Here is a 72,089-nt window from a genome sequence, read left to right on the forward strand (position 1 = left end):
TAAGGCCGAGGTAATTTCCCCAAATATCTACAAAATAGAAAGGACCCTTTGCTCACTCCAGGGAGTAGCCTAACACTGCCTGAGAGGAAAATGAAAAACTAATCATATTTTTCAGAGGAAAATAGGGGCCCATATTTGTGTCTTGGCTCACATTCCCTCTCTTCAAAATAAGCCTTAATGTTCCAGCTTACGTGAGCTATGGCTGAACCTGCCAGATTAGCCCAGAGAGACGGGTCTCGTATCAAAAATCATTGTTTTCACAGAGATGAAATTAACCCAACATTAATCCAAGAAAACGACTGGAAGCACGGAAGAGCCTGAGCTGTTCCCAGCGCTTGCAGCTGCTCCACCCAATCGATACCCTGTGCGAGAGCGGGGCTGCAGCAGGAATCCAAAAGAGAAATCATTTATTAGCCGATAATAACAAAGAGCCCAAGCTACCCCATTGTGCCGTGCTGCGAGAGCTGTCAGCACGGGGCCACGTTCCCAGGGCGCGGGGGCTGCCAGGGCCAGGACGCAAGCACGCCGTGTAGTGAATTTTGTGCCCTCTTAGCCCTGCCTGGCCTGTGAGGGAATTAACCCAGCCTCATTTGCTGCACAGAATATTGTAGTGCGGTGTAAGCATGTCTTCCAGTCTGTAATCGAGTGCTCTGATTATATAAGAAAATTGAATGTCATCGCATAGATGCCGCCTCATCACGGCTGTATTCTGGGGCCCATGGCCTTCATCTTTGTGCTTCCACTGCAGAAAAGGCAGGGTACTGTAGCATGATCTCACCTGCGTAACTGTTGTATCATGAGGTGTGATGTCTGCTGTGCATGCTTATTGCTGGTGAGGCAAGGGTGAGCTATGGCTTATACCTCATTGCTGCTGTCAGCCTTGCAAGCAGCAAGCGAGCTAGGCAGTGGCGTTTCAGTGGAGGTTTTGAATCCAGAAAACAAGCCTGTTCTTCAGCGCAACCCCACTCAGAAAAGCGTGTGAACGCGCACTTAACTTACGCTCAGTAGGCGCTTAAAAAGAAGGCACACATTTAAAAGCCTCTCCTGAATAAGGCTCTTTACTTCAACTGCTGTATACATATAAATACATATGGGCTTTGGTGGGCAGGCTCCCAGAATAAAAATATATATATTTAGTTGTTTAACTTGGAGAACAAGAACAACCTCATTTTGGAAATGAGGTTAAACCTCTGTGAAAATAGTGAATAAATTCTCATTATGAATACATGTAAGAAACACTGATGCTCCTTTATGGAGGCAGATATCTAAAATTACTGCAGTCTTTACTCAAAACACAGAAACATGCTGCTGTTCAAGACATAGGAATATATATATAGCACAAGAAGGTGGAAATTTTTCACCAGATACCATTCAGGAATCTAGGCTATGTGTGGGTCGATTTTATGAGAAAAGTAAAAGAAAGCCAAGAACAGACTGCCAAGCTTGGCTTAAAAAAAAAAAAAAAAAGGCAGAGAAATAGCGGTTTAGCTAGAAAATGGCTGGGAATTGTAGCAGAGACAAGGTATTCTGCCTTTGGAGACTCTCCGTATTCAGACAAACAGGAGTTTGTGTGCCCTCTTACATGTACAGCATCACCTCAAAAAGCACACTCAAAAAATCATGCTTTAAGCTCAAACTTCACAAGCTGAAGCTGAAACAACTGACACAATCTTGTAGATCACTCAAATAAAAAAGGGCTACTTATTTTATAGATATTAGCGATCTTTCAGACAAACATCATATTGCACACCCAAATATTAACAGTTAAACAGCAGATCTGTCTCTAAAACGGACAATATATAGAAATGTAACATAATTTGACTAAAGATCCCTCATTCAGTCTAGGCAATAAAAACAAACCGTGATTGCTTATGACGCCAGCAAGATCCAGATACCTTTGAAGATACATGAAAGCCAAAAACCCTTTAATCAGGCATCATGTAATCTCTACTGTGGCATGACTTACCTGAGTCCTGCACCTGCCAACTCTTCCTGGCATGTGGACTTTCTCCTCGGTCTATCATGACTGCAGCAGTCACACAGCAGTGCCTTGGCAACAGGCCCCGGGCTCCTTGAAGTGTTTGGCAGAGTGCTTTAGCCTGGACATCAGCTGCCCTCTGCATCTCTGGAGTGAGAGCTTTATTTTCCTTCCCTTCAGTAAAGTTTGTGACTATTACCTGCAGTGGCAGCTAATAAAACGAGCTAGCTAATGCAAGTTTTGTTTCACAGAGAAAACAAAGCAATTACAGGGAATATATTTATTTTTCTGGTACCCTCAGCTTATTCTTACTGTCTTCTTTCTTCAGTAAGACTGGAATATACAGTGGAAGCTCACGTCTTCCATTCCTCTCCATCACTTGTTGGTGTTCCTATTGGACATGGTTGAGATTGATCGCTGTCATTCCTGTGAAGTTGGTGTTTTTAGGATCTCTCACAAGTATCCTCTTCACACATTGGTCTCCACTTGATCCTGTTATGGGGGATTCTTGGGGACTGCTGTTCACAGAGTGGACACCAAACACATCCTGTTCTCCCTGCTGACTCTAAAAGATGAGCTGGTGGGCTGTTTGACTCCCTGTGCTAATGACAGAGCCCGATATTCAGACATTCTCATAGGCATTTTTTCTTCCAAGGATACTATTTTTCTAGCATCTACTGATATCTCCACCTTCCAAGGTCTATTTTAGCACTGTAATTACATGCAAATAATAATTTTAAAAGTCTTGGTTTTGTTCTGGGACTCAGTATATTTTATTTCCTGTGTTGAAATGGGGTGAATGGCAGAAGACTTTCCTAGCCTTGCTGTCGGTTTCTTCCTAATTATTCAGGAGTAGGATATGGACAAGGCAGGCAAGCTGTTCTACTTTCCTGGAATTTGTGTTTTCTAGCATGGCTTTGATGCTTAGTAGTAAGCTTTCAGGAATGTTTGCTTTGATAGCTGATTTTGAATCCTGCTTGGCTTACTTTTTTTTTTTTTTTTTTGCTAGGTTATGTTTCTTCACAGCTTTTTTTCAGGTCTGTGGCTCAGTAACACAATGTTACTAGCACAGTTTATGCTTCCAAGATATGTGTAATCCACCCATGGTATGCTACTGCTTCTGCTGCCTACACATTAGCTATGTACGATAATGCAAAACAGCAACAGAAAACAAGTACAGCCTTGTTTTATGCCAGTGCTCAAGCTGAAACAGTCTACTACCTAGCTGCGCTCCCAGATGCAACCATCCATCCGTCTCTGTAAGGCTGTGGGGATGGAGGATGAGCTGAGTGCTGCAGTTCCACAAGACGTTCCCAAGGCTGCTGTAAAGTAACCTTAGAAAATCAATGAGACTGGAGATGAGCAAAGCCTCTCATTGCAGGTATTCTTTCAGGGTGCTCTTTTGCGTGAATATCCATTTTTCTGGGCATGAGCCCAGGGACTGTTCTCCAATTTTGCATCCATTATCTGTGTCATCTTGCACAACATTCCACATTGACCTGTCCTGTAGCATAGGGAAGAGAGATGGTTTCCCAGTCTCTCTTTTTTTTTTATTTAATATCCTAACAACTTCATGTTCTCCCTCATCAAAAGTTTTCTTTTCCCGAGATTTTATTCAACAACTTTTTAAAAATTTTACTCCTGCAGTGACGTCATGGCCTTTTAGCATTTCTGCTAAAATCATCTGTCATTGCATTGTTGCTGCTACCTACTGGACTATGACTTACTTTTCTGATACTACTACTGAGCCAATAGCAATCTCCTGTTGTCTGAAGTCACATTTCAGCAGAATCTAGTGTCAAGGAAGGGCTGAGCTCTGTCGAAGACTTCTTTAAAATGTTTTACCCATATATCACATGTCCCTATCTTTGCTTCTGATCAGCCCATTTCCTGTTTAAACTAGCCACACAGGATTTTTGTAACTTGGTAAACAAGATCTGTGGTTTCCTACCATGGCACGAGATTCAGTTTCAAGTGCTATGTCTCTAATATATCTCTGTTCATCTTTCTTTGAACATTATTTTTCACAGATCATTATGCTTCCAGGTTCCATTTTGGGCAGTTCCATACTTTTCATCAGTCTTAGCATTAATGAATTTTCATTTCTGAGTTTTTCTTTTTTTGATAGTACACACCTGTTTGGGCTTACCCAATTTGTTGTTCTGCTTGAATTGACGCTGCTGCAGATATATCACGTTGTTTCATGAGGCAGCAAGGCAAATTTAATGGTTCGCTCCCATTGAAAGGGCACTGCCCAACCTTAACTCCTTCCAGTCTTAGCTACATGTTCTCACTTCCTCCTTGTTCTTTGATTCTCTTCTGTCTCGTAATGAAATCATTCAGCTAACTAAATCAGCACAAAGCCAACCAGTTTAAAGAAACTAATCAGCTTCCGTCAGGCTAGTGAACTGAAACGGCTCACAGGGCAACTGGATGAGGGTCTGCCTTCCTAGGTCAAGAGAGAAGCTAGCACCACAGGGACAGGGCTGGGCAAGAGGCTGGATCATCTTACATCGATGGCAGCATCTAGCTCTTACAGAGACTCAGTCATCCTGGCAAATGTCCTCATGAACGTTACACCTTCTTAACACCATTTCTCCACCTCCCCTGCCATCAGTTCCAAGAGCAATGTAAATCACAGAATCACCAGATCATCCAGTCTAGAAGGGGCTTCGGGAGGTCTCCAGCCCAACAACCCCCACACAAAGTAGGGTCAACGCTAAGCATAGACCAAGCCGCTCAGTGCTTTACCCAGTCAGGTCTTGAAAACGATCAAGGATGGAGACTGCCAAACCTCGCTGGGCAACCTGTGCCAGTGATGAATTATCCTTATGGTGATTTTTTTTTTTTTGTTATAAATCTGAATGGCCAAAGTCAGAACATCACACAACACCAAAACACTAAAACCAAACAACACTGTTTAGTTTTCAGTTTCACATCACTTATTTTTAAGTTGTTTTCCTTTTGAAGCCCATCTTTCCCAAACTATCCTGCTTGGCATTTCAAAGACCATCACTAATACTACCAGTAATGTAGCACATCTGACTTCGGCTGGTGTTCATGTCAGAATCTATTTCTCCAAGTCCTTTTTGCCATTTGATAAGGCCTGCATGTTTCTAACAAGATGCTTAGAAACATTTCAGACAACAAGCAAAGGCCAGTTTCTTTCCCACTATTTTGGTGGATCTTACCCACACCAACTAATTTAACATGAGGCCTAGATCAGCCCTATGACCCCAGATCTGCATTACTAACAAAATGGCTGCTAAGCTTTGAGGGACAATACATAAATTTAAGCAAAGCAATATATATATATATAAAAATTAAAAAAAAAAAAAACAAAAAACGGAAATGAAGATGAAAGTGAAATTGTTCAGTTGGTATTAGTCACCCCAGGACTGAAGGAAAAAAAAAATAAAAAGAAAAAGCTATAAAACCCCGATGGGAAAAAAAAATTAAAATAGAAGATAACTCAGCAAAACCGAGGATCTGAGGATCAGCCTATTGCACAGAGCAGTGGAGAATGACACTTCCCCATGTGATTACCATCTGCCTGACCAGCAGAAACTCAGTGGGTACCTGCATCAGAGATGGTAAGTACATTAGCGCTTAAGCTAATAGCATATTAGTACCAGGCAGTTACTGCATGTATAATCTAACAAATAGCATAATTAATGCATGCTCACAAATTGGGTTTGTGAACATGCTTTCAAGACTCCATGCACAGGAAAAGACACCCAAATAAAAGTGACTAAAAATGCTGAGTTTTATACTATACCACCGCCCCGTCTGTTTCTGGGTTGTTATATACTTACATTTGGTATTAAAGTGATCTGTGAAAAGAAATAGGCTGAGATTTAGTATTTAATTCCTGCTTTGAGGGCCATTGTGGATATGCATGCTTGTACTCTTCTCTGCATTTCTCTGTTTTAGCACAGCACTGTGCAATATCCATTTTGGCATGTGGTGTGCAATGCATTGCTCAGATCACCTGTTTTGCTGGCATGCTTCCTCCTTTTCCATCCTAATTGGCAGATGACGGTTTACCTTCCCAGGGTGACTCAGCCTGCAGGCTGGCTGGCTCACACAGCATTCCTCCATCATCTGCACACAGAGGTATGTGAAGGCAGGATATGGGTGGAGAAGGAAGCGCAGCTCAATTATGGAATCAAGAATGCAAGAGGGAATGCGTGAAATTAATATTGGTAGAGGTAAATACTGGCTTTCTTCCTAAAATCTTAAACTCTACCTACCTCTTAGGATGGCTTCCAGCAGAGACAAAGAAATTGGGCTCACGTTGCAGTCTAGGGAAACGGTCTTCACAGAAACGTAACAGATCCAGGCAGATCAGTGTGCCATCCACATAAGCTAGCAACCAAAGCTGAGAAGAAAAAAAGAACTAGAAACAATGGTAAGGGAAAGCTCATTTTTGAAGTTGAAATGAACTATCACTTTATTTCAGACAAACAAGATTAAAAAATGTAAACAGCAGTAGGAATGTCAAGGTTTGGGATAAGAAGAAGGAACAAGCAGAAGTGGCACTTTGGCTTTTGAAGCCGCATGCTTTCCTGTAGCGAGGTCAGCTGTAACCTAAAGACTCATCAAGGAGATAGTTGTCCTGAGTGTGGGGAAGGAAGGAAGGGTGAGTCTGCTGGCCTGTGCATTTTTGCTGTGGGAGCAGCTGCTAATGGGAGCAGCAGCCCTCAACGAAGGGCTAGCGACTGGTGATATGCTCAGTAACAGGACCCCAGCAGCTTGCCAGCACTTGGTGATTCAACCCAACAACAGCTCTGAAAACTGAAAAATTTCCTGTTCTGTTGGTGGATCTATACAGATGTATGGTCTCACTAAGCTCAATGCAGTCAACAATCTTTTTTTTTTTTTTTTGGCACACACACAGTTGTTTATCAAGACAAACACACAACACTACTATCAACTCACATCAGCAGATTTAATGTTAATGTACACTAAAGTTTCCTGGAAGCCAAAGGAAATTAAATTCCAACTGAAAATTAGGCGTATGCCTAAATGTCTTTGCTGAATCGCACCCTGTATACATGACCAGATACCTTGTGTTGTATGTTTTCTTGTTTACAAGTGTTAAAAAATTCCTTCAGATCTGAAACTACCCATACTCTCTCATAACACAAAAGGGAACTTTTTGTTCTCAAAGGCTGAAAAAAAATCTTCAAAACAAAATGCAAGAGTTATGAAGAGGTGACTACATATAGCTGTTTTGAATTCACATATAGCTTTTCAGAATTCAAAAAAGATGAATTTTCCATGCTCATCATTAACCTTAATTAACCTAATTAATTCCCATCATTAATCATTGATGCAAATGAGCAGCTGCCTAGAGGAAGGTGAGACCCAAATCACTGTCAAAGCTGAGGGAATGGCTGGTGCAGATCACCTTCTTCTCCAGCCTTAGAGCTGCGTGTACACCATATAGCTAATTCTATCCCACTGGACGGGTATCCCACGGGCAGCCCAAACAACCTGCCTTTTGTCCTGCCAAACTGCCTGGGGCATGAGGATGAGCTGGGGCTACTGGGAGGATGTTACAGACAAGGGCATGAACCCAAGGAAACCATCCTCCAACATGCCCACTATTCCCAAACCAACTGGTGAATAAACCTATTAACTGTCAGTGATGTCACCTGATGGGAGCATACCAAACCTATACATAAGAAATGGAAATAATTCAATCGCTCACAAACTAGTGAGTCCTACTGGCATCATATTTAGGGTTTTAGAACATATTTTGAAGGAAGTAATAATTGAAAGATAGATAAATGGAAAATGAGATTAAAATTAATTGATGACTAAAAAAATAGGTCATGCTAGAGATTGCTTTCTTTGATAAATATGGAGACAAACATGCTTTTGGGTAGCTGGAAAAAATAACATTTGGTATAAACAAAGCCTCAATGAAAATGTTAAGTGATGCCTGTATAAATATGCCCCATTGAACATGCAATAAACACTACAGTGATGCATGACTTTATTTAGGAATGCATAACATAGATAATCAGCAAAAAAATAGATCAGTGAGTAAGGCTGACTGTGGTTCCTCTTCCTGCTTACATCCTTAAGTCCTTGGAACACATCGTTTGGGTATAAGTTTTACAGTTACGCTGCAGAGCTAAATCGTGGTTAGCGTGTGTGATAAGTCATGTGATGGGACTTCATTAGCTTGTGAAAAACATGGGGCCGATTAAACTGGGGATACCAGAGAGATAACACCACAGAAGCTAGGAAACGAACCCAGAAAGTGAGGTGTGTGAGTGAAAGATATGAAAGAAAATAGCAGAATGTTTGTACTCAAGGAACTCAGACGGGAATTACAACATGAGAAAAATGAGATGACACATGCTTAGATTCCTGAGCAGGATCCTCAGCAGCAAGCACCACATCCAGCCCAGGTGCTTGAGCATGTCATCGCTACAACCCTAGTTATTAACATGGCAGTTCAGTGTGGGTTCCCACAAGATGGTGACAACTCTGAAGATCTTGAGCAGCCACTCAGTTGTGTGCTGCCGTTCTGTACATAAAGGGGGAGGGCTGTTACATCCTTTGGTAAGAACAGAACAACAGTGTGGTTTGTGCAGCACATCCCAATTTCATAGGGGTGGACTGAAAACCGAAAATGAAGTCCTTTCAACCCTGAGAGCTTACTGAAATAGGAAGACACATTTCCCCGTTTTTCTGGACAGCTGTCCCCAGCCTTTCTCCTCCTACAGCCTTCCTGAAACCTCTGAAATGCCAGGAAATATGAGGCAAATTTGGTGTGTTCTATTTCACCTTGTGAACAATTCTAGCCCATATGCTTACTTGATTTTGTAGGTGATACTCTAATGGCTGCTGCCAGTGCTTTCTGCAATTGGGTTTTTCCGCATTGCTTCTGTCTACTCATACCTTTCTCTTGAGAAAAAAGATCTAGATTTACATTATACTATAAGTGATACAATTGAATAGTTGACCCCAACACGGGTCTTTGAGCTGAATAAAGACATGTTTTCTTCATAAAAGTATATTACTGCAGTAATTGATTTATTTAGAAAGAATCAATTAGAGAGGAAAGAGATACTGAAAGAGCATGAGCACAATGGACAAAAACAGAAAACAAAAAGGAGGTGGCTGGGGAAGAGAAATAACTGCAAAAGAGGAAGAAACAATGAGCAAATCAAGGGGAGAGTATACTTTTCATTATTTCATACAACATTATAGCCAAAATATGTCAATATCAGTGATTTGTATTTATATAGACTCCTGGCAGGACCGGTGGCAATCCTGTAGCTCCTTCCTTCCAGCCAATGTCAAGGGAGCCACAGCACAAAGACAGCTTCTTTTTGCTCATCTGGCAAGGAGCAGTATTGTGGAGTCCTTATTAAAGTCCTAGAGCAGTTTAAGCAGCTTAAACTGCTTTACAAGCTTAAAGTGTCTAAGCCTGCAAAGCTGCTTAAAGCTATTTAAGCTGCTTAAGACACTTTAGGCTGCTGGAATGTGCTGTAGGGTTGTATGCAGCATCCTGGCCTACAAACCAACCTGTCCATCTTTGGGTTTACAGGTCTGAGCAATGAGACATCTTCTCTGGGGTTGCCACAAACAAGTTCAGCTGAGATGAGCTTGGTTCACTTGGGTCTATTTGTCTCTCTTCACTTTGGGATTTAGCCAGCCCTTGACATCTGATAGGCTTGTCTCAGGATTTTTGAACTTCTGCAGTACTTTACTCTTCTACAAGGGACTTAATGGTAGGCCTGAAGCTAGCCTAATTCATTAGGTCAATTTTCATCCATTTGCACAACAAGATTCATGAGCTCTGGTGTTTGTTTTAAGAGATAACCTTCTTCTGCACTATGAAATCATAGTTCTGGTGTCTAGAAGTCATATATATTTTTAAAAGGAAAAAGGACAAGCAAATATTCACTGAAGCATGGCCTAAACAGTGAACACCAAGTCTGAATATTTCTGAATTTCTGGAAGGTCATGTTTGTCCAGATTTTGACCTTATCTTTGAGGATTGTGGCCATTTTTTACTAGACTAAAATAAGAATGGTGACTGCAAACACTTCTGATGTTCATAGTCACATTTGGATCAACAACACAGTGTACTGTGAGGAGTACAGATTTCCCTAGAAAACACCTGATACATTTATTTATTTTTAACACAAAGTTGTGACTAGAGTTTATCAGAAGTTTTTCATGGATTTGCTTTTCCAACAAAGAGCATATTTCTGCAAACCTTAGTTCTGCTTAGTTTTCCTTCAAGAGCATGATTTTAAAAAGATTTATTTTAGGGTAACACAAAACGTATCATATTGCAGAATGCTACTTTATTTGCACTGTAATTCTGGTTGGCATTTTCTTGTGTATACCAGGGTCCTTGGAGGACTGTGGCTTCTATAATGTTCATTGTGCTCCCCTGCCTAAGATATATATGTGGTATACTGTGACTGCAACATTTTGGGTTTTGAATGTTGAAATGTTTAGTTGTAATTCAAGCCCTCAGAAATTTCAACCTTTCCAAAACACTTTTTTTTTCTGATTTCTATATAACTAATTTTCCAAATTAGAAAAAAAAAAAATCTAAAATGTTGAATACAAACAATTACTGAAATTCAGAATTTCCTACAGATTTAGAAATCTTGACTTGTTAGTTTTACTGAGGTCTATATCTGTGCTGTTGTTTTCCAGACCCACTGGCACAAAAACAGGATTTTGTCCTTTTTCATTGGCAAAGACGATTTGATCTCTGTTTATTTTGGATATGTTTGTTTAATTTCTCGTTTGAGCACTATCATAAATGATTAGGTCATTACTGCCCTGGGAAAAGAACTAGTTTAATAATTAACTTGTGCTTGCAAAGCTCTATGGCAACTGAAAAAAATACTGTAGATTACACATAAATCATAGAAATATAGAGTGGGATGGAATATCAAGGGGTTATGTGGTCTGTTATTTCTCAATACTTTTAATTAAAGCTGTAGCTAACCTTCCTGAGGTTAGTTAGAACAAACCAAACCAAACAAAAAATCTAAGGAAAGCACTTTTTTTTTTTTTTTTTTTTTAAAGTCCAAAGAACAACCTGTGTAGTCTTCCATAATGACTAATGAACATGTCTGGGACTAGAAGTGGAATTAAATGTTTTCTTAGCCCAATGCTGTTATGGATTACCTTGTCATAACTTGAGTACTCCACTGTAGTTCCAGGAATCTCATCCACTGTCTGTGAAATATTCATCTGATCCATCTTGTAGCTATGAAGAAAGACCACAAGTATCTTGGTAATGGTAGGTGGCAGTCTCTCTGATTTGTGTCAACATTAATGACAGGATTATACAACCTTCTTGGGTAATATATTCTAGTATTAATCTTTTCTTCTACTTACAACATGTTACTACAATACCTATCATAGTATATTACAAAAAAAAGTTTCTTGCCCATATATTTGGTGGAAATGAAAAAAAAACCCATATTACCTTCTTTGTAATAATCTTTTATGTACTTGAAAATTGGTGACTCCAATATAACCTTATATTTTCTATATTAAAAAAAATAAATTTGCAATCTTTCTTCTTGAATCTAATTTTCCAAACTTCTTGTCCTTGTTGATTTTCTCTGGATTGTTTCCAGTTTATCTACATCTTTCTTAGCTTATGTTGCCTCAGAGTAAAATACAATAGTTTAGCTGAGGCCTCACCAGTGCCAAGAAGAGCACACTAATTATCTCCTGTCTTACATATAGTGTTGCTAGCAGACAATTCAAGAGAATTTAGAATTACATTAATCTCTTTGCCTTAACAGCATCACACTGTTGGCTCATTAATAGCCCTCATTAATCACTAGATCTTTATCTGCAGTGGCATTTTGTGGTTGCGCTTTTGATATTGTCCTAAATGTGGTCCTCTGTGATTGTCTTTGTTCAATATTTTAATGTTGGATTTCAGAACCTTTCAGAACACATCAAAACAATTTTGAATTCTAATTCCATCCTTGAGCGTATTTTACAAATCTTTACATGGTGTCATCTGCAAGCTTAGATGACAGAATTTAAGGTACACTTGCAAGTCTTTACTGAAACTCTGAACAGAATCCTATCTGTTAGGAGCTGTGCAAGACTTCTCTTCAGCATCCTCCTAGTGCAAGTACCAACAGCTATATGCAGGTTCATGTCTACCAGTGGACTGATTTAGAGGTGATTACAAATGGGGCAGCTTTCTCCAGTCCATTTACGAGCACACAGGACAGTGTCAAAAGCCTTACTTAGGTCAAGACACACCTTGGGTCAAGATACAGTCAATTCTACTGTTTTTCCTTAGCTATTGAACCAGTTCCTTTGATCAAGAAGGAAATTAGATTAGCCTGACAAAATCATGTTGGCTGTTCCTTATCACTTTATTATTCACAGGGCATGTATGCGTTCACTTCTAGATAATTTGTCCCACTATCTTTCTAGGTATTGAAGTTAGGTAGACTTCCCTGTAATTCCCTAGGTTCCTCATTCCCCATTTTTAAAAGCAGAAATTGTTATAACCCTGCAGACCATGGCCCACAGCCAGCAACTCCTTAATAGTGTTCAAATCAGAGCCTGCTGCGAATGTCACGTTTAAGAAACATTATTGAACACTTTCCATCAGATATTTTTAAAAACCATGTGCCACAACAGCAAGAATTGAGGAAAAGCAAAGCTTTAAATTGAATGGGTGTTTTGCTTAAAATAATTTGCAGAATATGTGTTTCAATGTCAGATCTCTGACCATTACCAAAAGTCACGTGAACACAAATGTATTCCCATATTAGGCTATATTGTTGCTGCAGGCCCCTGAGACTTACCGCTCTTCCAGGAACTCTCAGAGATAAGTTGAGAGTTCAGTATGTATTAAGTGAATTTCAGCAAGCTCTAGAGACTTGCATATATCTCATTTATTCAAACATTCTATGACTTGTTTTTCTTTTCTTTCTTTTTTTTTTTTTTTTTCTTTTCTGGCATATGTTCCCCCAGTTAAGAAATAGTGTTATTAAGTATCTGTCATTAATGTTTATGCGTATGTGAAGAATGTAGCAAAATAAATAATGAAACATTTCACTCTACTCTGGGTATCTGTTATTTGTGCCTCTGCCTTTCTCTTCCTCTAACTCCTTGGTATTTATAGAACCTCTTTTTCTTCCATTTTATGCTCCAGGAAAGTTGTAACTCATTTTGTGACTTAGTCTTCCTGGTTTTATCCCTAGATGCTTATACTACTCTTTTATTACTATCTCACTTACATGCCCTTGCCTTCACTCTTTGTAGGATTTCCTTTTTGATATTCAGGTCACTGGAGAATTCTCGATGCAGCCATACTGGTCTCTCTCTGCTTATCTTCCTTCTACATCAGGATGGTTTGCTGTTGTGCCTTCAGCACCGTTTCATTTACTAACAACAGTTCTCCTAATCAGATTTATTTTCCTAGTATCATCTTCACATGGGACAATTCATAACACCCTCAGCTGCTCTGGTAAGTCATACCCATTATTTTTTAAATGTCTTAGACTATTTAAAAACAAAACAAATCTGGTACATTTCATCTATACTTTTCACTTGAAAATAAGAACAGTTAAGATAGATTATATGTGCTCTAAGCAACTTAATTATATCTCATTTTAAAGACCTACTTTGCCAATGAAAAAGGGCTTGTCAGGATTTCAGCATGATGATTTATGATTCTGTCATAGTGACAGATGTTCTTCATGTATCTCTGACATCGTGATCTGGAATCACTGTGCTTTTTTCCATGTTTGCTGGTAAAAAGAAATGCACTATATAAATACTTTTATTTGTCTTCAAGGCCTTGCATTAGCTTGGAAAACTGATATTTTTCAGAGGCGAGTTCTGTGTTAGCAATCACATGACTGGTGACACTATACCATAACAGCAGCACTGCACACCCAGTTGGGCCCCCTTCCTGGATGCTTACCAGGCTGATATGCTCAAATCCAGCAAGGATCTGGCACGCTGCTGCACTCCTCTGAATCTTGGCAGACTTCAGCCACCATCTCTGTCTTCCACTTCTCGGTTCATCCTGTGGGCCGAGATTCCTGATCTTAAGCACTCTTTGTCTGCAATCAGGATTTATTAGCCATACATCTTGGTTGCTGAGATGCAGAATTTGAGCCTAGTGGGACAGAAAATAACTAAAGCATGAATACAGAAAAGTGTTCCTAATGGAGAAAGAGAGATGGGAAGCTGTATCAATAAGGGACTTCTTTCTGCAAGTCACCACCTTAGTCCCTGTACTGCATTTCACTGGGTACAGGATACTGTATTCCCTCTTCTTCTTTCTTTTTTTCCCCTGGCCACTAGGGGAGACCCAGTCAGAGCAGACTTTGTCTTTTGTTAATTTACAGCTTGCAGGGAGAGGGAGACTGTAGTCAGCCTAACAAGGCAGCAGCAGTTTGCACTGTTCAACGTGGTCTACTTGGGGATCTTTACTTCCCACAGAATGGGAGATCACAGCAATTCAATAGCCCTTCAGGTCTAGCCTTTTCTTAGGTACAATAATTGTTCTCAGCACCCATGTTTCTGCCTAAAGGACTGCTGAGAGAAGCTGAAGGACCAAGAACTTTATACAATAAAATGGTGGAGTGACACAAATATATGAATATCTATATACATTCCTCATGAAGTTTCGCTGATGCAATGGCATTACACTAGGAGTTTCTACCAGCACAGCTGTATCAACTAGGCATTGCATTTCTTCACAGCCTCATCACAACCACATTGGTAACATCTTATGGGATAAACATATCTGAGGTTCAAAGGTCCCCAAAACACATCTCATCTTGGTGTACCAGAGAGCTTCCTAACATAACTTCCACTCCTATTAATATTTTATTATGATCTGCAGTCCAGATCTCTGCTACAGTTATGTTTACTGGTTAGTCTTGTTCATCTTTGAGTTCTCAGAAAAAGATGTAGAAAAGCATCATACCACAAAAGGAAGAAGCTAGAGGAGAAGCAGTTTTGGCAGATATGTTATAAAGCTATATCCTCACTAAGGGGAGAAAAAAAAAAAAAAAGTGACCAGATACTAGTCCACATTAAATTGTTTGAGAAGACATAGCAGACTGTAGACTTTACAGATTAAATTATCCCACCCAAAAGCATGTTACATTGGTATAATTTCCTTCCCAAATTGATTATCTAAATAGTTTTTATTCAACATTGCTCTGGACTTTAGAGACTATGCCTTGAATATTTTATAAATGCCACTGTTTTCTGTCACTCAGCTCTTTGTTTCATACACTCAGATTTAAACCCTCAATCTTCAACATAGTTTTGTACTTTTTTTTTTCTTTTTCTTTTTTAATCTAGCTTACAGTCATTTTTTTTTTTTTTCCAAGGCATAGTTCTCTCTCTTTTTCCAGCTGTCACAGCCAGCAGAGGAATGGACTTCTGGGATCCTGTCTAGCTTTAAAGATCTACGTTCATGTACTCTATTGACCCATTGCAAAGTAATAAGTGAAATAAATGTGGTGGTCTTATCTCTTTCCCTGCTGGATAAGACTCCACATCGCAAACACTATACTATAATTGAGGAGCCTCAGAAGCCTTTCAAAAGGGTTCAGTTGTGGAACAATACAGGGTAACAGATTTTAAAACTGAAGTGTAAAGACTTGCATGTTTGTTTCTTCCCTGTACTCAGCCTTAGTCAGCCCTGTTATTACCTAAATGACTTTATGAGCTATAGATTCACCCATAAAACTGCAGTGAAATATTGCAACAAAGAATATTTATTTCCATGAACTCATCAGACTCGAGCTATTTTATAATGAACATTTTGAAAAGAACTGAAAACTAAGCTATGCTAAGATTCAAATAGAGAGAACAGTTCTGCACTTAGGGAACAAAAGACATCAATGCATCTTTCTCGTCTCTAGTTTCTAAGACTGAGCTAGCAAATAGGTGCAATTATTGACAGGCAATCCAAATTCTGAATTTCAAGACTAATTTTCTGATTATTTTCGAGAGAGGATGATGTTGCTACATTCTGAGTTTTCCTGAATACTGGATCACAGACTGAACTAAACCAAGCCTGCCCTGCTTATTTCTATCATATGACTAGTAGTTAAGATGCCTGATAAGTAGAAGGACATCTTGTACTGCAGACGACATCAGAAGCCTTCACAAAGATGAAGTTTCATTAAGAAAGGTGCACCTACAGGGATAGGAGCCTACAGAACCCCAAACCCAACCACATGCCTTCAGGGGGCTGGGATTTAGGCGTGTTTGGGAGTTAGAGAAGCATAAGAATGGCTCTCCGTCACTGCTGATACCCCCTTAGTCCTGGCCTAAAGCAGTCACACAGCTTCCAGACTATGGCTGGTGTACAGGACCTACATGTAGAGCAAGGGCAGAGAAGTTTGCTACTACTCATAGCTACCCACAGGGCTGTGGTTGGAAATATTCAACCATTAGCTAAACTTTGCAAAATTTTGCAAAACTAGAGTATGAAGGAAAATTACGTCTACGAAAGCCACAAAAGTGCCTGTTTGCAAAATGGTGAAGCTCATGACTACCAGTTCTGCAGCACTTCAGACATCTGTGAAGTTGAAGGCTTAGATTCTATTCTTTCGGGTTTAGGAAATCAACAGAAGTTAACCTTCAGGCAAAAGACATCCAAATAATTCACTACCATGGTACAACTACAGAAATCAAGTTTCACAGACAGTTACCATTTCCTCCCTTCTTCAGGGCTGCAGATCTTTGAAATTATTTGGTCTTTTAAAAAATGCAAGTGGCATTGTTCAAAGATTTATATTTGCAAAATCGATATATCTGTCAGCTACTACATAAACTTGTTTGGGTTTGAAATATTTATAACATGGCAGACAAACTAAGTACAAGTGGAGTTTGTTGTGTTATCACAAAAGTGTCCTCTTCAGAAAATGTTCTTTTTAGTTTTATCCATTTTTCAGAAAGTCACAAAAGTAACAACTAGAAGCAATATCATATTGTTTCTTTTTTAAAATATACCTCTAATTAGAACCCTTAGGGAAAAAAAGGTATCATCTGATTAAAGTTCTTGATCGTGGTCATAAGCATACGTTCACATACTTTTAAGTTACGACCATTCTTTCTACCTTAGTAATTTGGTTCACAGGGTTAGGGTAGCTTTGAAGCAATTCCCCAGACTGTCCCCACTTGTCACATTAGTTGTTTTCTCATAGTGGTGCTGGTGTGCACAACATAGATTCCCGCTGGATAAAAGCCAACTAGGAGCTCTTCTCCCAGGCATTCCAGCACTCCATGGAGCAGTGGGTCTTTCTGCTACAAGGACCTCCAACATGTAGCTAATGGACGTGCCTTCCCAGAAGGCTCTCAAACCCTGCAGTATGGCCGAAAGCCTGAAGGATATTGCAGGGCCAAGAACTGCATGTATCTTCCTATTTGCTGTCAACTGTTTCAGCTCTCAACTGTTTCAGCAGTGTCTGCCTGTCTGCTGCTCTCTCTTCATCCACACAGACTTCAGATCTGAAACCCTTTCTCTTATTTCTCCTGCCTCTCTTGTTGAACCCCCTTCCTGAACCCTTCTTTCACTATCGTCCTTTTGTAATATTGCTTCTCCACATTTCTACATTCCTGCAATACATTGGCACATCCCTCTTCCACGCACCAAAGAATTCAGATAACTGCAGCCTACAGCCCTGAAGATATGACATTTTCCATGAATCCATGTCATGGGAGAGAGAAGAGTTTCTCAAGGGGCAAGATAACCCAGTGCCAAGCTCAGAAATTTGAGAAACTCTTACCAGCTGCCAACTGCAAGAAGTGGTGAGCAAGGCTGCCTTCAACAGCCAAAAAGGAAGATTGTCTTCTTGAAGACCAGTGACTATCATCACCAGGCCTGGGAGCTGTGCCCAGTACAGGGAGCTTAAGAAGGTCCTTGGGAGGGAGCACACCACTGAGCTAGCATCTCATTTCCACACCAGGAATCATAGGGTCTCCATGCAGAAGAGTGTTTCCGCTAGCTGCACCTCTGCTCCTCATACCTGTCCTGGGTCTTTCCTTCAAGCTGTGACTTTGAACAAATCCCCATTAGTTGGGGGCATGGCAGGGGTAGGGTCCATGGATGCCAATGGCCCATTGCAAGGTGGAACAGGAGCACAGGAGACAAACTCTTGACCCACTGAAGGAAACAGGGAGAGGGAAGGTGAATGTCCTGAAGGACTCCTTTCTATTCCTCTAGGTCCTAAGAAACTCAGGCCCTTGCTTCCTTATCAAGTGTAGCTGCTGCTTTCAAATCCGTTATCAAGCTTTTCTCTCTAACGCTTGTTGCAGAGCTGGCAGCAAGCAAGACCCCTTCTTCCTTCCTGCTGCTGCCTGGTTCTCCCTGGTGCAGAATGCCAGCCCAGGACTGCAAGGAGGGTGGCAGAGATGGCACAGCAGGCAGGATGGTTACTTCCTGAGAGCTGCAAAGGTCCATGCCACCACCAGCCGACAGAGTAGAGGCAAAAAGGTATAGGAAGCCTGGGACAACACAGCAAGGGTGACCTAAAGGGCTGGTGGATCACATGTCCCTGAGGAGTGAGTAGATGAAGCAGGCTGGCCTTACTGGATGCCTAAGGGTGTGAAGAAACTCTCCATCCCTCTTCCCAGAAGAGGGGAAGATGGCATGTCAACATCTTGCCCATTCTCTGCCCAGAGAAGCTGTGGATGCCCCATCCCTGGAGGTGTTCAAAGCCAGGTTGGATGAGGACCTAAACAAACTGATCTAGTGGGTGGCATCCCTGTCCGTTGCAAGGGGTTTGGAATGAGGCCCCTTCCAACCCGAACAATTCTATGAATCTATGATCTTGGGAAGCTTTGCTTTTGCAGTCTTCTCATTACAGGCACTGCAAGAACACTTTGCTGTTTGATCACCCCCCTCTTTGTTGCACTCTGTGTGTCCCCATATATGGTGCAGACAGTGTCCAGGACACCTCTGCTTTCCTGGTGCCTCAGTGACCACAGAGGGAGCAGGGGTAGGGGACATGCGTGCAACCACCACAGAAACTGGTCCCTACTAGCCAACCCAGATGGAAAGGCTCACCAGCATCCTGCTGGAGTTCATGCAGGGCTCAGAAAGCAGCCATAACTGGAAGCTGTTAGGAGTGATGGCACCAAGTCTGTCTGGTGTGCAAAGCTCATCACCTGGCAGCGAGATGAACAAAAAGCTCATCCTACTTCCAGCCTACATGCAGAAAAGGCACAGTTAAACTTCGCAGGTGCACTCTTGCTGTCACGGTACAGACTAATGATCAAAAAACACAGGGCACATATTTTTTCCCACAGGATCCAAACACCGTGAACTTTCCTTTCTTCGTTGGGAAAGAGGTAATCATATCCCCACTGAGCCTGAGCTCCTGAGTTGTGGAATATACCACAGCATAAGTGCCTTTGCTGAAATCTGGTGAGGAATCCATAAATCTCATATAGAGGTTGACATAAGCCTTACAATACATATAGTTGTAGGAGCAACAGGCTGGGAACAGAAGAATATGAATCTTGCCAAAGTCACCCCTCGATTTATGAATCAAGGAAACCAAAGGCTTGGGGAGTTTCACAGGTGTCAGCCACAGCACTACCGGAATAAAAAAAGTTTGGAGGATGAAATCTCCTTCACCTCTTTGTCCATGAAAGACCTGCCCTCCCCAAACAGATTAGTGACCAAGCAGTAAGGGTTTGAGGCTGCACACTGTAAAGGATGGCAGCTGCTCGCTTGAGTATGGCTATGGGCCCTCAAACTGCATGTGAGGATTGTGCTAGTATGGCACCAACTCACAGAAGAGGACCTTGCCCTTCAGCATCCCAAAGTCTTGCATCTGCCATTGGTTATCCTATACCTGCCATAGTCAACATAGCCTCACATACTAAATTGAGTTGAAGACTCCTACCCTATATTTAGAAAACACTGCAATATTTGAGCCTCAAAAATGCATTATGGAAGGACAAAGATATTTTACGTTCTTCCAGACCAAGGATATCCAAGTGCTCAAACGAGATCTCAGTGCATTTCAAGCTCTCCTATAAAAAAACAGACCTTAAAATATTACCATTACAATACTGGATCAGACCTCTAAACGATCTATCCCAGTATGACTAGGAGTCCAAATATCCATGAGCAAGTCTTGTGACTCAGCTGCTGCTTGGACAACTGGAGGTGGGTGAATATATGTTGGAAACTTGTCAGGCAGTGACGATCTTTTAGCACATCTCTGTAAAGTTGTTAGCTCTGACATAATTAAAAATATTAACAATGTTATGTCAAATCATTCTTTCAGCTACAACAGCTCAAGTCTGTTTTTCACTGAAGCCCTGCTGTTTTCATTTTTAACTACACGTTTAACTATCAACAGCTTACTGGTAGCAAAATCTGATAAATGGCTAAAAATAAAGGTTTTTAATTTTTTATCCTTTGAACAAAGATTATACTAATTCAAGGAGATAGCACCTAGCAGCTTACCTACAATTTTCCTTGACCAGTTCCATATTTGTTCATTGTTTCTTTCTCTGAAGAAGTGGATGAGAACACTCTGGAAAGGTTATACCCTGCTCTAGGAGAACCTTCCAGTTTGACTCTACTACAAACACAAACAGCACACACAGAAGACATGTAACTGAGATGATATGACTTTTGTTTCACTGGGGATTGATATTTTCAGTTAGATCTGAATCCGAGACGTGAAAAGGGAAAAGAGCTGTTTTTTTTTTTCTTTTTATCATTTGTGTAATTTTAAGAATATTAATATGGGCCTCATCCCTTTTTTTCTCATCCTTATTATTGTTTTGTGATTGTGAATGAGTGGAAATATAAAAACTTCACTCTGAGATAATTGGTGCCATTTCCCAGCCTGGTTTCCTTTTCAGGTCCCTTCATTCCCCTGTTAGCCACAGCCAGTCTCTGCACATCTTGTGCCCCTGATCAAAATGCAATTTTTTCCTGCCTACCACCCTGCACCTACGGCAGCATATTCACCCTTCGATCGGGTTATTATGCATTGCCTCAGCAACCTCTTCTGTATGCACTACCCATATCTACACAAAGTCCGCCACACTCTCTGTACCCTTTTCTTTCTCATCTTTTGTTGAAGCCTGCATTTATTTTCAAAGACTTCTCTACTCAGCCTTTTATGTGCTGTGCTTTAAACCCTTTTATTCCCCTGAGCATTCCCAGCTATCCATTCTTTCCCTGAGAGGGAGGTGGATCTTCCTTGAAGTTATTATTCAGGGAAAGGAGATGAGGCCCCATTATTTGAGAGGCTCTGTTTGATTTCACAAGTCATTTAAATGAATGGTGCATATGTGAAACTAGCCAGTGCTTGTTAAAATGGTTAACCCGATCATTTCATTTCGGTGATAGTGGGAGAACCTAAAATCACAAAATGAGTAACTGAGTAAAATGGCAAGAATTATGTTTTGTCCTGCTTTCTTTAAAATAATATTCAATAACAACATAAATCTTATAGAAATACTTATGGGGTATTACTATATCTACCAAGAGTTCATTATGCCTTACTTTATCAGAATGAAAGGCAGAGGAATGAGTGATTAGATTACGATGTCAAAACTGCGCCATTTTTATTTAAGCAATTGCATTACTCGCAGAGCAGCCTGCCAGAAAAATGACTGGTTCAGTGACAGATCTCTTTTTCTATCACAGTGCCCCTTTTAAAATAATTAGCAACAGGACAGAGAGTAAAATACAAAATATAGGTGGAAAAAAAAGTAGAAATTTTTCAGATTATTTAAATTGACCTTTATAAAGCCTAGATCAAAAAAATCACTGCAACAGTTCACCTAATTTTGTGGTTCTCAGGCAGGGGAGAATGAACATTTAGATTGGGTGGCAGTTAGGACAGGAAGGACAGCAACAAAGCTCTTCATATAAAATCTCCCCACGATCTGCCTCACCTCTGGTATTGACTGAAGCAAAGCGTAAGTTTTGCTTTAATCCTTTACTAAGGGTTGGTGTCTTTTTTTCTTAAAAATAAAACCATCTATAATCAACTTATTAAAAACAGCAACTTCCTGATTATAGTCCAATTAAAAGACATTGGAAAAAGTGCTACATTGGTTTCAAGTTCCCGAACATTTGGGTATGATTGCTGGTGGTTTTATTGGGAGTTGCACCTGTGACCATTTAATGCAGAGAAAAATATGGCCATGAAAATAAAGATTCCAAAGTCATGTCTGACAGCATCTCCAACCAAGCCTGTGACAACTGCTGGAAGTATGTGGAAAACCACACCACTAAATTTTGCCAGGCTAGTGTACTGATGACAGACATCCTATGTTTGGAGACCTCTTTTAGGCATAAACATATTGATTAATAGCAGAGCTTTAGTCTTAATGCTTCAATTTCCTATGGGTTTGGCATCTGTTAGGCTCCAGCCCTTTTGCCAAGCTTGCCTCCCTTCACTCAAATAGAGGAAACGGGTTGCAGTAACTCACCACTTCTCCATGGCCAAGGATTTCTCTCCAACATCTGCAGAAGCAGCATAGCCAGCACAGCACCAAACTGTTTAGTCACCTTTTGCAGTCCTGTCCAAGGGATGCTTCAAGGACCGCTTCTGTGCAGAAATCCCCAGCCGCCAAAAGCCTGCTAGAAACCACAGGCAGAAGGAACAATGTTAGTTAAGGACAAAGTGAAAAAAAAAATGATCTGTGGTCATATTGCAGTTGGCCAGAGACCTAAGGTGTCATAAGGCTCCCCTTTACTAGCCTAAGCTGTTCCTCCTTAGTGGTTAATCCTTTGATGGTGTACTCTATGTCTATAACATATATAGGTAACTCTTAACAAGAACAGAATCATATTTCATGCACTTCTTTCTAGCAGTAATTGGGAAGCACCTTCACCTGCCAATACTTACGTGCCATATTGTGTTTGCTAACACTTTCCACACCAGACAGCAATGGCATTTTTATGTCATGCTAAGACTAGAGCTTGTCACAGCTGTGGCAATGGGCCCGTCTTTATAGCATATGTGCTCGTTTCATGGTTGAAATTCCTTAGCTTTTTCTGAAGATGGATGGAAACGGTGTCTGAAACAAAAGCTCAGTCTTACTGAAGTCTACAGGAAACAGCAATCATAGCAAAGCAAGTATCCTGCACATTGTGAGCACCTTCCATGCACCAAGCAACATCAGAGTATCTTATATGCACGCAGAGATACACTTACGTAGCTTGTATATTTATGCTCTAAACTTCATCAGTTTCCCATATTAAAACATGATGATTTCATATTCACTCTGTGGCAGCATATGCTGATCATCCTGGAAAATATTAATCATTTTTCTTCAGTTTCAATTCTGAAGAGTCATTATCCTGCCATTTCTAACTTCACACTGGATGAAGGCTTACCCACTGGTGTCATTGTAACATGACAGACTATTACCAAGTCCTTACTAGGGGCATAAAGCATGTGTTTAAGGAATTACGTTAATAAAGAAATAGGAACTCGGTGGCAGAAAATAGCATTATAGACTTTAGAACACCAGGAGCATAATTAGTACTGCGGCATAATGATGAAAGAAAGCAATAAAATAATTTTACTTCATTCTGTATTTCTTGGAGCAATGCAAATTAGTTTGTCAGCAGGGAAGGGTTGGCTTCTTTTCTTTAAATTTCATCTGTATGCTGTCTTAATGTTGTTTTACAAAAAGATTTTGCAGAACACAGTATCGTACAACCAAATTTTGAATTCATGTGGTACGTGAGAGATTGTCCCTTTTTTGGGTTGGGAATCTCATCTGCAACACAATTAGGAAAGTTCACAGGGGCCAGAGAATTGATAATTCCCTGGTCCCAGGAAAAACAGCAGGATGTGAGCATTTGATCTGTGATCTATGCAAAGCTGTGGAGGCTCAGGAGGATGGAAATATTTGCATCCCTATACCACTCTTATTCAAAGCAAAGAGATATGTTGGTGGCAACCTGGAAAATTTAGAGTGATAAGAACTACCAACATGCTTGATTATTTAAATGTTGTGATTGTATCATGAGATAATGGTGGAAAAGGTTTGGAAAACTATAAGCCGCTAGAATAATTAGAATAAAAGCCTATTAGAAGCAAAAGCACAAGACAAATTACATCAAATGCTTTCTCCACTTCCTACTGATGCCCGTGTCAAACTTCTCCTGCACTATTCCTTAGTTCTCTCATATGCTAAAAAGTGATTATTTAACATACAGACCAGAGAGATCATTGTGCCACTGTTTTTTGTTTTCCAAAATCCTTACTTTTTTTTTTTAGTCTCAGACAACATATTGGGCCAAACTCAGCTGCTGTGTGTTAAACTGCAAAGCCTCTGAACCCCATTCTCTTCTAGCTGCTGTAGCTACCAGCACAGCATTCACTCTATAACCGTTTTACTGTTAATACATTTGTTTCCTGTTGACTGCGTACATTTACAACACATAACTGAAACATGTTTATTTGGTTTGCAATCCTAGACAATAATTGAATTCCATCTTGATTCTCTGCTTTTTATTTACCTTTACTAACTTCAGCAGAGTACTGATTTCAGATTTTTGTAGTAAGAGAACAGTCAGTCTGAGCTTCCATATATAGTAAGTCAGTTTGCTGCTATTTCATTAAAACCTAATTTAGACTGAACTAAACACTTATCTGAACTAATTAGTCTGACATGGAAAACTGCAGAATACTAAATCACTAATGGTCCCATTTTATATTAATAAATGGAAGCAGATGTATTGACATCTTACAGATTCATCTTTAATGTGTAAAAACAGAGAAAAAAAGAGAAGGAAAGGCAAGACCTGACAGGAACATAAGTCAAGATTGTCAAGAAAAGGGACAAGGTTCTTTTATTAGGAAGGTGGACAGGAATTATAGGTCCCAGAGACAGGATTCGATTATGAAATTTAAGGCAACTCAAGACGCTCTTTAGTCTGTTCCAGATGGGGAAAGCAGCATGGGAGAAGGAGCTCGCTGCCAGCTGTGGCAAGACTAGCAGGGAAAATAGAATATTTAAATGATTTCTATTGAATTACATGAAAAGCCTACATTAAGAGAGAGTTAGGGTTGCAAAGTCAAGCACTCAGAAGATGGGAAATGCCTGTTCTAAAGTTTCCCAGATAACTAAAACTTGTAACTCTTGTAGGCACCATACAATTTTTAATTACAGGATCACATACACCTTTTTACACAAGACCTTTGGCCTTTCTCTGCACATGGAGGGCATACATTTAATGAGCAACGATTCATTGCTTTGTTTTATCCTCATTGTTAAGTGTATGGTCTCATGCCTTATTTACTATATGCTACTCAAATTCTGCCCTGAATACACAATTAATAATATCCTCACAGGAGCCCCCATGGAATTTATAGCTATAGTACTTAGTGCTTCAGAAATATTAAATAATGTCTCCAACCTCCTTGCATGGACAGGTCATTTTTCTTATTTTTATGGTTGGGAAAAAAGCCTTGTGTTTGTTGTTTTTCAGGAAACTTGCATCCCTATGTCCCTGCTTGAAGAAAAGACCAATCATCATTTCCCCTTTCTGTCCTGGCATGAAGCTGGTGCCCCCTCCCTATCTTCTGCAGGAATACCATACCAGGGAATCTCCACTCTTGATTGTTTTGGGACTAGTCTATCATGCTGGACTGTTTGCAGCATGAACTCTAGTGTTTTCCTGGGCAGCAGGTGAAGAAAACAACCAACCACCTGTCCAAATCTACCACGTGAACAAGAGAAGACCACTGTGTGAAGTTCATCATTAGAAGGTGTCCTTCAAAATGAACCAGCAGCGCCATGGGAGATGCTGTGCCCACAGCTCCTCATGTGTTTGCACTGAGAGTGTACAACAATGGTTTGAGTAGCTGCTCTCCTTGGCTGTCACACTCAAAAGGGGAGCAACACCACCAGCCAGATCCAGCTGCTGCCACTGGATGATGTCCAGCTTCCCACCTTCCCCGACACAATGACAGCAATAGTCATACAGCAAAAACTCCAGCACTTCCAGCCTGTCATGCCTTGGCTTTGCCTCTGTGGAGCACACGACCATCACATGCAGCCAACCTCTTATTCATAGAATCATAGAATATCCTGAGTTGGAAGGGACCCATAAGGATCATCAAGTCCAACTCCTGACACCGCACAGGTCTGCCCAAAAGTTTAGACCATGTGACTAAGTGCACAGTCCAATCTCTTCCTAAATTCAGACAGGCTTGGTGCAGTGACTACTTCCCTGGGGAGCCTGTTCCAGTGTGCAACAGCCCTCTTGGTGAAGAGCCTCTTCCTGATGTCCAGCCTAAACTTCCCCTGCCTCAGCTTGACACCGTTCCTGCGGGTCCTGTGACTGGTGATAATGGAGAATAGGTCACCTGCCTCTCCACTCCCCCTCATGAGGAAGTTGTAGACTGCGATGAGGTCCCCCCTCAGCCTCCTCTTCTCCAGGCTGAACAGGCCCAGTGACCTCAGCCGCTCCTCATATGTCTTCCCCTCTAGGCCCTTCACCATCTTCGTCGCCCTCCCCTGGACACTCTCCAACAGTTTAATGCCCTTTCTGTACTGTGGTGCCCAGAACTGCACACAGTACTCGAGGTGAGGCCGCACCAGCGCAGAGTAGAGCGGGACAATCACTTCCCTTGACCGACTAGCAATGCCGTGCTTGATGCACCCCAGGGTACGGTTGGCCCTCCTGGCTGCCAGGGCACACTGCTGGCTCATATTCAGCTTGCTGTCAACCACAACCCCCAGATCCCTTCTCTTTGAGTCAAATAAGCCTCTCAGGCTTACTTTATCCATGCCTACAGCCATGGCTTCCCATCCTTGCTGCTAAGAAGGGACTCTCTCCTCTGTGACAAGCAAAATGTGTCCCTTTGATACCAGCATCTTGTTAACTGCTTTGTGTGAAAGAAATACAATATGTACTTTGAGAAAAGGGCAAGATGTCCCAGGCCTTGGGGATGCCTAACGGATAAGGAACTGAAGACTTGCTAATCAGGAAGACCATTTTGTTGGCATTCTTAAAGGAAACATCATGACATAAGCTCTTGAATATGTCACCAATCAACATAACATGAATATTTGGCTGAAAAACAAAGATTAGGGGTATCATAATGTGAACTATCCATGAACATTATATATCTGTGAAAATTATAATGTGAACTATCCATTACAACAGTGAAAATCATGTCCCTAGGCTGGAAGACCTGGACCAACAGGGGACCCTTCCACTCTGAGGATGTTCAGAATGGTTCTGTCATGTCAGCAGTATGCTGATTATGTAAGCAATCGGAGGCTAGGGGATTGTGCCAACATATAAATGTATCGATAAGGGATTGTATAAAGAGTGGCATAGAAAGTCCTAATGGGTGCCAGCTTTGTGTGAAAACACCTGGTACCCAGACTTGCACAGTTCTGAAATAAACAATATCTTGACCTAGTGCATGGATTGGCTTTTGCACACCAGGTAATGAACCCAAACTTTTTTTTTTTTTTTTTTTTTTAAATCAGACAAAACCTTCAGCAGAGCCTATTTACCATGGCTTCCTCTGTTCATGTCCCATCAACAATCTGGCAAAGCGAGTACCTACACTGATGCACTCACTGGGATGTTGTTCCTGGCCTGGAGGAGATGCAGGTGATCCATCTGATTCCCCCATGCTTTTAGTGCTTCTAGAAAGATGGGCAGCAGTACAGAGAATGAAGTTTGATCTCTCCCATGGCTCCTTCCAACATCCACGGCCACCCCAGTGCCTGTAGACACTAGGTCACAGGAGTTACAAAGCTGCCTTGGATATTACAGGAGTGTGAATTTCTGAAGTTGCTCTGTTGGACTCCTCTCTACAAATCCCAGGAATAGCTCTCTCTAAAAGAGACAGGTACACTGAGATTTTCATGGTCCTGTGCATTCATGTGAGCTACCTTTAATTTTATAAGTTTATGTTGGCATTGTTTCCTGTAAAGAAGTTACAAACCTAAGTTACTACCATAGCCAGCAGCAGGTTTCTTTTCCGGTAGGAAATGACATCAACCAAATTCCTAAGTCCTCTGTCTTCAGAGCTCCATTAGAGCCCAGAGTATGACAATCATAGAATATCATGGGTTGGAAGGGGCCCACAAGGATCGAGTCCAACTGGCTCCATACATAAAAATTAAACCATGTGTCTAAGAGTATTGTCTGAACACTTGAAATCCATCTGTCTTGGTGCCACAACTGCTTCCCTGGGGAGCCTGTTCCAGTGCCCAACCACCCTTGTGGTGAAGAGCCTTTTATTAATATCCAGTCTAAACCTCCCTTGTCACAGCTACATGCCATTTGCTTGGGTCCTAGATGAACAGAAGCAGAATTACTGCACATATTTCCTCCTCTTTTGTGAAGAGCTGTGGTAGAAGGTATGGCTGAAGCAGAGTGGGAATATCAGGGTGTGAAAGAACAAGAAGTGGAAGAAGAAAGAAACAGAATAACATGTTAACTGCACCTAAGTTAGTAGGTCACCAAGTTCCCAGCTCAACTACCTGCAGTTTCACCCAGATTGACAAAACAAAGGGCAACCTAAATAAGACAGCCTACACCCAGAAAGAGAGACAAAAGAACAATGACCTAATCACTGTTTTTTGCCTAGTGACTCACAGAGGTAGGACAGCTGGAGACAGGAACGATTCAGTCACTGTCAACACTTAAAAGGTACAAAAAAACACATTTAAAAACCAGCCACGTGGTTGCCAATAATAAGGACAAACCAGAAGACACTATGAGAACTAAATAACTAGCCTCCCTCATCCTCTGTGTCATCATAAATAATCCTGGACCAACCATGTTCTGACGCATCTTCAAGCTTCTGAGTATGAAAGAACGAATGAGCAAAACCTATTAGAGAGTGACCATGCATGAGTGAAGCCTCGTTTGTACAAAATAAAATCACCTTTCCCTCCTACACTGTCTCTTGTTGAGGTTTGCTCCATTAGTTGGGCTTTGCAGAACAATTCTGGGTATTGGACATAGCTCCCACCAGGTGGGTGAAGCCTGGTCCTGGTGGAAATCACGTTTGAGCCCCAGATCAAGTGATGATGGAAAAACAGCACATGGTATAGGGCTTCAAGTGGGCACATGGCTCTGGCTCTCCTGTGGGAACAGAGTGGTCTCTGCTTCGCACAAACCAACATCCAAGCATCGCACTGGGAATGCTACGCAGTTTGCTGAAAAGAATTTCACTCCTCTACCATCCCACTGGCCCCTCGTTCAGCCCTCTCTAACCACAAAAAAGCAGTGTCAGTCACCTCTACAGTCTACGGAAAGGTGCTACCCAACTCCACTGCCACACTCATTTGTTGCAACAGTTTTAGGCCACCAGCCACTACTACCCCACTCAACTTCGCAGGTCAGGGACAGCATCTTAAATACCACAGCTAACACCACCTTTACAAGCAAGTCACTCATCCCTTGCCTGTTAATGGCTTTGCACACTCCCACAGTGTGTAGCTAGAGTACACATCTTTAAATGTTTTACGAGCTTGTGATAGTCACCCATTTATCATTTATGGGAGGACACTAAAATAGTTTGCAGGCAATTGTATCTAATACTAGAAACTGTTAGTAAATATCAATTATGTGGTGAGTATATAAGAAAGATGTGGTGACATCAGCACAACTAGCATTTCAATTTTCCAAATGTTTTAAAGAAGCATGAATCTGCAAAGGATTCTCTTCACAGAGGAAGTTGCTAAGAGAAATTCAATCTATTTAGTTTCTACGCAACACTGAGAACATAAGGTTGGGTTACAGCCTTATGCCACCATAGCAGGAAGCTCAACTTACGTGTGAATACGTAGCACATGCTGTAGTTGTATTTTCTTGAATACACTACTCTGCTTTCCTTACAGGTGAGATTTTGGTTTGGACTAGGGTTATACAGAATCACAGAACATTTTGGGTTGGAAGGGACCTTAAAGACTATCGAGTTCCAACCCCCCCGACATAGTAAGGGACACCTCCCACTAGACTGATACCGACTCAGAAGGACATATGGTTCTCTCCCTAATAGAATAATACAACCAAATGTTTTTTGAACAGATAGGCCAAACCTTTAGTATGTTCAGCTAGATAGAAGGAAGTCTAGAAAATTTGTATCCCTGGTGCTACCTTACTCGCTAATTAGTCAGCCTTACCTATAAGAACATATAGAATTTTATCCCAGGACAGGGGTGTGGGGCAAGATAACCCAGACCTTGAGGATGTGTCTGAAAATAATAGGTGGGAATTCATGGTACACATATGTCCTTGGATGTGTAACCAACTAACCTCAGTATGCATTCCTAAGTTGAAACAATAGGATAAAAAAGAACAAGGTGGCCTGAGCATGTGCAAGAGCTGGGTTCAACCAGCGAACATAGCGAGGAAGAATATCGACGACCACCAGAAGACCCCAAAAGACCACCAGTAGAAACAACAGCACATGTGCCAGGGACAAATACATATTTTTAATGAGTTACAGGAAATAGAATGAACATGTTAATTATTTCTTGGAAATCTAATGAATATGTATATTTTGATTGCATATAATCCCTGTAGTTTGAGCAATTCGGCATGCACACTAAGTGGAGTGATCCCCTGTGCATCCAGTGCTGCAATAAAAGTGTCTGCTTTTTAAAACTCCAGATTGAGTCTCAGAGAGTTTCCTTGACTGACTTTTACAGTATCAAGGCCATGTTGCTCAAAGCATCATCCAACCTGGCCTTGAACACTTCAAGGGATGGGACATTCAGAGCTTCTCTGAGCAACCTGTTCCAGTGCCTCACCACCTTCATACTAAAGAATTTCTTCCTAATGTTTAAATCTAAATCTGCCCTCTTTTATGTCAAAGCCATTACCCCTTGCACTATCACTACACTTCCTGGCAGAGTCACTCTCCAGCTTTCTGGCAGACCCCTTTTATGTACTGGAAGGCTGCTTTAAGGTCTTCCCAAAGCCTTTTCCAGGCTGAGCAACCCTAGCTCTCTCAGCCTGTCTACATAGGAGAGGTGCTCCAGCCCTTTGATCATCCTTGTGGCCCTGCCCTGGACTCACTCTAAGAGCTCCAATTGTTTCTTCTGCTGGAGGCCCCAGAGCTGAAATCAGTGCTCCAAGTGAGGTCTCACAAGAGCAGAGCGGCAGAATCACCTCCCTCGACCTGCTTGCCATGTTTCTTTTGATGCGGTCCAGGATATAGTTGGCTTTCTGGGTTGTAAGCACACATTACCAGCTCATGTTGAGTTTTTCATCCACCAGTACCCTCAAGTCCTTCTTCTCAGGGCTGCTCTCAATCCATTCTCCACCTAGCCTGTATTTGTGCTTGGGTTTGCCCTGACCCAGACGCAGGACCTTGCACTCAGCCTTGTTGAACCTCATGAGGTTCATGCAGGCCCACCTCTCAGGCCTGTCCAGATCCATCTGGATGGCATCCCTTCCATCCAGCATGTCAACCACGCCACACAGCTTGGTGTTGTCCATGAATGAAGTTACTGCTTTCAGTCAGCAACATTTTGCTTATCGGCAGGCAAAACACACTGCTTCTGTATGTGACTATCTGCAAACAACATGCGTGGTTATGGTCAACATTCACATAGAATTAAGTTGCTTTCTATATCTAAAAATGAATCTTTTATTGTAAAACAGTTCCTTGCTGTTGTTCCAAGCAAGGGGAGAAAATAGCAGTAAAGTAAATAATAAAGGGCTAGCTTGTTTTCTCTGCATCACTTCAGCAGTGCAAAGGGAGTCCAATGGGAACGATAATCATGGCCAAAGCCATTACACAGCACAGCTGCAAAATTAGTAAAACAGTCTGAGGCATCAGCTACACATTCGGACCAGCATTCCTTAAATAGATATTTTTCAGCCCAATCAACTCCCTGATCTGGTTCACTGCACAAACTATTGTGCTGACAGAAAACAGCAGTGGGAAAGAGGGGTGGGCAAAAAACTACAGGGTAAAACACTTCTTAAGCCCTCACCACAAGCAGATGAAGGTACTTGGAGTCATGGCCTTACACACACATTCCTGTGGAGTTCATCTTCCAGTAGCATTTTGTGGTGTACTACCTAGGGGTTGTTAGGATGGAACAGATTTAGAACTAAGCAGCCTGTGGTAGTACATTCAGGAGAAAGTCCAATCTTATGAAATGGTCGACAAAATGTAAACATTAGGTGAGAGCTGATCCATATGTCTACACAAATCTAGCAACAATCTAAGTACCTATGACATGATAATACAAAAACAGCCTTATAGCACTACAGAGCCGCAACCATCAACTGATTTCTGCACACACACAATAAACGCATACAAAACTCAAAAACTGTGTGTGTTATTCAAACTTGAAGTGAACACTTGAAGTTAGTTTTCCCAATCCTGAATATAACTGTAGCAACAATGTCTTCAAAAGGGACTTTGGCCTAATCAAGGTATTGCAAGGTATATGGTGGCTATCATTTTCCCAGGCAGAATTTTGGCCTGGCTGCTAGGCAGGGAATTGTCCTCTTTGCTTCCAAAACCTGCTGAAATGCAGTTGATTATTTTCTCAGAGTTTAGGATTCACCAACCTGAGGATTCCAGGCAAAGTTTAATATCAACTGCCTTCTAAAGTTCAGATTATTTCAACACGGCTTAATCTTTTTCAGCCCATAAGACTGGATGAAAAGTTGAATTCATCTACTTTAATTTATTTTGCAAAACTAAATAAACTAGAAAATCTGTACTGCAAAGACCCGATACATAGAAAAGTTTGCCCACAGTGAGCCAGACTGGTGAGCCTAGAAAGCCATGCTCACTGTTCTTTTTTTTTTTTTTTTTTTGTCTGTGAGGTCACAAAGATACAGATCCCAAATAAACTGGTATAAAAATAGATTGGACTAGCTATTTTGTTTTCTCCCAATCTGCTACATTTTGCCTTTGAAGACTGGAATTTTAATCATTTCTGCTCCAAGTTTCACTATAGGGTTTCATGTGTGTTAGCAAACTGTTCTATCACATATCTCTAGAGATGTCAAAACTTCATAAAACAAAGACACTTTGAACTCGATTAGACCACTTCTCACTCTATGTTGTTTGACCAGGGTGAAACATCTCAATGAACCTCTTCACCAATTTTTCTAGGCTACTTCATTTGTCTGTCAACAGCTTTCCTTATGATCACAGCAATTATAATTGCAACACCCTAGGAGTGCTTGCTTTTTTTTTTTTTTGGAAGGTACTCAGTTCCTCATTTGTGATTTATTTACAAGCATAGTCTTGAGCCAAGAATTTGCACATAATTGTACGGTGTCTATTTAGGCATACGGTCTGTTGGTATTACTAATTCCCTGTAAAATACTTAAGCAAAAATCTGAGTTTGAACCAGTTCAGTGAATTTACTGGAAAGATAAAGAAGAGAGGAAACAAAACCAGAATCTGTTTCACTGACACTCTGTCACTGAGCAAACAGCTTGTACACTAAATGGTCCCTGAGAGCTACCAGAGTCAGAGCATGTCACATCACGTGGATGCAGAGTTGCCATGCTTTTCTTTTCAATACTGTGCCAATACACGTGCTTGTTTATGACATGCCTTGAGACAACTCTCAGCAACGGAAGAAAAAGGTCTTAGCCCTCAGAGCTTCTTGTATTCCTATGCAATGCAAGCAAGATGACATGAAAAAGCTGGCCAAAACCACCAGGACCAGTAGCCACAGCCGTGAATCTGGGGCTTGAACATTGGCAGTCTGCTGTGCACCATGTTTGTCCTGGGGTGAAAAAAAGAGTGTTGTCATGCCTGGTGAAGATAGACAAGAAACTGGCAGCTAGTGTAGTACTGTGTCACAAGGCATGGCCTTTCTTCGCCAGCCAAGGGACAGAGCTATGGCACTCACACAGAAGAGGTAGGGGTGACAACCACACTGTGGATGCAATGCCCGGTCACAGACAAATGCAGCTGGAGAAATGTGGCAAGAGAAAACTAAACAGGTCTGTCACACGACTAGTAATATTAAATATCTTGCTATATAACCTTGTCCTAGGTCTCCTCAAGTATAAAAAAAGCAAATAGTCACTAGAAAGTTAAGGCAGATGTGAACAAACACACCAAAGAAGAGGCAAAAGAAGCAAAAAAGAAGAGGTAGAGCTGCTTCAGCTCTACCTACAGCAAATTATCTTTTTCTTGGATGGACAAGAAACAAATCTGTGCATATTCATACAAACACACACACACAAATATAAACAATATGTCTTTCTTACAATGCTCTGCTTCTTCATTGTTTTACAGACTTTTGTTTAGAAAGAGCAGAATGGGTGACCCAAATGCAGCCCACCAATCAAGCAAGCATGCTCGTGTTTAGAAAAGAGGTGCTATGCCTCTGGTCCAGAGCAGCACTCAGAAATTGGACCCATGGCAAAAGCCAACCAATGCTTGTCTTCTCACTCTTGCTTAGTATTTCCTGTTCAGCAGAATGATCTAAAATGTCCCCTAATTTAGCAGCATTTTTATAAAGGTTGTGCTACTACATTTCCTGTCTGAGAGGGTACGGCTGTTTTTATATTTCCAAGACAACAAGTCAACAGTTAAAATTGCCGCCTCAGGCAAAAGCCACTGGCCAGGTACCTCTAGCTCTCCATTGCTCTTCTGTTTTGCTTGGACTGGAGTATCCTCTTCTCTGGCGCATCATTTACTATTACATTCTTCATTATATATATCTTATATACCTCTGGCAGCAGAAAATCAAAGGAGGAATTTCCCAAATAGGTGGCAGGCCTTGTGCATCTGTTAAGATTGACTCCATTCCTCATCAGAGAAAGTCAGTCCCAATTTATGCTCTTTGAGCAGTCTCACATCGCTGTAAAATCCCAGAGCAATTTGTCTAACAACTGCCTGTTACATTCAGCTTTTATTACTGGCAGGCTTGCAACCCTCAAAGGAAGAGGTTTCTGAAATGTGCAGTAGAAGAGCTCTTTCCACATCCCACAGGCAACACAAAACCTCCACCACAGATGTAGCTAGGGCCCCTTTCTCTGCAGTGGGCCTCTAACACCTCAGCAGCCAGAATTTAGTGACCAGCAACAGCTTGTGACATTGTTCCACCTAATTTCAGCTCTAATCCGCATGTAGCCCCAGTCAAAATGTCCCAGCTTCCAAAATTTCCCACTGCTCAAAGCATTTTCAAATGTCAGGTAATCCTCAGAAATCCCTGTTAAATCTTGCAGGACATTGCTCTGCTCCTTCTACCCCAAAAGCTGCACAACTCCCTCCAACACCCCTTGCTGTGGAGGAGCAATGCTACTCTTCCCATGAAAGCCCCCTGCACCCAGCTGACACCCTCCCTCCCTTCTGCACTCTTGTAATTGCCCTCATCCTTCCTTGCATTGCTGCTTCTGAGCTCCCCAGCTCAGGACCTGCCACTTTCTGACTATGGATTTGCTCTGGTTGACGTCAAGTGCAATGCTCCACACTGCTGCTCTACAGGCACCCTATGTAGCCAGGGGCTCAGGCCAGCCTGCCCCATATGGCTGTTCTCATCCCTGAACAGGCTTCTGCTGCTGCTCATCAGGCTCCCACACAGGCTCCAATGCACCTATTAGGGCTCTTTAATCCATCGGTACCAGACAGACACACACCCAAGTCCAAAATCCCGCCCTTTGAAGGTTAATAGCCCCAAATCTGCCTTCTCTCCTTCAGACCAGACTCCTTGTAGCTTAATAATGGTGCATTACCTAGGAGACATTTTCTCACTCAACCACTAAAAGTATTTAAGGTGTAAAAAGCAAGCAGAGAGGTCTGCAGCTTTATTGTCCCTAAACCTCGTAGCTGCACAGCACCGCCCCGCCTCTGCTGCTCTTTGCCCACCATTTCCTCCCCTCTCCCTGTGGGATGGCCATCCCACCCCATACCTCCGCAACTTTTTCAGTGTATGTACGTCAGTGCACAGAGATGCACACCCACATTCAGCCTGGGATGTGGATGGCACTACTGAAACTGCAAACAGAGGCAGCCATAGCAGCTAGGGTTACATACTCCCACTGACACCAGCTTTCTCTAGGCATGAGGTGTTTTCCTGGACCTGCACAGAGACTGAGCTACAATAGCTGGTCCTGAGCTCTTTCTTTGGCTACTCATTTGTCAAGTCTGAGGTCTACTGAAGCATCCAAGTAGAAATAATCATTTTAAAAGAAAACAAGAAAGCATGAGGTTTTTGATGACCTAAGATCCCAAGAGACAACTCGTTGACCAGCTCACTCTTTTTCACCCTCTTGCAACATCATCCCAATTGCTTTGAATCAAAAGTTCAAGGATTCTTTGGTAATTTGCATTTTAAATATGCCCAACAAAGCTCCAATAGGTTATTTGGTAAGAGGGTCCGCAAGAGGTGGTTCTGTCAGTCCATCTGGGGGGACCAGGAGAGCTCTGCAGGAGGCCTGTGGAGGTGCTGAGGGACACTGATGTGTTTGTCCTGGATGTACGCACAGGGGGAAAGAAATTGCCTGAAAACAAAACATGAAAAGCTATAAAGAATGCAGCTACACCCAAAGGGCGTCAGAGATGAGGCAACTTTTAGGTTTGTTAAGCTACAGGGTAGGCTTGCAATGGAAAGCCTACAGTACCCAGCCAAGTGACTGAGCTCAGAGAGGCCCAGCAGGCCAGCCCCAGCCAGGCACGTGGGACCAGCCTTCCTGGACCCCTTCATCTTCTGACAGGAGCCCAGTGTGACCAGTACCCCCTGCTCCTGACCCCAATATGGTTAGCATAGCCAACAATGAGGCAAATATCCAGAATATGTAAGTGGGCTGCTAATGTACACCCCCGTCCTCTTCTCCCTCCCAGTCTCTGGTGCCGGGATATAGGGACACCCATAGTCAGGGTGATAAAAGACATTAGTGTTGTCAAGACCCAAGTGCTGAACCACCAAGAGGGCATAAGGAGCACCAACTGACAGGGTGGTTGAGCCCATCAGTATTATCAATACCCAGGTGCTGGGCTGCCAGAAGATGGTGACACCCGCCCTGGAGCAAGGAAGCATAACAGCACGGGGGGCACTGTCTATAAAAATCAGGCAGCAGCAAGCCCTAAGTGGGACTTAGGGCAGAACTGCTGCTGGATAGCAAAACCAGTGATCCCCTGGTGGCCAAGGATGCTTCCACCATTGTCATCTTCCTCAGAGGGTTGAGTGACTGACTCATGTTCATTTACGTAAAGCCTGAGTCTAGGTCATGATTGTATTGCTCGTTGGCTGATAAGAAGTTGACCTGATCTGCACAGGATCCATCCAGGTGACAGAAAAGCCTGTCTGAGAATTCTAGAAATTCTGTGCAAATATAAGCTATGCTAAGTGCTAGAAATTGTGAATAAGTTATGCTGATTGTTATTATTATTTTTTTTAATGTAACAATGAACCTCTAATTAGAACCACAGCCTGTGGCAAGTCTTTATTCTGCCAGGGGTCCCTCAAGAACCTGCCTGTCCTCCCTACTGTTGGCGACACTGAGGAAGGAGCCCAACTGCCAGGTATATCCAAAACCTTGGCCTCAATGGCCCTGTCACCTCCCCATATCATCAGAGGAGCCACTACACCCCACAGGCTGGTGCAAACCCACCCTTGACTGCTGACACTGCTGAAGCTGAGGGGTTGCAAATTCAGTATGGGATAATGCAAGTTTGGGGGAGAAGGAGAAGGCATGGGAATTCAGAGCATATGCTGGGAAAAAATCAGAAACTCTTGGGTTTCTCTGGGAAGCAATGTTCTCAGATGAAACAAATTGCCTTCTGAACGTGCTAATGATGGTCCATCTGTTTTCCCTCAGTAAGAAACTGGCCTCAGTTGCAAGCTCGTGTTAAAAATTCCTGGTCCAGGGTGAAATTCCACCCCAGCAGCAGTGAGGGTTTGGAGGTGGGCTCTAATCTCAGTGCCTATCAATACTCAACCTTCCGGATGATGTGCCAGCCACGATTTGTATTCTAGCTGCCTTTAAGACCAGCAGTACAATCAGAAATAGGATTGGTAAGGACAACCTCCCCATTAGGAGGGCAGCATTTGTCTAGGAATGAGCCTGTAAAATAATCTTGCTGTTGAGTGACCCATCTGGGTCTTGCCACTGAACTTTTGCATGGCTCCCAAAAATTTAAAAAGTAGAATAAGAACATTTTTCTTTCATCAGTTCTTGGCAGTAGTAGGAATGGTTGATTAGTTTTCTTGTTAAAGGGTTACTAACATGCCATTTTGGAGTTTTTAGACAATCAGATATTGATTAATTTTGGTCATGTAAACAAAATTCTTACAAGGATTATTTTCAAGCCTACTTAACTCTATATATAAACAGAGCATTATTTTCAAATTTCAACTTCCCTTGCTCCAACTAAAAGTGTGTTTTCATGCACATGGCACGTAAAATGAAGAGCTTTTGTGGAAATATTTAAAATTCACTTTTGCAGACAAAGCAGGCAAAGAAAACCTCATCCAAAAAGATCACTTTTCTTCTGATTAGAAGGTGCAAACTCTAAACCTTGGAAACAACATTCATCCTGCCAAAATAATTTCATTGTAATCACTCTGTTTACTGGGTAATTATAATGCACATGCAGAAGATTAAAAATGGATGGATGGAAGGATATAAACTGTGCAGAGCTTGGGAAAGAACCCCAGATTCTGGCTTTGGAGAGTTCATTGGAAATTCTTGGTGAGAATCCTTATTTCCATAATAAAACCAGAAAGCAGACACCTTCCAAATGCACTGGATGCGCTGCAGCTGCCTATGCCCACAAATACATGTACTTTGGGAAGAGCCCAGATTACCAAGCTCCTGGGCCAAGGAACAAACAAACAGCAACAGAAACATTTCTGGGCAGAGATGGACCCTTGCCTGGAGGACTGCGGGCTTCCCTGGCAGACCCAAGCATCCTCAAGGCAAGATGTGTTTCAAAAGCATGCAATATGCCAATCTAAACATAAATCCTTGATTCATCTCTCCTTGCACAACTTCTCACTCATGCTTTCACTGAATGTTCCTGAAGGAAAAGGAAAGGTTATAGGGGGAAAAAAGGGCACATTTTCCAAAGTTAAATCAAAGCAAGTCTATGAGGAAAGTGTGTTGACAGAAACATCCACCCTACAAAGACAAAATTTGTCTCATTCCTTGTTAGCCTTTAATTTTATTACATACTGTGCAGGGGAGGGCCAAGGCACAGCTAGCACAGGATCTGAACAGTGACAAAAAGCAAATGACAGGAATTTTTAAACCATCAGGGAACAAAACTGAAATGTTCTTCATCGGAAAAAAAAATGTCGAAGAAGGAGAATATCTGATTGATAGGAGAGGAAGAAAATTCAAGAGTCAGTTCAATGCAAGAAGAAAAGATCTGGGAGATGTTTTTTTCCACAAGCAGTAAGTTTATCCAAACAAAAAGAAAATTCAGGTTGAATTCAGCTAAATTCTTGGCTGAAAGAAGAGTATAGGAAAAATTTCTGAAAATGGCAAGTCCTTCCATTCCAACAGCTAGCAAATAAAATTTTGCAACTTGTCCATTCAAAGTGTCATTCAATTGAAAAAGAGGAGGAGAGTTTAAATAATCTGAACACAAACCATTCCAGTTAGGTCCACTGAAGCATTTTGGTTAATTCAAGGTTTTGGCGTGATGTTTTTTTAGTTTCATTTTGCCAAAGAAAACTTTAGCAAATTCTGACCCAAGTCAAGATATTTTTTCCCTCTTTTTCAGTTTGGCCTCTAAACAAACAAAACCCAAACAAAAGAACGGTATTTGCCTGGATCCATTGGGGTCATTGAATGAAATTATGCCAAGGTAACATCATTTTATCATACTGAAATGGAGATGCTGAAGCATCAGTTTAACCTAAAGCAGCTGTGAGCTGTTTTTATGCTTGCTGACAGCTGAAAGAAATATAAGAACGACATAAAGCTGTACATGATGAATTCTGGAATACAGTCTGCGTGTCTAGATCCAAAAGAGAAGGGAGGTTTTCTCTCCTTCTTTATTTCCTAAACTCCTGTCCGCACAGACCAATAATCTACCATTACTTGGACAGACAGGTGATCCCCAAAACTTTTTTTAAAAATGACTTCACTGACAAACAACACCTGTCTTTTGCCAGCACTAGGTATTGTCTTGGCCTTCACAGGTTATTTATCAGTGCAGCACAGCAACATACCTCATTTCAAAAGACATAAGTCATTATAGCTGTAAAGTTATCTGAAGTCCTTTCAAAATTGTGTGCCCTCACTTTTAATGCCGAATGTCCTCCAGGAGGCAAGAAGTGATGGTTCATAAGGCAGGCACAGCCTCCTGCTGCTCTCTCTGCTCCCATTTGCACAGCTCCTATGGTCATTCCTGCCACTGCTGAGGCCACTGCTGGGACCACTGAACTGCTGCCAGCATCAGGAAGAGCAGCATGAAGAAAAACATGTTTTAGACCCTTTCACGTATTTGGCAAACCTAAATTTCAGGGCTCATTTCTCAGAGAGAAAAATCCCATATTGTCTTCACCAGAAAATATATACAAAGAAAGAAAAATGAATGGAAGTTAACAGAGCAGGTATTAATGAAACAGGAGTTCTCACAGCACTCCTCTTCCAGCAACAACCTGTCCCTGCCTTGGCAACGATCCATGTCTGGGCCTTGGGGGGCCAAGAGCTCTCAAGTCTGGGTAAAGAGCTCCTTCATGCCTCCTTCGTGCTCTCTGTTACAAATGTGCCAGAGAACAGCTCCATCTTACACGCAAATAAATCAACAAAGTAATCACCAAAAAAAGAGATCATCTAAGTAAAGTGCGCAGTCAAACCTGCTGGTTAAGTGCTTCATGACAACTGCAGTAAAGTGCAGTGGGAACTATAGCCAAAACAGAAATAGTTTTCCCAACACAACAGTAAACAAGGGAAGCAAAGGAGCAATAACAGAAATGATTAATTAAGGGCAGGAACAACTGCATTTTGACACTCATGCAAGAACCTAGGAATATATATATATATTTTTTGCTAGCACAAAAACTGTAACTATAGTAATATGTGATGTGATATTTTCAGTGATTATCAACCTATGAGACAGCACGTGTGATATCCAAATGCTTTAACAATGATATTAAGACTTTCTTAAGACCACCTCAGAGGGGAAAGAGTAATTCAGAACAACATTTTGTGGTCTGGTGAAGCTCAGATTAGTATTCTACTGTGTACTAGAAAGGTTCAAAGATGAAGCAAGGCAAAAGAGGACTTAGTAGAGAAATGTCTGCTTCTTAAAATTCAGGAGGATAGCAAAATAACTTCCAGATATGTAGCGGTACGTACCATAAATCTCTCCTTAGATTTTATAGAACAATTCCAGTCAGAACATGGTTAAAGCAGAAATACTCTTGTCAAAAGGGAAAGACACCATAACCATTGGCTGAAACTTGGCTAGAGGATCGCAAGTTATTGGAAAAAAGATTTTACAGGAAGCACCAAAAAGTGAGCTTACACTCACATGCTCACATCCTCACTCCTGTTCCCACACCGCAGTCATTCCCCAAAAGAACTAGTTTAGATTTAGAAACTTGATATCATGTCTATTTATCGTCCATCATGTGGCACACACAACATGTGAGGTTTTCACTTCATAGCTTTCAGGTTTGTAATGAAAACATAAGTCAAAACTATATACCCAGGCAACACCTGGGATTCACCCACTGCAGATCAGGTAACCTGGGCACCTGCTTTGCAAGAAATCCTATGTAACAGATAAGGGACTATTATTTTTACTTAGTGAACTTGTCTCCTTTGAAACTGAGGAGTCACAGGAAATATCCTTAATACAGTAATGAAAGAGGAAGATATTAAATCAACATAAAATAAGAATATTTTTGGAAACAAACAAACAAAACTTGCTTGTATTATTGTAACCAACCTTGATTTCAGTTAAGGACCCACTCACCAGCACCTATTCACAGAGTTGCCATGAGCTAAATGGCAGGAGTTTGGAGACCTTCCATTTAGACAGTGGCTTGCCAATACTAAATTACCTCTGCTTCCTTCAACCTGGTATCAGTTTTCTGTCTCCCAGATGCACTTTGTCCTTGGTATTTGTTCGACACAGTTTGCACAATCCCACTGGAATGGGATTGCCACTGTCTGGTACACAGAAGATTCACTGTCATCCCAACAACTTGCCTACTATCTATGTCTGCTGTGAGGACCCCACTTTGAAATGCTACAGCAATGAGCTGTGTTTAAACTGCCGCTTACAGAACTCTTGAAAACAGGCATAAAGGCAATTTATACTCTTATTCATGTTGCTTGTCTTATTCCATGTCGAATCAGTCCAGAAGTAACCCTGATATTTTCCCAAAAAAGAATCCAGGAGTTTTTCCTTTGCTTTGACAGCCTCTTCTGTCCCTAGGATCCATTTGCTGTGTGGACGCAGCCTTCAGTGAGGACCCACCTGCCCTTCAGTGAGGGTAGCAGGCAGACAAGACCATCCCACGAGGGCAGGTGAGACCTAAAAACTTGGGCCTAATTTAGGGAGGCAAGAACAACCAAGATGAGCATGGGTTACTGGAGCTACAGAGTGACATAGTCTTCAAAGCACTGCAGGACCAGTCCACTGGGTACAGAGCAGATGTTGCTCAAGTTGAGGACGTGAGTTGGTATCTGCAGTACTGAGATTTGATTTTAGGATCTTTGCACCAAGAAAAGCATCCTCATCTCTGTAGCACTGAAGTATATATATATATAAAAAGCTTTCAAACGTGACAAAAATCTCTACTATAAATTATGCATTAGCTTTCTGTGCAAAGTCTTTCAGGTGACAGAGCAGCAGATGGTTTTCAAGTCATGTGTACATATGTTTCTCAGCACAAGAGATGCCCGTGGAAGCTTCTAGGCAGAAAGAACACAGAAAAGATCAGACAAAATCTTTTCAAAGAAGAGGAAAGTGCCATACCAGTCTTTCAGTGACAGTTAAAAAAAAAAAAAAAAAAAAACTCAAAACTGCAAAAGTTACTTCAGCATATTTTTAAGGCTGAATGGAAGATTCCTGGTATGAGACTCAAATTGTTATATGAGGCTTTGTGCCTTTTTTTCTTTTTAGTGTTTTTTCTGAGCAAGTTGTTACAAGGACCTCTGAGAATACACCCAGAGGATAACAGAAGAGGCCTTGGACAACACCAGAAGTAAAAACACAAATCATAAATGTCCAAGGACTTGTCAATAAAGGAATGCAACCCTGAGAGTTCGGCAGGGCTTATTTTCGAGTGTATCAAAGAAACCATTAAAAATAGAACAAAGAACATGTATCAGTTAGAAATAAACCATCTCTTATATGGTGAAAATGCAAAGGAGGAAGGACAAGGATGAAGGAAGAGCTGAGCAAGAGAAGGTACCCCTGCACTGTGCCATCATTCCCCTCCCAGGCAGTAACAGCATCATGCCCAGCCAACGTCAATGCTCAGGTACTCCTCTCCTGCGGAGGGAGTGCTGCCCTACTGAAACCCAGCAGCCATCTATCAGGTGTTATCTTGTACAATTCTGGTTCATTTAACCCATAGACGGAGTAAAGAGCTGTGTACACATGCACATGTGTGTGTGCGTATTAATACACACACGTTTTCTGCTCCAGCCTTCCCACACGACATGGTGATTGAGACCCCGACACCAAGTTGGACTAAACTCAGAAGCAGCCAAATGGGCTGTTAAAACTTGAATTAAAAATATGGAACAGTTAAAACCACAAAACCTTTAAATACATAAACATGTCTAAATTGGTATAAAATTTCAGTTAATAAGTAAATAATTCATTACATAAATACTTCCTAAAGATGCATTTCTTCGCTAGAGGAATTCCTGAAATGAAGCTTGGCAAATTCAATGGAACTATGAAAAGAATGGCACTAATTCCGAAGGTTCTGAATTTAACAGGTTTCTACCTTAATATGAGATGGAAATCATTATTCTGTCACTCTTTCTGGAATGATACTAAGATTCAGACATCGAGCATGGCAATTGAGTGCGAAGGTTCACTGTACTCTGAGCAGCTCCTCGCTGCACCTGTTAGCGATCGATTGCCTCATTATCATTTTGCACAGTGGGAGAGAACACAGCTAAATTCTCCTTCAGAGAAAACTGAAAATTCATTGGGCTTATTAACGTCCCTTTCATCTGCAGCCTGGCGTGCTGCTTTCTGGGGGCCGGGCAGCACTGTGCTGCCCGGACAGGGAGCTGTAGTGCCCTGTGCCGGTTGGCATCAGAGAGGTTTCCAAGCCACAAAGACGTCCAATGCACATGATGCAGCCTGGAAATGAGAAGCCATGCCCATACCATGATTTCTGCCCCCAACCCCCACCCAGTGGGTAAATCTAGCAGAGCAAAGGTGGCATAAAGTGGTGAAGAAAGCAGGAAAATCATTGCATTTTTCATGTTTTCCTCCCTATTTTAATCTCTGCAGCCAGGAGTCCTCTGTGTTGCAGTGCACAGAGAATTTGGGCTTCACAGCATGGCTTTTCACTTCTGGGGCAAGAGAGGGCTGGATGCTTGGCACTGTGGTCAGGGCTATCAGGAGAGCTTCAGGCACCCCTCTGGGTGCTCCCCATAGTTCAAGCTGCAGCCTGCTGTCCTCTTGGAAAGGAAGTTATTACAGCCAGAGCACCGTAAGACAAAAGCAATGGAGATACTAATTTCATCAGTACTAACGTTTCTCCTGACAATATTTGCAACCCCTTATCTCTATTTGGTTTTTGCATGCAGCTGAAAGCAAAACTTATTTGCATATAGGGAAAGCTTGGCAAATATTCATATTTATTCACCCTGAAGAGATGCACATAAGAATCACACGTGCAGAGGTTGGTAACAACCACATGGAAATAGGTGACCAACCACATACCCCAAAAATAGCAAATACCCAGCGAAATGGTGGCAGCACTGGAATATCTTTGCACAAATTACTAACAGAATAATTGAATATGTGTAATGATAAGGCAAGTCTGTAGAACTCTGCACACATACATTTTTCCTTTATGTAGATTTTTTTTTTTTTGAAACACATTGGTTCTGCTGCTCCCTTTAATTCCCTCTCTCTCCCCCACAACCTTTGCAGAAAAACATAAGCAAGTGGCTCTTTCCAGCAGCAACCCTCATAAGTCAGCTTAAGCAATTCTGAACAATAAGAGCCGTGGTTTATCCAAGCAAAACAGTCAAATGAATATTCTTTTGTTACACCAACTGCCAGTCTGTTTTTAACCAATCTTATCTTCTTGATGCTGAAAACACTTAAGGAAAACGAATGCTGAGAGCTGATTTGCTTTACTCCCAACCAGAGCACTGCACTGGGTTTTGGCTGCCTAGATCTTACTCTGACCAGTCCATAGCAATCTGTCACTTGCCCAAGAACTGCTCACCTCTATAAGTGAGACAAAATACCAAAGAACACTAACTCTTAAGCACCTGTAAAAACATCTCAAAGGTCTAAAAAGAGGCATTTTGACACTACTTGTATTTCTTGTGATTGATTCAGCATTATACAAGTGGTACCTCATAATAACTTCAGTCCTTCTGCAGAGTGAAAGGATGCAAGAAAAAATAAGCATTCCTTGCTTAAAGTTCACCGAAGGATGAGGGTAGGGATTCCGTTGGTTCATCATGATCACAGCATTTATTCTATTCTGACAAGTGCATTAATTTAAGTCAACACATCTTTGGGGGGAGGAGGTATGAATCAAACAATTTCATTTTATTTATAGCCAATAGTATAAAAAAAAAAGTAGATGACAAAAATCTTACACCAATTTTCCTCTACTGATTCTCCAGCAACAAGAATATAGTATTTTGTGCAGGGTTCTATATCCTCCTACAAATGTTGTTCCCTGTGGTATGTATGCACAATAAAACAAAGAGGAAGCAATGCTAGTTCGTGCCTGAAAGAAGAGACAGAAAATTAATGTTTGACAGGTAGAAGAGGACAACCACAGAAGGAGAAGGTGGCAAACAGCGAAGGTCAAATGAAAGGAGTAAAACAATCAAAACTTCTAAGAGGTTTCAGAGGCAGAAACACTCTGTTTTTCTTTCAGAAAAGCCCTAAGCAGAAAGTCATTAGCTTGTGGCCACATGCAATCCTTATTTTCAACGCTGAACTGCATCCAAATATATTCTTATAACAAGTGTCTCAGGTTACATCTACATGGCACAATACCAGGCCGCACAGAGACCCTGAATGAACTCACTCAAAGAACTAAGGCAACTAAAGCCCCACTGAGAAGTGTATTAAGATCGTCACTTTATCCTGACTAGACTGCTTTCGGTCCTGAGAGGACAATTGAATATAAATCTCTCAAGCTCTAGAGAAAAATGAAGCCATTGAGCAGTCCCTCCTAATCCCTCTTAGCTTGTGTGCCATCTGCATGGTACAGTAGATTTCCATCTAGACAAACTCATCATTGCCCTGACTGATGCTGAATGTTTCTTTTGTATGAAAAACTTACAGATTTTGTAATGTAGGCTTTATTTCAATTATTCTGGGAAGATAAATTTAAATAATAATAAGAGTAAGTGGATCCACAGAAGCCAATAATAAAAATTACCACTGATCTCAATATTACAAGAACTTCATCTTTGCAGCCAAAAACGTCCTTTAAAAACAGACAGAAAGGTCAAATTAATATCAGGAAAAATGTAATCCTATTTGCCATAAATTTATGACTTCTATACCTGTTAGGGATGACAACTTCACAATTGTTAGTAGGTACATTTATCAAGCATATGAATCATTCCATCCACATTCTTGAGGTACAAACTCAAATGCCCCTCAGAGGACGTCAAGATACTTAGCATCTAACCTCAACCAATTTCCATGGAAAACAAATAGGTGTTATACCTTGAAGAATCTGACACTAAATTATTTCCCTGAAGTCTTATAAGTAATCAACTGCAGAGCAGAAAGCTGAATCCAATTTCCCAAGTTCAAGGCTAGCAACCCAATCTCTGGACAAGTTCCCTCTCCTCAGTGTTAAAGCAGCAGCCTTGGAAAGGAGCCATGTGGTGTGCATCGGCCAAGCCCTTGACCTTGTCATGGCACAAAGGACCAGTGGAATTTCTTGGAGCACACTACAAGAGGGCTTACTGTACAGTCAGCACTTAGTGTAGGACGTTATTGCTCAGAAGAGTGTGTGCGGGTCATTATTGCTACAAAAAATATAATGAATGCAGCATTTATTTATTTATTAATCTCTTCCACTTTTCAAGTGTGAGCAAACTCAGTGCTAGCCTTGCCAGGAGCCATGGTGGTAAATCCGTGAACTCTGCACATTGCAAACACAGGCACATACTGGTCCTGTTACCAGCAGCCCCACAAGCTTTGCTGTATCTCTAGGAGCAGCCACTGAGGACCTCAAGGGAAAAGAGAACTGCACAAGAAGAGTGGTTTTCTTGAGCAGGCAAGACCTGCAAGTTCAGAGGCAGATCTATCTTGGGCTCTATGGCATTTCTCTGTTCTCAGTAATTTTATGGCTTTTCCTCCACAGGCCCTAGAAGATGCTTCTTCCTGACCTCTAACCCACAAGTGAGTTGTAAGTTGAAAAACATCTCAAGGTGAATGTTGAAATGTTTTCTATGCCTCCTGCCCCACTTCTGCAGGCTTTACTCAGGAGAGTACTGTAAAGCACCAAGGCTGGAAGGGCTCCCATAATCCCTGGGATTTACATGTAAAAATCCTATCAGGATTAGCTCTGCCTTCCTCATCTCTAAAGCAAATGTGTGAGACTTTGTATCTGTGGACTCTAGGAATGAGTTCTTTAAATTATTGAAGCCTGTTTATTCAATGTGGACAAGAAATCTGTTCTTCAGTGCATTTATAAGACTATCAAATAAATTCCACAAACAATCCTTAATCTTCCATTTCCTGCTCCTCATCACAACAGAAGCTTTATTTAAATCTAATTAGCTTGTTTATTTTTAATTCAATTCTTCCCCTATGAAAGGTTATAAATTCTGAATGATTACTTGACAGAGAGTTCAGAAATTTCTTAAACAAGGGCTTGATCCCAAGACTAGTGAAATCAAAGTTTCCAGTGGATTTTTTTTGGATCTGGCCCTGCACAAAATAAATCATGTATAAATATTTAAACATTGCATAGAAACAGTCTAGAAATACTACTGCCTCCTTATACAATCATTGCATTGCTATTATCTGTTGCTTCCTCAAAAAGATTTGAAAGACATTTGGAAAAAATCTTATCAATGTCTTGTACAGGGTATATTTTCCCCATCACTTTGTTTCAATTACTAATAGTATTATTAATAGTAATAAATCACAATTAGTTGCTATGGAGATAATTAAGTCAGCAAATAAAAGATTATGACTGAACTTCTCAGGCAAATAAGTAGTAAGTATCAGGAACAGATTAAACGAACAATGAGTTTACATCCATGTAAGTCATGTAATCAGTAAAGAGAAGAGAATAAAAAAAATAGAACTAAATCACTCCCCATATCCAGCATTTCCTGATGTCTTCCGGGAGACATCGCAGCTTCTAGAGTACTTCACTTCAAAATCTGGGTATTTATTAAATTACATTATAGCCACTCCAAGGGCCCGGGACTAACGTTATCACACCAATATGGTTACCACTGACAGTAATGGCAGTCAAAGACAAGCACTAAACGTGCTGTATGCATAACTTTGTATATGCACTTATTGAAATATGATTGCAGAGTTAGAGGCAAAAGCACACTAACTTTGACACAGATGTAAGCTTTAGCGTGTGAAAAAAGGCTTTAGCCTTGAGCTATGAATGTGACTGTACGAGGCTGACAAGAGTATTTAAGAAGGGCTGCTAACAGAGCTTCTTCATGATCTAGGCAGAAGATTTTTTCACCTAGCCATGCCCAGAACACATAAGTGTTTCTGAAAGTTAGGTGGCAGATGGGAGGCAATCCCTTGGGAAAAGATTGAAATCAACATTTTGATTAAAATGCCTTCTAAATGGAACCACAGAGGATAAATTAGATGTTAATGTTATACTCAGAAAGGATCCCAAGCAACAAATTTGGTTAAACATTTTTCACTGCACAGAGAAAAGACTTTGAGCTCATTTAAGTATGGGTGGATAAAAGAACAGTTTTCTTCTTAGTTCTGTCTCTAAATTCATTGTAATTGCATTGCCAGCATTTAAGCTATGTAAACAAATCCTCATTTGCATTTACTTTCATCTTTACTGCTGTTAAGGGTGATTTCAGAAGCACTAGAAAGCAAGGAGGCGTGGGTGCAGTAAGCCTTGAAGCTCCCTGTGCTGGCCACTGCAACGCCATCGCCAGGGGCTCCCAGAGGAAAATGCTGTGCTCTTTGGGAAGCCAGAGGGGTTGGGGCCTGTGCTGGTCATTTACAGTGCTGGGACAACAGAGACGTCCATCCACACCCAGAATTAGGATAGGTTAGCCCCTGTAGCAGGACACCTAGGAAGACTGCCAACACCCTATGGTCTTACAGTGAGTTTGTACAGGGAAGCCTTGCTCCTCATGAAGTTTAAGGAAAACAGTCCTCGCCATTAGCTCTTTCCTCCTTCCCAACTTGAAAGCTTTGTGGCAATGGGATAAAGTACAGCCTCTCTCTCTCCTTCACAAGGTTGACTGCATGTGGTCATGGTCGGAGTCTCACACAATAGCACTCCAAGTGCAATTCCTGTTCTGCTAATTAGAAGAGGTTCTCAGCACCTCGTGGAAACAGAGAGTGAATTTTAAAATAATAAAGTCAACAGCTGAGATACAACAGAGAATGCTGCTAAGCAAAACTGAGATTTTGAAGTTCAAAGCAATAGCAAAGACCTCTACAGGCAAAGGCCTGAAGAAATGCCTTGTAGGAACAGTCTTTTTCTTTCTCTATAGTCTGGCTGATGCATCACTTCATGCTAAAGGCTGCTCAGACTTTCCAGCTCACGTGTGTGATGTAGGACTACCACAGCCCTGTTTTCTTCAGGACTGTTCAATATCCACAAGGATATAACTTCAGCTAAACTCAGTGGCACCTAGATTTGCATAGCTGCTCTGAAAAGCTAATCTCATATTTCTTCTCTTCTTTGAGCAGGATTTGCAGCACAAAACAGAACGAACAAATATAGAGAAAAATACACATCTACAGCAGTCCTACTTTCAGAAATTCCAAACAAGGCAAAGTATAGTGTTTTGGCTGATTGCAAAATGATACTTTAAACAGAAAAGTCTACATCTGACCTTCAGTGCCAAAATGGAAACAATTTTTGAAATCATGTATTTTCCCCCAGGAAATTCCAATACAATAAAAAATAATAATAATAAAGAACCTCTGGTTCCTACCCAGGTCTGTTCTCTCCAGATTTGCTCCTGGCTCAAGCATGAAACCTAGGAAACCCAGTCCCTGCCACACTCCCCCTTCACATCTCATGGTCTTGCCAGGTGGCTCCAGCTGTGCTTTCTGCTACAGAAAAAGAGGCTCAGCTGCTTCTATTGCTGAATACAAAGACTGATAGTTTAACACATTCAGCTGTGTTAGAGATTTATGATTGCCTTGGTATAAGATCTCTGCTCATGGGCCATTAAGCTTCCTCTTTTGTATCTAGAGCACATAGGAAATTTTGTATGACAAAAGAAATGGCAGATGAAAAAGTCAATTTGAAAGCTTCCCCAAAAATGTACTGTCTTGGGGGAAAAAAAAGTCCAACACCTTTGCACTTTGTTTTTTCAAAAAATACTCAAATGTTTTCATATTACTCTGATGGCAATCTGTGATTACCTGAATTTCCATAAAGCCTTTAGAGAGCTGTTGATCAAATAGCTGAAGAGCATTCCCCAACATAAGCTGAGCTTTTTGGTCAAACTAACTCCCACGATGAGCCCATTACTTAGGACAAAAACAAAATACTGGAATCCCTCCAAAGAAGAAACATGTTCCCCACCACCACCATCTAACTCAGCTTATAAAGATTTTCTCGTTACTGAGATACACACTTTCATCAGTTGTTTTCAAAGCAAACAGGCTTGTTGGATCTTGGATAAGATTTGTTCAGAGCCTCCAGCACCATAAGCACACTCCTATGATCACTACTAAATGGCTGCAAAATCTCACTTCAAGACTGAGCTTTCTTCAGTACATGAGCAAGACTTGTTTTCCAGGGATTTAGCTGGAAACCCCCTGAAGAATCATTTCTGACACTTTTACAAGCCTACCTGGTGCACAGCTAACCACAGTACTGAATGTGAAGAGCTTTACCATGCCCTAACAGGAACAAGTAGTAACCATGAGTTAGCTAAACCCAGTTAGTTTGAAGATAAGACCCTGAAGTCTAAAGCTGAGGCAGAAACTTCTACATTGGAGTTAAATTGAATGTAAGCATTTGTTTTCTTCTTTTAAGAATGCAAGAGTATCATCTCATGGTACAATCCCATCTGAATAGTCATCTTATCTGAACTTAGCTACCTAAGAACTAGATGCTGAATCTCAGCTTATCATCTAGTCTACCCCCTGATGTCTGCGGAGAGACACAAGCATTCCTGGAGGTGATTCAGTCAACCTATCAGGGATGCCTAGACTAGGTACCTTAATTTTTAGCAGCTAAAGTTAGGTCAGGTAACTCTGGACTAATGGCAAATTACCATCGAGCAACACTCTAATGTATATGTGGGCATCGGTTTGTTTCTTTCTACCCTGTAACGAGTATGTGAGTATCAGGGCCCTGAAGGCACCGACAAGCTTTAATTGCCCTGTCCAGTTGGTAACCTTCTTTCTCTGTAATCCTCTACCCTCTGCATCTTCTTCCCTCTGAGATTTGACTGGCTGTGCTCAAGGTCAGCTCTGATGCATTTAGCTGTAAGCCCTTGAGGCGAAGATGACTAACCACATACTGGCTTGTTTTAGCAAGAGCGTAGCCAGCAGCTCAGGCAAATCAATCCTCCTCCCTTCTATTTGGCACTTGTCAGACCACCTGTGGGTTACCACATTCAGTTACAAGATCTCTAGTTAAAGAAAGACACTGACGAACTGGGACAAGTCCAGGGGACAACCACCAGCACAGGAGGACTGTCAAACTGGATCACACAAGTCCAAGGAGAGGCTGAGGAACCAGGTTTGTTCAGCCCTAAGAACGGGAAAATGTTCAGGGGTGATCTAATAGCTGTCTTTGACAGCCTAATAGCAAGGTGTAGTGTAGACAGGGAAACGTGCTTGAAAGTATACAGTGAAAGCACAAAAGCCAAAAATCATTCAACAGGTAATAGATAAGTAGCAAGGGAAATTCTAGACGGATATTAACAAAAGCATTCCCATGTCAAGTGTGATCAATTATTGGAAAAGGTGCTCAGAGAAGCCACAAAGTCTGCATCTCTGAGCTCAAAACTCAACTGGACAAGGCCATGACAACTAGGCCTAGGTGACCATGCCAAGAGCAAGAGGTGAGGCTGTATGATATTCCACTATTACCTCCACCCTACACAAATCTCTGTGTACTTCAGGGTAGACTCTGTTCGCATTAAGATGATTCCAGTCCTCCTCTAACTTCAGTGTGGGCTTTCTATCCATTTCCACATATGTTTGAAAGACAAAGATGAAATTCATGCTGAAAATTGAACAAAGCATTTGGATAAAAGATCGCTTCAGAAATGAAGAAATATTATTTCAACATTTCCCAAACAAAATCAAAATGTTTTATTTCAGTTAGCCTGGTTCTAGATGTAGTGGAACCCCCAGTTTTTACAACCTTCACTAGCACATGCATGCAAAAATTAAAACTTAATTCTTCAAAATCGTGTAACTTTTGTACTTCAGAAAGGCTTTCACAGATCAACAGTATACAAAACTAAACAAAATTCAAAGGTGTGAAAAATAATGAATCACCTATAATCACAGGACCAAAACAAGATGGGAAGCTTAAAGCCAGGTTTCTACTCTGAAATAGCTCCCAGTAACAACAGTAGGGAGAGGAGGAGAAAGCTGACACACTCTCTTGCATTCAAAGAGGCATAAAGCAGAATTACTGAACGAGTTGGGGCAGGGGGAGGAGGGAGGGAAAGAGAGAGAGAGAGAGAGAGAAGTGAATGGGCTGGACAGTGTTCAAGGCAGTACTGGTTTTGAATGCTAATGTTCTTGCTGCAATTCCAAACTAAGCCAATTTAATGTGATGACAAACAACAATAAAACCTAACACTGCATAATGCTCCTACCATAACATCATGACACTGCACATTACAATTTAAAGATAATTAACTTAGTTCATCATAAAAGTTTTGCCATGGTGCCTGGCCTTAAAGTATATCAAGAAGATAAGGAAATTCTCCACCATTGTACGGTTGGAGATTCACAGCAATTTCCCTTCAGGGTAATTGTGAAGAAAAAAAATGTACAGCTACCAAAGTACGTTTCCTAGTTCAGCAATGTTAAATCAATTGCTTCATTGCAGTGTTCCTTTCATTAATTGAAGAAGAATATTTATATAATCTCTGACAGTTGCTTAGATTATTAAATTTACTCCCTATAGAATTTGAATCCCACCAGCACAAGAGGCATGGATTTACATTACAAAGGTTTTTGTTCCAATTTTTCTTGCTTTGCAGGAAAACTCTACATCCCACTCCTTTCTTCAGAGCATGGGGCTGTGCTATGGCATCTGAGCAACTCTCAGTCTTTGTTCACACTCCTCACATTTAGGCAGGGCAATGCGATCAGTTTCCGAAGTTTGCAGAGCTTGTGTAAGGCTCAGAGCTAAGTATCTTCAGTCTTCAGAAATGTACTTTCCTAAGCAAGCTTGATTAAAATTGGAATATTTGATGAAAGATTCTGTGTAAGAGTTCAGTTAAAGAATTCATGGATAAGTTTCTTGTTTCATAGGACTACATGAAAAGGAGAAGGCATACAGTTCCTGAATCATGGTCAAGAGTCAGGCAGTATTGTTTGACCTCCACTTTGGTTATATCTATCAATTTGCCTTCTTTCTTTTACGCATGATTTTCCAGCTCAGCTGGATTGATGGTTTCAACATATTTTCTTCAGAATAAAAATACTATTATCTAGGAAAAAGCTCCTGATATTAATTATTTTACCACCCTCCAAAAACATTTTGAAGACGAATCTCTTGATCATCAATTTATTACTTGCAAGACTGTTGAAGATAAGTAGTATATCTCACATTGCTAACAGGCTGAAATCTGTGCTGTCATCTCTTAGCTTTAATGATTTAGCCATGGTAGGATAAAAACTAATTATAGGTATTTCTAAATCTGCTGTGGTCATGCTTTCAAACACAGGGTACCCACCCACTCTGAAAGCTCCCCACGCTTCACCATCTTTTTATCAACCCAGTTGAAGAAAAACAATTAATGTTGCAACACAATGCCATCAATGTAGTAAAACTCAAATCAAGACTGTATAAGGAGGAGAAGGTGACTATTGTAAAGCAGAACTGATTTCATTTACTGAATGTCATATGTACAAGGACCAAGATTTGCATGCCCAAGTGCATTTGAGCACCAGGCTCCAAGAGATCTGGCCAACATTACTTGCTATTACAGGGAAGACAAGCTGTGTAGTTGTCAAATCCTCACTGCCTCTTCAAGGCTTTTCTCAGTTTGGTTTTGGATATGTATACACTTTCATTCACTTCAGGAGCTGACAGTGATTGTGATTCTCTGTCTCTTCATCCTGCCTTACCTCTATGAGTAATTAGGATTTATTCAGACCTCCTTTTTGCAAATGCAAAACCTTATTCACTCAACTTGTCTGTATGGTCACATAATATTCCATAATATTGAAGATTCAGATCTCATGTGAATTTCAATCAATCTTGTCAATGGTTGGTTTAAAACAGACAGAAATAAATCAAACTGCTCAAAGGCACTTTATATGTACCCCAAAATATAATATGTTGATAAGTTCACAGGAAATTTTCACTTCAAATATGCACATATAATCATACAGTAATGGTGTCTAAACATGACTCACACGCTATTTTTTTTCCTTTCCATGATATATAACCTGAGATATTTCTGGAAGCAACATTATCTAGTACTAATTTCTCTTGAAATGTGTGAATTTATATTAAATATTTGTTCTGTGTCAGTCAAGTATCCAGAGATGTCCTGTTACTGTGTTGAACTTTTTAGTAATTTTGCTAAGCTATTATTCTGTTTTATCCATTAGTTCATTAATTATAGTCTAAATTTCTCTCTGTTTAACTTGCCAAGCTTGCCTGCTTTTTTCTCCTGTTCATTTACTCTCTTTTTATGAATTTATGATGCTTTTCTTTCCACTTTAGGTACTCCTCAGTGGTTTTATTTAAGGTGCTGACCTAAATGGCATTATGTACATTATAAATCTAAGCAATACAAAACTGAGCTCTTTGTTCTTAAGTTATTCAGAGTTAGTACATTCCATTACTAGTGAACAATTTTCCTTAATCTTAATTTGATTTATTTTGGTTATTAAATAAATGACCACAGAACTTTGCTGATACAGTGTCTCGCTTCTCGGGACAAATCCCAAGGAAACAGTTTTCAGTTATATACTAGAACATGCCTCCTAGAAAAATAGTATTAAAAAAAAAACTGAGTATGTGTATTTACTTTCTGTTGTTCTTTTCTGTTCTTTTCTGATGGATTTATTCCTTTTGTTGTATTCTACACAGCGTCCTTTACACTGTGTGTCATCCAACTATCATCACTGCCACTCTGATTTTTCACTGAGACTAAAAATCCTTCCCTCATTTTCATTGTCTTTTTCTTAAATTGCCTTTTACTGAAGGAAATTACACATGATTTTTTTAAAGCTTTCCTACAATGGGCTGCCATTTCTCATCTACTTACGCAAATGGCCACATAACCCAAAGATCCATAAATTCATGTGTTAAATAAGTTGCAAGTAAAACCACCCAAAATCATTTTTATTCTGTTTGAGCTCCTCTTGTCACAGGCAATAATGAAGCCCAGCAGCAAACATGGGAAATGACTAGATGCACATCACAACCCCAAATTTATTTGTCTCTCAACTGGGCATCTTTCAAAGAAAGTGTTTAATCAAAGGAGATCTCTTAAAAATATTTTGCTGTTTTTTACCTTATCTCTGTTTGTTAATGCATTTTCCCCAGAACACTCATCCCAATTGAATGAGATAAAAATCTAGACAAAACAACAACAAAATCAAAACTAGACACCAGGGAAGCGAGAGAGATCGTGACCTAAACAGTTCACATCAACAAAACTTTCCCTTCTCATTATTGCCCCTGGTTCCTTTGAGGACTACCAAGAGGTTGCTTCTACCTCACCCTGTATCTGCTCCAGGCAAGGAGGAAAGAAGGAAAAACCACAACACTGAAAAGAAGCCAATCTTAACAAAATACTTCAGCACATGTTTAAAGTTAAGCCCACACATGACTTATCCTGTCTACAGACAAGAATTACTGGATAAAATACAAGGGTCTGTTGACAGCCACACTTATTTCTTCTGCCTTAGTATCTGCAAGTTTTCCCTTTCCCCCGATCTTTATCAGCAGCATCCATTGTTTTGTATGTGAGCACCACGACCTGCTCTTCAAGACCTTCAGATATGATCACTGGCTAATTTTAGCCCTCTTACTTTGATATTTCTGTGTGTAGAGGGCTACCCACTGAGGAGATTCACCTCTCTCCACAGTCTTACTATCACATTTTCACTAGCTTGGGAGAACAGATGTTAAAAGCCTGTTGCAAGTCTGGACTAAGATGTAGATTTCTCACATGAGCTAATACAAACAACATCGATGACCTTCAGGAACGGCCAGAGTCAAGTTGCCAGCGGTCATAGCTGACCTCTGTACACACAGAGCAGCTCATAGCCTTGTGGAAATAAATTCTTTCTTTCACTTTTTCTTTTCTTTCTTTGCTGGCAGCTTCCCTCAGTGACCTTTATTTAAAAAAAAATAATAATAATAAAATTGAGCACAAATTAAGACATCAGTTTCTTGACTCTGCCAAGACATGTCTCTGCATGACAGGAGGCCCTCTACTGACAGTCTCCAAAGGCAGATGCTTTGAGCATGATTCACAGTGGAAAACAAGAACAGCAGTGAAGTTGCTCCACAGTATAGACAGATGTTAGCAATTAATGCAGTACAACAAACATTCAAAATTATGATTTAGGGGGCTATAGAGCAGGAATTGCATTAGTCTTCAGAATCACATTCTGTAGGACATAACACAGGAAAGCAAAGTGCCAGTGAAAGGGAAAAACAGGCCAACCACTACCTCCACTAACAACTCTGCCTTTGTAGCAAGAGAATTATTTCCGATTCACCATCAAAAATGATCTGTCCTACCAGAATTACAGGATGAATGTCAGTGAAGTAGGGTGGGGGAGGACCACCTCTGCATTCTGCTGCATGAAGACATGCTGCATTGTCAATTTTTTCATAAATACAAAAAGACAAACATATCTTCATCAAAATGCTCCACACCTCTGGTGTATTTTCATGGTGGAAGTAATTGTAGAGACTGCTTTTCATTGGAGCTAGAAACTGTAAAGGCAAGGTCCGTTGTAATCAATATAACAAGTGTTTCTGCTTTGTTACCTAACGAAAACCCATTTCCACAGCAAGATTGCTGCAGATCAGAGATGCTCATCTTCCAAAGCTAAAGGTGTTAAAAGTGTCTGTGGCATGTGGTGTAGCAACTCATTCTACACCATCAAATGCTTTATCTATATCAAATTTGAGTGCTTTCGCAGCTTTTTCTGATTTCCTGTATATTCTGTACCGCTTGTTTTGGGACATGAGAAACTGAGCAATGTGGGAAACAGCCTAAATAAAGAGAAAGACTTTAAGGTGTACTTAGCTAAGCAAGAAGGACAACTGAAGTCTTGGCTAGCTTTAAGAAAACATTTTCCTAGGTTTTTTGAATCAGAACCTAGATAGCTGAAATGATTATTAGCCATAACAATTTGGTAGAGGTACTTTTCTCAGATAGTCACTGAAATGAAAAAACAAACTCCACACTGTCATTTTGACTTGCATATCTGCCTGCACTTCTCTGATCTAAACAAAGTCAATTATTTCATAATATGGTACAAACTCATCACAAACTTAAAGCATAGGCGAAAGCTATGAAGCCATGCAGAGAGGGAGGACTGAGTCAACACTTTTCAAAATAATCATGGAAGAAGCATGATTCACAACACTTCAGAAAATCCCAGTGCCAGCCTTGTGGCACACGAAGACACAAGTTCAAGGAATAGTCTCCACCTACAAACTCAGATCTGTAATCTCAGCAGAGTACTGGTTGTTGCCAAGATCTGAGTAAGGGCAAAAAGTCACAGATCAGTATCACCAGAAATTCTGTAGCATATGCCAAGAAAAACACTTTGTATGCCAGTATTTTAAAAGACCCTGACAAAGGACAATAGGGAAATGTTTAAGAAGTGCTAGTGATGTTACATTATGAGACAGAATACATTTTTTGCTGGAAGAAAAATAAGTACCTGACAAAAAAAAAAAAAAAACACAAAGGACTTACAAAATGCTTGAAAAGTGAAAGATGCAACACACAGAGGGACAGTACAAAATGCTGCAGTGAAATAGATGGACAGCAAAATCTCTGGTTTTGCCAGTAAAAAGACTGTGGCTCTACAAGGTGTCTGACCCATTCTCAGATGATGGGAAAATTTTCTTGCCGGCTCCTTCTCACTGAAGGGAAAAAAAAAAAAACTTCCAGCAAAGTATCAAGTCTGTCTTTATTTGCAACTCTTACTGAACTTCTTTACTTACCAAATTACTACTGAACCTTTCGGTTATGTTTGCTAATTATATGAGTGAGCATAAAGTGCAGCACTTCAGACACAAACACCAAACAACAGAAAGGGAACATTCATTAATCAATATTTAAACATTTTAATAGACAAACCCAGAATTTCCCCATACATGCATGTAATTTTTGAGCATACTTTTTTTTTTTCTTTTCTTCATTACCCACAGACAACCATTTATGACAGCAAAACCAAGACAAGGACTACATTAGGTAACAAAGCTTTCAGTACCACAGGCAAACCCCTCTGCTTCAAGCTAGCCAAAAACTAAGGTAAGGAAACTGAGCTTCTCAAAAAATCTAGAGATTGGTTTACAACAGAAAAACATGCTTATGGTGAAATCAGAGGCTGTTGTCACCAGAAACATGCTAATCACTACGAAATTTCTGCACAACAAAAAAGGATTACTTCTAATTCAAACACTATTTACAAGCATTCAGTGCCCCTGATAACCTCTAAAGAAGACTTTGAGTTGTGCTAGGTATTAGGTCATATGATAAAAGGTGCATTTCCACACACACGAAGGAACACGGAAGCAAGGACAGGCAGTGGGACCCCAATAACCTCGTTAGGGAGAAAGAAGCCCCAGTCCCTCCCAGGGTGGCCTTAGCGCCAAGGGTTGGGGGGACACCCAGCACCACAAGCAACGGAAAGGCTCTGGAGCACCTCATGGGCTGAGGTACTGCCTAAGGGGGTATGGGACTCATTACGGGATGCAGGGGAAAAGCATTTGTGGATTGCAAAAAAATTATAAAAAGATGTTTGAGGGAGGGATTGTACGTGGTGGAATGGAGGGATTAAGACTGTTTAGAAAGGAACACACTTGGGATAACAGAATCATAGAATAACCTGAGTTGAAAGGGACCCACAAAGGTCATAGAATCATTCAGGTTGGAAGAGACCTCTAAGGTCATCTAGTCCAACCTCTACGCTACTACTAAAGTCCACCACTAAACCATGCTACTAAGTTCTAAATCTATACATTTCTTGAAGACCTCCAGGGATGGTAACTCAACCACTTCCCTGGGCAGCCTATTTCAATGCTGCACAAGCCCTTTCAGTGAAGAAATTTCTGCTAACAGCCAGCATAAACCTCCCCTGGTGCAACTTGAGGCCATTTCCCCTCATCACTTAGTGCTTGGGAGAAGAGCCTGATCCCCACTTCATGATAGCTTCCTGTAAGGTAACTGTACAGCGTGATAAGGTCTCCCCTGATCCTCCATTTCTCTAGGCTAAACAACCCCAGTTCCCTCAGCCTCTCCTTGTAAAACTTCTTTCCTAGACCTTTCACCAGCTTCGTTGTTGTTCTTTGGGCACACTCGAGCACCTCAATGTCCTTCTTGTAGTGAGGGGCCCAAAACTGAACACAGTATTCAAGGTGTGGCCTTACCAGAGCCAAGCAAAGAGGGACAATCACTTCCCTAGTCCTGCTGCCCACACTGTTTCTGATACAAGCCAGGATGTTGCTGGCCTTCTTGGCCAGAGCACGCTGCTGGCTCATATTCAGCTGGCTATCAACCAAGACTCCCAGGTCCCTTTCCACCTGGCAGCTTTCCAGCCACTCTTCCCCCAGCCTGTAGTGTTGTACGAGGTTGTTGTGCCCCAAGTGCAGGACCCGGCACTTGGTCTTGTTGAACTTCATACAGTTGGCCTCGGCCCATCTGTTCAGCCTACCCAGATCCCTCTGCACAGCCCTCCTACCCTTGAGCAGATCAACACTCACACCTAACTTGGTGTCATCTGCAAACTTACTGAGGGTGCACTCAATCCTCTCACCAAGATCATGGATAAACATATATTGAAGAGAACTGGCCCCACTACTGAGCCCTGGGGGACAACACTAGCGACCAGCCTCCAGCTGGATTTAACTCCATTCACCACAACTCTTTGGGCCCAGACACCCAGAATGTTTTTAAACCAATGAAGAATACACCAGTCCAGGCCTTGAGCAGCCAGCTTTTCAGAATACTGTGGGAAACAATATCAAAAGCCTTACTGAAGTCTATCTAGGCAGACCATATCCACAACCTTTCCCTCATCTACTGAGGGCACCACCTTGTTGTAGAAGAAGATCAGGTTCGTCAAGCAGAACCTGCCTTTAGATAAACCCATGGTGACTGGGCATAATCACTTGGTTGTCCTGTAAGTGCTGTGTGATGGCTGTTAAGATGCTCTGCTCCATAAGCTTCCCCAGCACCCAGGTCAGACTGACAGGCCTGTAGCTCCGCAGATCCTCCTGATACTCAACCAAAGGACATATGGTTCCCCCCCTTTTTGATAGAGCAATGGAGCAAAATTTGAAATGCTTTATGAGCAGATGGGTCTCACCTTTACTATGTTTAGTTATATAAATAGAAGTTTAGGAACTTTGTATTACTTAGATAACTTCACCTGTAAGAAAATACAGGCTTGTAACTCAAAGTGAGGGCAAGAAGACCCAGGCCCGGAGGATGTGTCAGAAGATTAGGTGTGGAACTCATGGTATGCATGTGTCTTTGGATGTGTAACCGACTAAGCTCAGTATGCATGCCTGAGTTGAAACAATAAGATAGGAAAGAATGAGATGTCCTGAGCATGTGCAAGAATTGGGTTCAACCAGAGAACAACGAGGAAGACTATTGAACACCACCAGAACACCCCGAAAGACCATCAGTAGAAACAAATGCGCATGCATCAGGGACATTTGTGTATTTAATGAGCTCTGGGGAATAATATGAATATGTTAATTGTTCATTTGAAATCTAATGAATATGCATGCTTTAATTGCATAAAACCTTTGTAGTTTAACAACTCATGACACACTAGGTGGAGCGATCCGTGTGCCAGGCACCACAATAAAAGAATGACTGCTTTCTAAAACTCCAAATTGAGTCTTAGAGAGTTTCTTCAACTGGCTTTTACGTTATCACTCCTTCCTGCCCTTCTTGTAGATGTGCATCATATTTGTTAGCCACCAGTCAACTGGGACCTCCCCTGACAGCCAGGACTGTTGATAAATGACGGAAAGCAGCTTGGCGAGCACTTCCACCAGGATCATTGAGTCCAACTCCTGGCTCCACACAGGACCACCCAGAAATCAGACCTTACATCTGAGAGTATTGTCCAAACACTTCTTGAACTTCAGCAGGCTTATTGCCATGACCACTTCCCTGGGGAACCTGTCCCAGTGAGACCACAACAGCACAGAGCAAAGCGGTGCAATCACTTTGAAAAAAAAGAAAAAGTCAGTGTGCTTGCCTGGCATCAGATTACCACAGTCTGCACCACAGTTGCACCAGCAACTGCAGCAAGCACAGGTATGTGCATCAGCATGTGATCACTAACAATCATCAAGTTGGATGAGTGAGAGGGTAAGTGGCCTGGGAATCTAGGTGCACACGTGTGTGCTTGATGCAACTGGAGGAGCTGGCTACCAGAGAGACCAAATGCTGTGGAGATCATTAAGTCAGCTGAGCGACCCGTTTGCATGTGTGTGAACATATACATGTCCATACCTGAGGCAGCCTGAGATGAGAAGATTCAAGGGCCAGCTACAGAGCAAAATGAGTGTCTAAGGCATCATGGACCCACACTGTGTATTCGTATCTATTTTCTGCTAACAGATCTTCATGCCGATGATCCAGAAAGGGAAACAGGGTGAGGCTGTTGGTGGTGTTCGCATTTCCATGAGTGTTTGCGTTCATCTGTCAAACTGGCTGTGTGTGTATGTATATTGTATATGTGTTTGTGTATGCATCTATTAGCAACACATGCTCAGCTCCACAGCTAGTTAGACCTGGGCACATGAAGCTCTGGCAGCTGCTTCCTCATTGGACTACAGGATTCAGGAGCCTTTAGCAATAGATTAAGTGATAATATATCTTGCAATACGCCCAAAAAGTTAGAAAATAAATCTAGACAAGATGTACTGATGTTGACAAAGTAACAGGTTGCTTTGAAATTGATTTGTGCAGAGCAGCAATTGGATTGATCAAGGTTTTGGTCTGTAACACTACTAGAACTTCTACAGGTAAAGAATGGTTGAGAGCTATAAAACTTCAGCAGAGGGAATGAAATAATCAACAAATCTTTCCCAAGATGGACAAACAAGGAAGCTTTTATCACATCTTTCAGAAATTCAGATTCCACCCTAAAAGCACAACTGAGGGCAATGAGTGCTAGTTTAAATCATCTCTTCAAAATAGTTAAGGGTGACTCGGCTATTACCTAACACGTAAAATCTTTTTAAAGTCAGTATGAGCTTCTGCAATATACCAAGCAGGAATTTATAGCAGAACCTGAAATGCAAATCCAACATGCTAGAGCCAACAAGACACAGCTAGAAAGCAACGCCAAGGAGAACCTGGACAACTGGCAAAGGACTTGATCATCAGGACTTGATATCACCAACCAAAGCAACCCTGACAATCATGAAACACAACCATATCCATGCCTGCCAGATCAATGAACGCATATAAACAAATAACTGTCTTCTATTTACAGACCTTTGGAAAAATGGAAACCTCTACTCAAAATCAGTGACACAAATAATTTATGGGTTATGACTTAGAGGAAAAGAAGAATTATAATACTGCTTTAAATACACATCTAGTGTTTTCCACATGCCTTCCAGCACAACATAATATAAAAATGAGAAAGGAATTATTACCTGCCTTTAACAAAATTTCAGTAATGCCTCTTATTCTTTTGGCTTGTGGGTAACCTTCCTCATGTACAAACAATTTCCTACTGCATAGCTGCAAAGTACTTCAGTGTGTGTTGTACTGTAATGCTAGGCTTTCTGCTAGTGCATGCATCATTCACATTTTGTGCAAGAAGATAAGATTCAGACAGATTTTTCTCAAGCTCCTATAGCTCTAGTGAGCGTGGACCTCATTATCTTTGTAGTAAGAGTTGAGAATTGCTTTTGCTCAATTCTAACAATGCATATAATATTGTTAGTGCTTAGCATTTTAAAGAGCTAATTGTTGTTTTTATGACCCATGCATTGCAAAATATAAGGTGCAATCCAAAAACAACACAAAAAACATTTAATATCAACTAGGAAATGTCATCAAGACTGATTACTACACACAAGGCATTACTCAGCCAAGGTTCTTATACCTAACTGCATCCACAGTCTTACATGTCTCCAGAAAGCTAAATCAGAATTTGCCTGTTCAGGTGGTATCATCTGTAACATTTCTGGCCTTGGTTCATTGACTAGAAAATATTGCCTGTTTGGAACACAGTCTGATAGACGTACTCACCTTTATAAATAGTCTGAGCAGTAATAAAACAGCTAGGTAGACCCCAAGAGACTTTAATCCCTCCCTTATCTGTGAAATACATTTCCTGATTTTTTTTTTTCTTTTAGACAGCCACTTGGAAGGAAACATAACCATTTCAGAGAGGATTATCATATCAGCAAGACCTGTCATCCCAGCATAACCAGCAGTAAGGAAGTAGGATGACTTCTTAGTACATGGGCTGGGTCCCACCCCATAGAGGTGAAGGAAAAGGTGGCACATATGGCCACAACAAAAAAGCACTCCAGCACTGTTTCTCATGTAGCTATGCAGACAGAAACCATGACCATTGTGACCTCAAAGCAGGCTGCAATGTAAAACTGGAGGAAACAGTTGGGAGAACACACTTGAATGAGCCCTGGGAAGCAATCTCCTCTTGAACCACCACTGGAGATGAAATGCGTGAGTGGTGTTCCATGCCACCTGTGCGCTTCACAGTCTCATGTGTAAACAAAGACACTGTGCAGCTTTTCTGGGGGAAGACAACTAGGATAACTCAAGGCCCCACAGTGTTTTTTTTGGGGGGTGAAAATAGTAAGTGAAGGCTGAATTATTTAAAATGGGGGCAGAAGAAAACTGACAAAGTGATTTATTGAGCCTTCATCAAGCAGTGAGTGGTTTTCGGTTTTTAATTTTTTTAAGTTTTAACTTCCCACCAAAGGTACATAACACAGGTCAGATGAAATTAAGTTTATGTTGTCATAAGAATAAAAATTGAACATGGCAATAAAGGAATGAAGAGCTGCAGTGCAAATAACCTTGTAGAGATAGGATGAGATGTGTAGAGGACAGGATGCTGGAGGTGGTGAGCGCTGAGGAGACAGGACAGGAATGTGCACATGTTCTTTCCTGCACAAGACTTTCATGAAACAGTAAAATATGAGAAAAACAGATGAGTGAAGACTTCATATCTACAGATTAATGCTCATTGAATAACCAACCCATAAGCATGTGATGTGGAAAATTGCACTTGGGAGAAGAGTCTGGTGACTGGAAATGGCAACTAGAGATATTCTCACACCTCTGCTGAGGCACATTAAACTCATCGCATGCAAAGCAGCCTCCAAGCAGGGGGCTGCACAGCTACACCCCTGCACAACAGCCGCTGGTAACCTGGGGAGTGAGAGACGACCTGTAAACCCACTGTTGCAAAGATGTTTCCTATATAGAGCAAGAAGAAGTAGCAAGAAATAAGTTACTCAATGCTTTGCTATCTATCAAATGTACATTGAAATTCATTTTTGAATTTTGGGTGACGATCAAACACTGACTGATTTTGGTAGGAACTTGAGGTCTATATACCCTGTTGTAAAGAACATTTGTCTTTGTCACCTCTCTTCACACCCATGCTCTGAGCAGACCTGCAGACAAAATGTGACTGGTGACAATTGAATATACACTGCCTTGTTCCACCAACCATCTCAAGCAGCTGTGCTCTGGTGCACACAACTAGCCCAGGAATCAGCACATTGAAACTAAACTTCAACAATGATTTACGGAAAATAATTTTCACATGTAGCACAAGAAACTGGATCTTATTGGACTTCTCCACATTTAACATTGACCCATCCAAGCTACTTTTACCCTAGCAAGCCTGAGCACTGGAAGCAATTTAACCGCATGAGCTGGTGACTCTATCGTTGACATCCCAAATATTGGCCTGTCTCATCTGGTGAGTTTTACAGATTGTGCTGAACTCCCTGCAACAAACACCCAAGTTAGTTTTAAGTTAGATTACCTTTAAATACATCTGCAAACCACACTTTCCCTCTGCCCTGGTCCCACCCGTGAAGCTGCTGACTACCCCAGTCTGCATCCCATGCTGTGCAGGGAGACCAGTCCTGCACTGTTACAAGTGCTCAGTAAGGTACCCAGAAATGCCACCAAGCACCTTCCTCAGCAGAGCACTAGCCCTTCTGCTTAATATGAAAAAAAAAAAATCATCCCAGTCAATGTCCTTTGAAGATATGCAAAAGGAGAGGATGCTGATCATGTACACACATTGCAGGATAACGGGAGATTTCAAGCAGCATTATTTTTGGCTGTAAACAAGCTCAAGCATAAAAGCAGATAACTGTGACATTTCTCATAGGGTTAGCCCTGCAGAACAAATGCAGATCTGAATTTTGGTGGTCCAGGGAGACGACAAAATTAACAGAACTGCTTTCAAGTCACAGAATCTTTATTTTGGGTGACTCACATAGTACACCAATATGCAGCTTCTCTGCCTTTAGCCTCATGTCCAGTGACATCATCACAAACTGGAGCAGAGAGCTCTGCTTTAGGCTGAAGAAAGAAAAGATGCTGAACTGGTCTTCTGAGGGCTGCTGGAAATTATTTTATGCTAGGGAGAATGATAAGCCACATTAATATGTTCCAACATTTCTAAAGCACAACTTAATTGAAAATGCTTTCCCTCAGGGTAAAAAAGCTCATGATGGGATTTACTTGACCAGACATTATGGTGACTGTTGTGGTGATTAAAAAGTCCGAGATAAATTGTGTCTGGAACACATGTTGACATTAACCCCTGTAATCAAAGAAACAAATACATCATTAACAGACAGTAATTCAGTGATGGATAATAATTATAGTTAGGGTGAATTGTGATCTAAATCACAGGAAAAAATGGAAATCTTGCATTCTGTAACAAATATTTTGCATTTTGAATGGCTGTGTTTTCACACTACTGTTAAGTTGCAGAAAGTGAATTACACAGATTTTCATACAAATGTTTTATGTAGAAGACAGTCGTAAGGCATGTGAGTCACTGAAAGCCCCAAACCAGTGTATTATATATACCTTCATAAATCTATTACTCGCATCATTTTATAGAACACAAATATTCTTAAGTGTCCCAAAAAGTGATTCAGTCCTAGTGTGATTGAAATTAATAGGCCCAGAATGAGACCAACTTCATTTTTCCTGAAACTTATCACTGGAATTTGACTACAAGCCCCCTTCATCAACCAGCATAATAATTCACCAAGCCTTCAACAACAGGAGAATTTCTGTATGTGTTTAGGGCAATGGGAGAAAGAGCATCAGCCCCATTTGATGCTGTAACAAACAGTTGTGGTGACTGTGCAACCAAAGCTAAGCACCCTTTGTGCTCAGTGGGTTAAGATTGTAGAGTGACCATTAATTTCCTTTTCAGTAGCAGCACCAATTCCAGCTGTTCTCAATATCTTCTGCTTTTCCCCTGCACACACTGTCCTTCAGTAGCACCAGTGCTTCTCCCCAATAATTCCCTGCATTGGCCCAGGTGCTCAAGCAGACAAGGTGCAAAGCTCATGTGGAGCTAGGAGGCTGCTCACCTTGGCCTTGCCACCAAGCTCAACAGCAGCTAGGCCATGCCCATGTTCTCTCAATGTCTAAAAGAGTATATAGCTAACATAAGAGCACAGAGATATTTTTACTAAAATTATTATTATTATTATTTTTAATTAGTGTTTTCAACTGTTATGGAAACTCATGAATGAACGGGGGAAAAGAAAACCACTTTGCTGCATATAAGCAAGGATGTTAGATACTGAATGCAAGGATCAGAGATTTGGAGAGATTTAGCTGTGCTTTTTTGTTTTTTAAACACTATTTCAGCAGTTCCATAAAGTTAAATTCACTACAACTGTAGTGACCTTTAATGCAAATGGCCCTCGGCCTCCAAGACCTTGAAGTAGACATCAGAAGTTTGATTGGAAAATAGCTTCCACCTGCCTCTTGCCAAACCTGTGATAAGCCACAAAGGTGGGGGGGGAAATAATATGCTCTTGAAACACCACGGTTCACACAGTCTCACTCTCTTTAGTGTTAGCAGCTAAATTCTCTACATGATCCTCAAGTAGAGCCTAGTTTCTCCCAACTCCTAGCTGTAAGCAGGATGCATCCTGCTCCAGCTTTCAGGCATGCTTGTCCCTCACCACCTGTGAGGGCACTCTGTAGGCACCACCACCCCCAAACGCATCCCTTTCCCTCACAATGCTAACACAAGCCCTACCCCACAAATACGGCTATATACCACCTATATAACTCTGAACACTCAGACACAACAGCCCCACAGGAAGTGGTGGGACAACCAGGAAGCAGGCTTTTGGCTTTTGTCAACAGGGCCTCTTTCACCAGATCTCTGCAGAGATGAGAAATTTTATTTGCTCCCACAGAAAACTTTTCTTTTTCTCACGTACCCACAGAAACAGCACACCATGCAAAAAGAGCATGTAGGTTCCCCACTCACACCCTGAGAAGGGCACCATCAGCAGCTATGCTACTGCTCCCCTGGCTACTTCTAAGCCAGCATCATGCCAGCATGCAGTCTGAGCCCTATCAGAAGTCAGCAAAGGCAGAGAGCGTTGCAGTTCCAGCATACACCACATCCAGCAGGCTACAAGGACTCCACATGAGAGCTGGCTCCCTCCTGGCTAGCTTGCAGAGAGGGCTGAACAAGCCCAGGTTTGCAGAAGGCTGCATGGACATACCCTGGGCCTGCAAAACTATTATCCTAAGCACTGCGCCTTCAGTCAAGGAAGTTAATGTAGGCCATGCAACTTAGCTCAGGCCAGCCAAGAGCCTACAGCAACTCCTTCTTTATTTCTAGCTGTTTTCTATTATTAAAAAAAAAAAAAAGTTTCTTTTTTTTTTTTTTTTGTTGAACGTAAACAGGAATGTTTGGCCTGAAAGCCTATTAACTTTCATGTGGTTTATATGACTGTCTTGGGATCAAAGACTCCCATTATAGGCAACAAGTAACATTTTCCAGCTAAATAAGAAGCAAAAATAAAGCCTGGAATTAGAGTTAGACTTCTGATTATGGAAGGTCTTTTAAACTAAACACAGAATTTGGTTTTGAAGCCTGAAATTTTAGGACTGAAAAAGATTAAATAAGCTTTACCTAAAGTGATTTAAGACCCTTTACTTAAGGTATTTCTGAGGACACAGAGATGATCCATTTAACATTCAAGGAAGTTTATTTAAACACAATTGTGTGAAAGCTTCCCTGTCAACAGAAGAAGCAGCAAATACACATCAACATAAACAAATTAACAAACAGAAAAATAGGACATCTGACCCTTGCAACCAGGTGCAAATGTTCCCATTCAGTGGGGAAAAATAAAAATTGAAATTTAAAAAAAAAAAAAAATCACCACAAAGCCTAAGCTACCAAATAGCATAGCACTGAAATATACATATTGGCCATGGAAACCCAACATATGATAAAATATACAGGCTAAGATAAACAAAATTGAGCATAAGAACTATATGGGTCACAGGTTAGAACAGTCAACTTTACCGTAAAAAAAAAAAAATTAGGTTTAGTGCACAAAAATAGTTACTGACCTACATGCTAATAAATAGCAGGTAACAATAACCAGATCACCATCCTGAAGGGAATTCGGTTGGGAACCAGCCTCTTAGCCTCAGAGAACCATATGCACCACAAAGAGAATGAAGCAAAAGCACATCTTCCCTCTACCATCCAGGCCATCAATGTGGGACACAGACCCACAGGGCCAAAAGTGCTGGGGATAATAACGAGTTCTGCTGACAGTCTACAGCATGCCAGGTACAACTAGATGAAAACCTTCTATACCAGGAGCCACCTAGGAGAGGAAACTGAAGACTACCACCCACCAACAGAACAGTAGCCTCAGGCAGAGCTGAAATGGGTCCCAGGCCATGGTGTGGGGGTGGAGGTCCCAGGTGAGATTGATCAGGACCATTAAGGCCCATTTGGGTCTACAAGCCTAACACTTCCTCAGGTTGTTCTTGAAGCTACATAAGACCTTGAAAACACAGCCATGACTCACAGTGCTTGAGAAACTTTGCAGAAGTAACTCAGCACATGACAGCCAAGGGAAATACACTAAGGGTCTAGGCTTATGAACTCTTGTAGCCTTCCTAGGTGTCCAAACATATGCATAAATCCACTTGGCAAAACACAGACAAAAAATCTGAATATACAACTGGACAACAACTTGGAATGAAGCAGTTGAAAGATTCAGACAATGAAAATTTGATACTTTAGAATTTCTGTTTTCTTTTCATATTTTTTTAAGGATGTAATTTCTCATTACCTACTTTTGAAGGTGCCAGGATAGGATTTTTCACCTGTGTCAAAAAAACAATCATGGAGTTTGTTTCCTTCAGTTGGAACCAGAAAAATCTATCATGGGTCCTAAATAACTACGCTTTGAAGTTAAGAAAATAAAATTCTGACTAATTTGATGACCTATAAGCACACAGTGAACTTAGGTCAATTATTGACCAACATATTTTTCCCAAATAGACCATTAAATTCAATAGGCATATGTCTAATATATATATTCATACAACAATAATTTCCCTAAGGAATTTGCATCACAGAAGCTAGTAATTATGTTATGCAACGTTTTCAAAATATGCTCTGCACATTCATGATTAACCACACAACTATGTGCGTGTGCCTATAATTTTGCTCTCTGAACTGTGCTTCTCCATGGGAGCTACTGTTCTTGCATCAGTGCTCATTGCCCATGGTGAGGTGAGAGGAATCTGAGTCATGAGAGGAATCTTGCTCAGGAGCTGTTCTCAGTGCCCTAGTTTTCACCTCAGATTTCTGCAACCTGTGAGTCTACCAGCTGGAAGATGACAATCCCAAACAAGACAATTAAGATGAAAGCAGCTGTTGTGGAGTCCTCCAAATCTGTGGCCCCAAAGCCCATGCTTAACTTCATCCAGCCACCTTCCCACTGACAATTTTCCTGTGCACTGCTGCTGCTGTGTCATGGTGACCAATTACTTCAATTCATCAATGCCAGCAAGAAACGTCTAGTGTTTAACCTTTACACATGACCTTTAAACAGCTGTGTTAGGGCACACGACTTCAGCAACCAGTGGGAGTTGGATGCCTAAACTGATTACAGAATTGGAAATCTCATGAGTTGCTCACAGTACCGTTAGGTCCTCAGACTCTTTAGAAATTTTACTATGTACCTACATCACAGGGATTTTCAGTGAGACACATGCTATTAGACATCTTTAGACATCTCAGTTTTGAAAATGAGACTTAGCTGCTTCTGACCTATGCCTTATACCTGCTGCACTACCACAGGAGGATCTCAGCCTTCAGGTGCCCTCTCATTACACAAGACATGCAGCATCACCTCTAAACACACCTATCTGGTGGGCTTCGACACATGATTTGAGGCACTTTGACAAATAGTGACCCCTCTCTTGGTGCACCCCTCTGGAAGGCAGATGTGGCTGGTGGGAACCACATATCCTTCAAGAGGCAGCAAAGGAACTGGCAATATGGGTAAATCCCAAAAGCAACCAGCATGCAACACTGGCAATAACGGAGAGCATGGTGGCACTTTTGCAACACCACCAGGCACGCCAGAAGATCAATGCACATTCGATCAGGACCAAACCTTCAGATGTGCTGGGGGCAATGCCTGGTTTAACAAGCAACTTCCATGAGGATTTGCAGAGGAGGAGGAAGGGGGAGCAGAGCAGGAGGTGGGCCATGGCTCTCACAGGGCTGTGGCATGTGCTGCCAGCCCTCCAGGCTAGGCCACGTGGGAGGCAATGCCACGATGGACACAGCTGTGTCTAGGAGTGCTGTAGGTGCTTCTGAGCCAGCACCCAGAGCCATCATGCTGAGAAGGGCTAAGCATCTGCAGTGAAGCCAGAGCCTTCAAGAACCACTGGATTTTCAAGACTTTGCCATGTTAAATGTGAAACAGTTTGACAAATTAGGCCATAGAGAAGTGCTAACTGCTTTTAACAGCCTGGCTCGTGTTTGCGGGTGTAAATGGAGTCAGCTTCCTTTCAAAACTTCAGGAAATCCACCTCAGGTCCTCCCTAACAGAAGTCCTAGCTTGCCTATGGCTGCATACATGTGCCACAGCTACATTATTGCCATGCCCATGGCTTGGCAAGTTAGTCCCTTGCACAGACAGACGGGCTCAGGGGCTTTTCAAACCTTTAAAGAGGCTGAGAACAAAACTGAAAGTAAAACACTGATCATAACCAGTGTCATGGTAGGAAAATAATTAACCAAACCATGCGGAAAAGCAGTCATCTTCCTGTCTTGTCAAG

The 72,089-nt window shown here is 41.3% G+C and overlaps 1 long non-coding RNA gene across 1 annotated transcript; it reads left to right on the forward strand.

The window, feature by feature from the left end:
* The first annotated feature begins 13,095 nt into the window (after positions 1-13,095).
* On the forward strand, positions 13,096-30,628 carry LOC125183939 (uncharacterized). Its single transcript, XR_007166790.2, has 2 exons — positions 13,096-13,478; positions 25,470-30,628. It is a non-coding gene; the product is annotated as an uncharacterized lncRNA (long non-coding RNA).
* Positions 30,629-72,089: the final 41,461 nt, after the last annotated feature.

This window comes from Anser cygnoides, chromosome 1 (assembly GCF_040182565.1).
Source record: "Anser cygnoides isolate HZ-2024a breed goose chromosome 1, Taihu_goose_T2T_genome, whole genome shotgun sequence".
In the NCBI taxonomy this organism is placed as follows: domain Eukaryota; kingdom Metazoa; phylum Chordata; class Aves; order Anseriformes; family Anatidae; genus Anser; species Anser cygnoides.